This window comes from Spea bombifrons, chromosome 1 (genome assembly GCF_027358695.1).
Source record: "Spea bombifrons isolate aSpeBom1 chromosome 1, aSpeBom1.2.pri, whole genome shotgun sequence".
NCBI lineage: Eukaryota > Metazoa > Chordata > Amphibia > Anura > Pelobatidae > Spea > Spea bombifrons.
Window position 1 is genome coordinate 69,809,296 of NC_071087.1, and position 72,089 is coordinate 69,881,384.

A 72,089-nucleotide genomic window follows, 5' to 3' on the forward strand; every position below is an offset into this window, starting at 1 on the left:
TGCATAGGTTTGTCAGATTGGCTGATAAAAGGCTACTTTTGGGACATGCGTAATTCAGGTTTTCAACACAGACTTTTAGCATTTGGTCATTCTGCCTCCATCTCCTCTTTGGAACATCTTCAAAGCCGGCTAATTCAATTTACCCCATCAAACCATATATTTTTGAAAACTAGACACCCCAAGGTATTTCAAATGCTGGTATTTTAACCCTTTTCATGCATCGCAGCATTGAAGGGAGTGGAAATCCGCAGGTTCGCCATCACGGGTTACAGGGCAGTGCGAATTAGCCTATTGGTCGCCTACAGGGACCTCCTCTGGCATCAACCAATTGACCAATAGGCTCACTCGCACGGCCTTTGTAACCCCTGACAGCGAACCTATGGATTTCCACTCCCGTTAACCTCTTCGATGCTACGTTAGATAACGGGAGCAGAAATCCATAGGTTAAAGGGTCGCTTGCACGGCATCAATTGGTGGATGCCAGAGGAGGTCCCTGTAGGCGACCAATAGCCTCATTCGCACTGCCCTGTAACCCGTGACGGCAAACCTGTGGATTTCCACTCCCTTCAATGCTGCGATGCATGAAAAGGGTTAAAATAGGCTCGCTCGCACGGCCCCTTAACCCCTTAAGGTGCACCAAGTGCACCAGGAGCCTAAAATTCTGTTGGTCGCTCTAAAAGACTCAGTTGGTCGCTCGTACAGACTTTTAAAACCCCAATGCTGCAACTTAACCTGCAGATCCCACTGGTCTCCCTGTTCTATCAGTTAAATGTCCGTACAAGCGACTTTATTGGTCGTTCGTACGGACATTTAACTGATAGAACAGGGAGACCAGTGGGATCTGCCGGGTAAGTTGCAGCATTGTACGAGCGACCAACTGGTGCGGCACCGGTGCGGGGAACTCTGATCTCTGACAGTCGGGGAAGGTATGCGCGACGGACGCAGACAACCCCCGCTGCTAGCCACACCTCCTTCTGGCTGCAGCGGACGTTGTCTACGCGGATCGCTGCCCCGGCAATACAGCAGGAAGCACCGGTAAGTGTGTGTATGGGGGGGGGACAGGAGGATCCAGGTCCCCTGCAGCAGTGCGGGGGATCTGGATCTTAGTCTCATAATCAGACCTCTATTTGAGGTCTGATTAGAAGACGACCCCGATTAGAAGACGAGGGTTTTTTTCAGAGCATTTGCTCTGAAAAAAACCTCGTCTTATAATCGAGCAAATACGATATATATATCAACCCACCCCAGGCAAACAACATATATATATATATATATCGGACCGACCAGGGACCTCAGGTTGTCCCTCTTCGCCAAGAGCGACTTCTCCCTTCAGGACAATAATTCCCTGTAATCCGTAGGCAATATCCCCAAGCAAAGTAAAGGCATATCGCTATCCAGTACCCAAATAACCAGGCAAGACTAGTCTTTAGGTACAACAAGAGGAGAACTGATTTATTTTAGACACAGACGGCTGGATATATCCAGCAAAACACACATTAACATAAAAGAAGATATTGGGATACAAACCGCCCCCTTAATCTGCATCCCAGAGACAACAGGGGCAGTAAAGGGACTAACAATACAAAAGGATACAGACGCCACTAAAATAAGGAATACACATTGTCTTGATTAGATTATCTCCCAGACTTTGTGCTGTGTGTAAACAGTTAGGAAATAAGGAAATAATAAATACATTTTTATTAATAACACACAAAAGGATAACATGGCACTCTTTACCAGGGCCCATAGAATGTAGTAAGGAGGCTGGCACTCAGTCCCCTCCAGGAGCCCATGGCACGTGACAATATATATATATATATATATATATATATATATATATATATATATATATATATATATATATAAATATATCCCGTAGAACTTAATAACAATATGGCAACGTGTTATCCTCTCTTAGGGTTTGTGGATATCAATACTAGAGCCCAAAGACAGACTTGGATTACGAATATTTAAATAACAAAATGCAAAAAGACAAAGTTTACACAGTGCCACAATTACAAAAAACAAGACATACAAAAGAAAAATAAAGCAGCAAAAATATTTCTTAAAAAACAAAGGGACTTAAACACAGGACTCTCAATCACAAGTTTCTCCAATAAGTAGGCCTGTGGGAACTTCGTAAGTCCAGATGGTTTCTTATGATCCGATCAGAGTATATCATGGAGTTCTACTCTGAGGTCGCTGCATTGCCCCTAAATCAGATTCACTTTAAAGAAAACACCCCTTTGACCACATGGCCAATTATATGACACCTTCCCCAAGAATTGGTTCCCATCTTTGATATGCCAATAAGTTATGGTGGGGTAAAGGTGATGGAAACCCCTCCACTTAAGATAGGAATGGAATTCTTATAACTAAAGATCCTTATCTGTTAGGCCATGAATCACCACAGGGGTCCTTTGGGAAGATGACACATCTTGCCAGAACAGATACAGAGGGCCTGTACAAAGAAACACATTTAAATCAACCTCAGATTAACTCATTGAATGCTTAAACAAATAAACTAACCACCTCTGCTGGGTTACCCTTCCATGCATCCCCTATATTCCATGAGTCAATCATGACAGACATAAGTTTGTGTAATTATGGTTCTGGCGGTCTTCCTTTCCCTTCTGTTACCCACCACTTTCCATTCTTGTTACAGCTCGCTTGTATACATTTTTAATGATGTAGAGGCGGGTGTTGTAGGAGTTTATTTTCACAAATTCAATAAGGTCATTCATGCCTGCTGTGTGGAAAAATAAACACAATTTTATTCTTATTGTCAACTGCATGTTGTGAAGGGCAACGTTTCAGAGTGTTGTTGTAACAGTAGATAAAGATGTTAAATGGGGATGAAGATCATGGTCTTAGTCAAAGCCATAAAAATGTGGAATTAGGATTTTAGCTTTTCTTATCCGCCAATTTCCATTCCTGTCGCTGTTTACTTGGACACATTTTTAGCGATGCAAAGACTGGTGTAGAAGGTGTTAATTCCTACACTTGTTATACGGCTGCTCCTTCAACTGGTGTGTTGATGGGAAAAAAATTTCCATTTGGGTTATTATTATTGATTTTACAGGAAATCCCCAGCAATATGAAACATTGTCACATAGGGATTTGGTGACATTTTAAACACCTTCTGTTTCTGTAATGTATAAAGTGATAAATCTGTAAAGATTGCTATATCTTTATATTAGGGTGTGATGTCTGATCTAGAAAGAATTGCTTTCAGAATATTTTCTTTATATGTATAGAAATGGATCCATACGCGGAGGAGAGGGGTGCCTAGCAACCGCTCCACGCCCCTCAGTCTCCTTCGCATGGCCTCTAATTCCATTGCGGTGCCGGTATGTCATGCATGAGCGCTGGAATATGACGTCATATTCTGGCGCTCAGCAGTGAAGCAGCGCAGCGGCAGAGCAGGAAGCAGCCGCAGAGCCGGAAGCAGCGGCAGAGGGGGGTAAATAGTGAGAAATAAGGGAGAGGTGGGTAGATAGTGTGAAGGGAGGGGGGTGGATAGTTAGAGGGGAGGGAGAGGGGAGATAGTGAGAAGCAAGGGAGAGGGGGGTAGATAGTGAGAAGCAAGGGAGAGGGGGTAGATAGTGAGAAGCGAGGGATAGTGGGATAGATAGTGAGAAGCAAGGGAGAGGGGGGTAGAAAAGGGGGAAAGGTAGATAGTGAGAAAGAGGGTAGTAAGTATATTGGAATAAATAAACAGTGCGAATGAGTGAGAGAATAAATGAATGTGTGGATGCATTGTGTGAATGAGTGAGAGAATGAATTAATGTGTGGATGAACTGTCTGAATGAGGGAGATAATTAATGAGTTTGTGATAATGCATTAAAGAATGTGTACATTTGTGTGAATGAGTGAGAATAAATGACTGTGTGAATGAAAGTGTGAATTAGTGAGTGACTGCAAAAGTGTTTGTGTGTATGATAGATGTATAATTGATTTGTGGAAAGGCAAAGATGGCACAAGCAGGATGTTTGAGCCTTGGGGACCAAGATGACACAGGCAGGGTGTTTATGGGACAGAGATGGCACAGGCCAGGCTGTTTGGGGACAATGTTGACTCATGCTGGGCTGTTTGGGGACAAAGATGGTAAGTCCTATGTGTGTAATCTGGGTGCTGGTCGGGTTCTATGTGGGCAGTGTGGACGCCAGGGCTGGCTTTGGGTTGCGCAACCTACCATCTATATACAGATCAAAAAGAGGTAAAAAAAGGCTGCATTTAAAATAACAGATATAAGATAACCAATAATAGTTAATAAACTGCTATGGGGAGAAGCTCTTAAAAGTGCATATAAAAACTCCCCCAACTAAATATGCAATAGTACAAATGTAAAACAACAAAAAAAGAGTATTTCTCTAACCAAGCGCTAATAAAATATTAAATCTATAGATTATAAAGTAACCTTAAAATACTTAAATTCAAGCGTGCATAGGTCGGTCAGCGGTTTCCAATTGATGTCTCTCAAATGCAGATATAGTATGAAATAGAAAAAGCAAAGAGAGACATCATATAATAAACAAAATAATAAACACTTAAAATAAATAAGATAAATTGTGATAAAAAGTGCTTAATATGTTCACTATCATCTATGCCTATAGTTTTATCTTTTTCTATGTTTCCATACATTATTATTGTATACCTGCAAATACGGGATTTGTATGTCTGATTCTATGCCTCCAGTGCTGAGTTCACATGTGAACAATAATAATAACAATATTAAGATATATATATATGATTGCTAACAGCAATCACACTCCTATCATGCCCAGCAACCAGTACATGCTAGAACCTGGACATGATAGAAGTGTGATTGTTGTTAGCAATCACATTCCTATCATTCCAAGTCAGCTAGTACATGCTGGAATCTGGGTATGCCTGGGCATGATAGGAGTGTGATTGCTGTTAACAATCATATATATATATATATATATATATATATATATATATATATATATATATATATATATATATATATATATTAATATTGTTATTGATTTTTTGTGAGATTTTTTTTTATGGTGGGGGTCATATTCGGTTTTGGACAGTTAAATGCTGCATTTTCGGTGGATCCCTAAGCCAGACAATGAAGTCATAGGCCTACACCACATCAATGTTTCGCTTAGTATATAGTGATAGGAGTTATGCTGCACTATTGTCAATGTCTGGCTCAGTGTATAGTGATAGGGATTACACTGTACCACCGTCAATGTCTGCCTCAGTATATAGTGATAGATGTAATGCTGTACCCCCGTCAATGTTTGCCTTAGTATATAGTGAGAGGTGTTATGCTGTACAGCCATCAATGTCTGCCTCAGTATATAGTGATAGGTGTTATGCTGTACCACCGTCAATGTCTGCCTCAGTATATAGTGATAGGTGTTATGCTGTACCCCGTCAAATTCTGCCTTAGTATATAATGATAACAGTTTTGCTGTACCACCGTCAATGTCTGCCTCAGTATATAGTGGTAGGTGTTATGCTGTACCACCATCAATGTCTGCCTTAGTATATAATAACAGTAATGCTGTACCACCTTCAATGTCTGCGCCAGTATATAACGATAGAAGCTATGCGGTTTTAAAGTGTTTGTGTGTGGGGGGTGCCACATACAGGATCTCGCCCAGGTGCCAAATTCTCTAGGTATGCCCCTGGTTTGGATAGTATGCAATACTTTTGTCCATAGATTGTATAAGGAGAGGTGCCTGTACCAGACAGACCGCTGCGGGGGATCTGTATCCTAACCCGTCGGCGCTAGACCCCGAATATAGGCTGCACCCCCACTTTAAAGACTTAAAGTGGGGGGAAAAAGTGTGGCCTATATTCGAGCCAATACGGTACATACATTCTAGTGCCTACATGGAGGTTCTTTCAGGGTAACTCTGTAGGTCCCAGAATGCACATAGAACACAGTAAGATGATAATTCTTATCGCCTCAGCCCATGACATATCGATTTTTTTGTAATGTCTGAAGGGAGTTTGAAGGGAGTTGTTAGTGTAGTAATGGTACCAGCTACCAGCTGTTTTGCAGAGCAATAAAGTGTCACAACATAAAGATTAATTTGTAATATCTTGTTTGGAGGAAGTTGTTTTTGTCATAAAATTAAGGTATGCATTAACCCCTTTACTATGAGAGAAAGAGAGAGAGACTGACTATATACCACTGAATTTTGTTTTTAAAAAACAGCCTCTAATGTTTGAATGTTTAAATTATTTGAAAAGCGGAGGAGAGATCCAAATTGGCTCATGTGTTATGTGCCCTATCTTGCAGTCTCTTTCTTTATATTACACTTACAAGATAGTGCTCAATAAAATATGGACTATTACTTGTGTTTGTTCCCTAATTATTTCTGGCCAAATCATATGAAGTAGAATAGAATCTGGGGAATCTTTGATTGTTATGCCTGTTATCCAATATATTGTAAAAATTTTTTCCAGAGAGGTCTTATATATTCGCAATTTAACCAAATATGTATGTTATCTCCTATCTCTTGTTCACATCTCCAGCATTCCGACGGAGAGTGTGGGAACTAGACTTGTGCATTCGTCTTCGGGCGAACATGAAAACGAGCACGAAGAGTCCGTTTTTTTGTTCGTTCCAAAGGAACGTAGAACAGAATACAGTGCCGGCAAAACGTAGGCGAAGACGAAGACTCACAACCACGAAGAATCAAAGATTCTTCGTGATTGTCTTCGTTTTTGCAGCGCAACCGCCAAAATTTCAAACAGGAGTGAGCTGATCCTCGTCTGTGTTTTGATACCTCCTATGCATAGATTGATGCACTCTCAGTTAAGGGTAAAACAGGCTTCTTTATTATGCATAGCTTCATAACATACAACTGCCATGCTGAGCTGGTTAGCTCTAAACTACAGTTACTACAACTCACACTGAATTCTCTAGCACCCTCTGCAGGTTGCTTGTATAACATTGCTCATCTTTTCTCTTAAAGAAACAAAAACAACATTAGTAAATATAAACATGTAGAATACAGAAAAGATATATGATTTCAAATGGCGTCCTAAATTAGCTAAAATCAGACATAATCTTTAAGATGAACTGGCTTTTTGCATATTCTACCAGATCTGGTTGTATATTGGTCTTCTGCATTGCTCCCTGGAATATTTGCATTGTCTGTCCCTTGTACTCCAGTGTTCCATGCTTCTGGTGTTCTTGGTTCCTGCATATTTCGCATGGGGCTTTCGCCTGGTCGAGTGTTGATAGGTGACACTTCTGGTAGAGTAACTTCAAGATCCCCACCTGGTTCCCTATTGGGCAGTTCTCTTGTTCTCTTTAGGTGCCGACGATTTCTTCTAAACAATCGACCGTCTTCTGTTTGTACAACATATGAGCGGGGTCCCACTTGCCGACAGACTGTTGCCTTTTGCCAATATTTGTTGTAGTTATCCACCGGCTGTATTCGCACAGAATCATTTCTTTGGAGCACTGGCAGATCTCTTGCACCTTTGTTATAATAATGTTCCTGTCGTTTTTGGTTTTCGTGTAACCTGACTCGAGTCTGCTCCAGAAGTTTGGGTTTTAGTAGCTGTTCACTCATTGGCAGAAGAGTCTTCGTTCGCCTGCTCATTAGCCTTTGCACTGGACTACTGGACAAACCCTGGCTTGGTGTATTGCGTTGATCCAATAAAGACAGATATATATCTGTCCCTGCTTGCTTTGCCTTCCGCATCAGCCCCTTTACAGTTTTCACTGCAGACTCTGCTTTCCCATTACTTTGCGGGGATCCTGGGGATGAAGTCTGATGGTCAAACTCCCACTTTGTACTGAAATCTTTAAATTCCGCTGATGAAAATTGTGCAGCATTGTCTGAAAACACAATGTCTGGAATGCCATATCGTGCAAAATGGGCTTTTAATTTTCTAATAACTGTGTTAGATCTGGTGTCTTTTAAATGGTCCACTTCCCAAAAATTAGAAAAATAGTCCACAGTTATTAAAAAGTCCTTGTTATCCCAAGTAAACAAATCTGTACCGATTTTTTCCCAGGGTCTTTTTGGAATTTCATGTGAGTGCAGTGTTTCCTTACTTTGTTTGTCTTCCCAACATCGGCATATACTACACTTCTCGATAAAGGTTCTTAACTGTTCATTCATACCAGGCCAATAAACACACTCTCTTGCTCTCCGTAAACAACCCTCTATGCCAATATGTGAGGCATGTATTCTGTGTATTATGTCTTGTTTCAGACCTTCAGGTATAATTGCTCTTTCCCCCTTAAAGATTATTCCATGCTGTACTGACAACTCATCTCGTATATGGAAAAAAGGAGAAACATCCACTGGGACATATTGTTTACATTTAGGCCAGCCTTCCAGAATTACTTCTTTCAAAAGTTTCAGTGTCTTGTCATTTTCTGTGTATGTTTGTATTGATTGTAGACGTTCTTGTGTCAAGGGCAAATATTCGACCATATTGATAGTCTCGATGTCTTGAGCTATTCCTTCGTCCGTTGTAATTGGTAAATAAGCTCTACTGAGGGCATCTGCAATAAGTAAGTCTTTTCCTGGACAGTAGCAGATGGTGAAGTCATATTTCTGCAGTCTGAGCAGCATACGCTGCAACCTCTTTGGAGCCATTAGTAATGCTTTCTTTGTTATAATTTATAACGGCTTGTAATCAGAATGCACTACTACAGGTCGACCATAAGTATACTGATGAAACTTTTCCATCCCGAACAACACAGCTAACAATTCTTTTTCAATTTGCGCATATCCACATTCTGTTATAGTCAAAAAGTCAAAAGAATCAGAGTCCGCCATGACAAAGGACAAGTTGTCCCTTTCTTGACTTTCTGTGAGTAAAGATTTCACATGTCTGGGGGGGGCTATTTTTCTTGACCTCTTTAAAATGCGTGTGTCAGCAAATTAAAGTAAATATACCAACAGATGGCTAGACAATATGCTAATAACTGTTTGCGCTTCTTTGCCTATATATTGTTAGAAAATTAAGGAGGGTGGACAGAAGTCTGCGAACTAGACTCTCCACTGTGCGCACTTGAAAAAAGAAGCTCTTGCTTACTCAACTCATTTAACTGGTGTCGTCAGATTTCTTGCCGACATTCACACACATGTTGGTGATGTTTCCAACGTCAGAAAGATATTGTCCAACCAATCTTGTGCTCTTAAAACCGTGTACAGGACATATGTCTTTTCTTTAATCTTGATAAATTTTTCCAGGTATCCCCAGGTATATTTGATGGCTTTTGCCCTAAAGGCTTGTCTTTTTTGTCTTGTATTGTATGATAAGTCCTGGGGAAGGGCAATATCTTTAAATTTCTGCTCCTTTGGTCCAATCTTCCTAAACATCTCAACAATGTTTTGCTTCACATAAAAGGCAGTTAATCTGACGATCACATCCCACGGGTGTTTACCAGCAAGGTTAGAGTATGGGCTATTTCTATTGATTCCTCTTTACAGATCTCTTTTAGCCCCAGCGATGCAAATAGATCCAGTAAGTAAGTTTTGTCTGATCTATATGTTCCGGCACACCTCGGATACGTACATTTTTTCTTCTGGATCTTCTTGGTCCTTCTTAGTTCTTCCATTGTTTCTTTTTGCCCATCTATAGTGAAATTGATATCCTCAATTAGTTCCTCATTTTTTTAAAGTCTCGTTCAGATTGAGTTTAACTCTTTTTCTAGAGAGTGAGCGGGAAACTCTCTTTTTATATGTTCCAGCTGTCTGTCCAGACATTCCTGTAGTTGGGATTGATTCATCTAGCTTGTTCAGGTGAGCTTTCTGCTTGGGAGGCTGGTCTCTCAGGGTCCAAGTCCAGAACTGAAGAGTCCTGAGTTAGAGAGGGATCTTGTGTCCCTATTTTTTTTTTTACATTTTGAGGGGAGAACAGAGAATGTATTTTGCTTTCTGCCCTTTTTTCCCCATCTCCATTTGTTTTCTCCTATTGTGTTCAGTTTGGCCTCTGGGTTTTTTCATATTCACCATTTTTAGTGCTCCTTTATTTGTTTATTCAGGTGTTCCAAATTAAGTATATCTCTCTTTAATTAGTACTTCAGGCAGCAGCTCTCAATCAAGTGCCCATAGATCAATACAGAGTTTCCTGATCAATTCTCAGATCTTTCTTTGTTCAAAGATTATTTATTTCTTTGTTTTACTTTATGTGAAGTTCAATGCTCCCTTTCCTAGACCCCTACAGTTTTTCAATTAAGAGTATATATGTCTTTAAGAGTTAGCTCCATTTTATACAAAAGCAATGTTTTTTTTTCCTTTATGTCATTATAAATCAATTATGCAATGTTCCATAATTTCTTGAGATTTTACGTCAACAGCATAATCATAAAGTGAAGAGGTACTTATTACTTCTGGTAGTTTGAGGGATCGCTTTCTCTGTGCGGGAGCCTGATTCTTCCTCCATCAGGAGTCTCTCCTTCCTTGGAACAGCTTCACAGCGGCGTCCATCCGTACCACAGTCCAGCCAAACCACTGAAACTCCACCTCCTGAGGCGTGCGTGCGACGTCATCACGCCTCCTCCTGAATTTTGGACTTGATAGGCACATAAGGAGTCTCCCCAGGAATCTATCATTACCCCATCCCAAACTCAAACCTACCCCCATGCGTCCTCAGTCACAGGGGGTTACCGTGACAGGCTCCATAATTTGTATAGAAAAAAACAAAGTCCAGAAATTTTCTTCAGACAAAAATAAGTATAAGGGCATCCCTGCAATGAAATAAAGTCAATAAAAATTATGTTGTTTTACTACATAATTAGTGTGTCTTACCAAGATGAGATATAAATATATTATAATATCTGTTGTTCGCGCTAATGAATGAAGATTTTCAAAGCCGCTGTGAAGCAAGACAGCTGACTCTTTTTTGCAAAGTGCAGGCTGTGGGAATAAACACGATACCATCAGCATAATTACACAAAACAAACAATAAGTACATTCTACAAAACATAACAAAAGAATTAGTGATCCTTTGTACTGCTGTTGCCCCAAAGCACTGGTGCTTTTTATTTCCAAATGCATATTTCCTTAAGTAGGAAAAGAGAATTTGCTTAATTACATAGCTCACACAGAGTGGAATAGTGGCATTGAGAACATTCACATCTATAATAATGTAACAAAACTATGATTGAAAAAAAGACAACTTAATGTGTAAAGGACTCTGCACACATCCAAAAGGACAGTCATATTCTTCATTAGTTTTAATATACCATAAGCTTTTTGTGTAAAGTGTCTTATTTTACCATACCTGAGAACTTGAAATATTTTTTAAAACATTTTATTGTTTTTTTTGGTCACAGATTCCCATATATCAAGGCCTCTGTTACCATTGCTATATATAACACAGCATGAACTTCTAAGAGGGGGCAGAAAAAGAGCTCATCTCACTGTTTTTGAAAAGCAGATTCAATATGTCTCTGACTTGTCCATACCCACATGTCAAGCTGTGAAAGCTATAAACTGTACTCTATGACCGCTTAGGCCCAGAGTCCTAATTACCAACCCCTTCACCCACTCACAATAAATAAAGACAGGAGCCATCAATGTGGGAAAGGACGTTGGCCACAGCTTTATTAACCCAATGCCAGTAAAACCATTACATAATAACATGACACATGAACCAATAACAACCCGCCAGCTGTTAGACCTAACAGGTGATTCCAAAACCATTAACCATTAACAAAAGCTCTGGCCCAAAGAGCACTGCATCTGTTACCGCCATTTCTCCGCTGGCCAAGGTATCTTCTGCCGCTGTGACCATAAAAACATAAAAAACACAGAACAAAAAACACAGAGAAAAATTGGAAGCGGCTAGTTCCTACTCGGTAGAAGGACTCTGGTGATGTACACATAGCACGTGCCTGTTTAGTCACATGGTACCAAGTACTACAGGAAACAGCAAAGTAGGAAATGCGAATCATTGGAAATGGACTGAGCTGATATTGCGCTGTTGCTGCTGTAACTCGGGATGTGAGGAAGACGCTTTGACAGAATGCAGCAGTATTTGAAGTTCCTGAAAACGGAGAACATTATGGAAGATGAAGAAAAACTTAAGATAAATTCTGTTGTATTTGATATTTACACAATTTTTGCAAGATGTTATGTCTGTGCGCATCTCCATTTAATTGGAGATTTAAAATCACTGTTCAACTTTAGAGAATGCATTGATATCCACTCAATGCGAGTTCCTCTTTCTAGGTGTGAGTGCCTCTCTCGCTCTCTTGCTCACTCGGTGTGAGCATTTCTCTCTGTGTGAGTGTCTCTCTACGTGTGAGTGTGTCTCGCTCCGCTCACTCTAGGTGTGTCTATCTCTCTCTTAGATTGCTTCTCTCTGTGTAAGTGCGTTTCTCTCAGTGTGAGTACAGCTCTCTATCGGTGTGAGTGTCTCTCTCTGTGAGTGCACCACTCTCTATAGGTGTGAGTGTCTTTTTCTCTCTATGAGTTTCTCTGTGTGTGTGTCTCTCTCTCTCTCGGTATGAGTGTCTCTCTGTCTCTCTCCCTCGATGTGAGTGTCTCAGTCCATCTTACTTTCACAGTGTGAGTGCGTCTCTCCCCCTCTCTCTCTCCGTGCTTCTCTCGGTGTGAGTGTGTCTTATTTTCTCTCTCTCTTCCTTGGTGTGAATCTCTCTCTCTCTGTGAGTGCATCTTTCAATGTGAGTGTCTCTCTCCCTCTGTGTTAGTGTCTCGGTGTGATTTTCTCTGTCCCTCTTACTGTCACGGTGTGCGTGTCTCTCGCTCAGCCCCCCCCCTTGCCCGGTCTCGGTGTCTCTCGCTCCGCCGACCCCCCTTGCCTAGTCTCGGTGTCTCTCACTCCGCCGACCCCCCTTGCCCGGCCTCGGTGTCTCTCGCTCCGCCGACCCCCCTTGCCTGGTCTCGGTGTCTCTCGCTCCACCAACCCCCCCACCCGGTCTGGGTGTCTCTCGCTCCGAAATACACCCCCCCCGCCCGGTCTCTGTGTCTCTAGGACCTCTAACCAATTTTTACTTGTTTTTTTAAACACAAAAAATTATAAAAAAAGAAAAAACCCTTACATCCCATTGCCCTATCAGAACATCTAAAAAGGTAGAACCCCCTTGTGGTGTTACACAAAGGTTTGTCTACATTAACAGATATTTAATAAAAGACAAAAAAACACATTAACTTACAATAGAGTGACAGCCCAACATACAATGCAACACTTTCCAAGACTAACCTTCGACCAAAAGGCCCAACATAACCCAGCACAATGCAGATTGCCCCATCCATGCTGGATGGTGGACAGAGAGAGACTGAACTAAGATTTTGCGTACAACCGGCATATTAACTTGCTGAAGGTGTGCCCTTGTTAACATATCAAAAGACACATGTGATACAGAAACAGTTCAACTGACAAAAACATTGACAACAATACTTGTTATGTCACCACATCCCTGCCCCCATTTACAACCCCCAAACCCATAAGTATGAAAAATACTACCCTATAGGGTACTATATGTAAGGGATGGATATGGCCCTCTAGAAAGAAAAAACACTAAGGATGTGGGTTATTTCTGTAATCAGGAGATGCAGCTAAACAATTTTGCCATAACACATACCCTGTGAAAAAAATAAAATAATCTAAGCTACACAGAAGTGTTGGCGACAAATATCGCAGGAAATAATGTCTGCAGCCACTTTTGACAGTGATTGGTGGCCAAATAGCTGCATGAAGAGGATTGTGAGGATTCAGATGGAAAAATATATAAAATATTAGGGTTTTTTTCTAATTTTCGCTAGTTTTTTGCTAAATTTCTCATCCTAAATTATCTAACTATAGTATCAAAGGAAAGCCCTCTCTCTCCTTGAGAAAACAATATATAGTTTACAAGGGTACACTATTCGCAGGGGAATAATCGCTGAACCAACATAAATGGCAAAATTGCTTCGGGAGTTGAGGTACCAAAAACTCATGGGACTGAAGGGGTTAAAAGGTCTGGCAAGCAAAACAAAAGAAAAGACTTGCTCTCTGAGCACTTACAATTGAAAGTGACTATAGTTGGATGGCTTACCCGCTGCCAACAAAACAAAATGTAGTACAGACGTTTTTCTTCTTAAGGATTATTTCAGTAGACTCTTGTGGAGAAAACTGCAGTCTTACTCAATGCTTGTATTCTCCCCACAGAATCTCTTACAGGGAAACTTTGTAGCAGCCTCCTGCTGCTCATTGCCTACAGGGAACTAACAAACTGGGAGATCCAGAACACCTTGAGTGGACTCCCCAGGCCCGGACTGGCCATCGGGCACACCGGGCATTTGCCCGGTGGGCCGGCCGGCCCAGGGCCGGATTCACGTAGGGGCTGATGGAGATGAAGCTCTATATATATATAGAAGCTCTCTCTCTCTCTCTCTCTCTATATATATATATGTAACAGACTGCTATATTTTGCTGTTTGCTTCAAGTTGGTGATTTTGAACTTTGCCCCTTTTCCATGTCATGTAAGGAGGAGGGGCTAGAGTGGCAAGAAGAAGAGGACAGGGGTGAAGCCATGTTCTCTGGCTCTGCAGAAAGAAAGTGTATTCCTACTGTTTTTTTTCCCCTGATTATCCACTTCTGCTGGGACATCGAAATAAAAGCAAGGGAGGTCTAATGCACTGCAAGTACAAGAGTTAGAAGACTGTCATTTTATGTTCAGCTCCCTGCAGACATCTGGAACTTTCTGTAGTTTTCACAATCTGTCAGCAAAAGGAAGAGAAAGGATTGCTATCCTGCTCCTGCCCTCCATTTTGCTGGACTTCTGGATATTTCTGGTAAGGTGCACTCACAGCCTTGTCAAAGACCAGGGGAATCGGCACCTAGCCAGTTTTTCCTTGTTTGTTAGAAGTGGCGATATCTACAGTTACAGGTGTCATTCAAAGGTACTATCTTCAGAGATTACTTCAGACTTTTTCCTCATTGTATCTGGGTAGCGCTACCAACATCTAAGGGCCCCAACGTTGTGCACATAGAAACACAGAAACATAGAAACATAGAAAGTGACGGCAGATAAGAGGCAGAAGGCCCATCCAGTCTGCCCAACCTCTGAGTACTCTCCTTTAGTACTTGCCCTTATCCTATATCTAGCTTGGCATTATGCCTATCCCATGCTTGCTTAAATGACTTTACTGTATTAACATCTACCACTTCCACTGGGAGGCTATTCCATGCATCCACTACCCTTTCCGTAAAGTAATATTTTCTGATGTTACCATTAAACCTTTGCCCCTCTAGTTTATGCTTGTGTCCTCTTGTTGCGGTTTTATTTCTTCTTTTAAATAAACTTTCTTCCTTTACTTTGTTGATTCCCTTTAAGTATTTAAATGTTTCTATCATATCCCCCCTGTCCCGTCTTTTTTCCAGGCTATATAGGTTAAGATCCTTTAACCTGTCCTGGTAAGGTTTATTTTGTAATCCATAAACCATTTTAGTAGCCCTTCTCTGCACTTTCTCCAACATATCTATATCCTTCTGGAGATATGGTCTCCAGTACTGTACACAATACTCCAAGTGAGGTCTCACCAGTGATCTGTACAGCGGCATGAGCACTTCCCTCTTCCTACTGCTAATACCTCTCCCTATACAACCAAGCATTCTGCTAGCATTACCTGCTGCTCTACTGCATTGTCTACCTACCTTTAAATCCTCAGAAATAATTACCCCTAAATCCCTTTCCTCACACGTTGAGGTTAGGACAGTACCAAATAGTCTATACTCTGCCCTTGGGTTTTTATGCCCCAGGTGCATTACTTTGCATTTATCCACGTTAAATGCCAATTGCCACAGCTCTGACCATTTTTCCAGCTTACCTAGATCGTTTGCCATTTGGCTTCTTCCTCCAGGAACATCAACCCTGTTGCAAATTTTTGTGTCGTCGGCAAATAAACATACCTTTCCATCAACACCATCTGCAATATCACTAATGAAAATATTAAAGAGAATGGGTCCAAGTACAGATCCCTGAGGTATCCCACTGGTAACAAGACCTTGTTCTGAATATACGCCATTGACTACAACCCTCTGTTTTCTGTCACTCAGCCACTCCTTAATCCATTCACATAAATTACCTGCAGGTACCCATGAGTTTATAACTGTTTAAACATAGTTTTTTCCATGTTATTAAGGGAAGTTTATTGGCTGCATTCCTGCTGCTAAAGACTCTTGTGACTGTATTATTCCTATACCAGGGACTTATTATCATTGCACATTAGCCAGGAACTGCATGTTTATTTCTGCTATTATATGTGTATCTCTTTAACCACAATACAGCCTGTATTTCCATGTCTGTACTTATTTCATGTCTTTGAGGTTTTATTAAGTGGAGGGTACTCATCTACTCAGTGGAGTGGGTTTCCTATAAATAGAAGTTGCACTGAGTGGAGGCATTGTGTTAGAAGAAGATGTCCCGTTCTCCCAACTATGGCGGAGGCTCAGGATCCCTGTCAGCGTCAGAAGAAGATGTAACTTCTGCGAACTACCGTTTGTCGCCAGGAGTAGGGCAGAAAGGGGTTACATATATATATATATATAGTCTTATATTCAGTCTTTTTCTTTTTTTCCTAAATTAATATTCAAACTTTGGAGGGTTGTCTTATAATCAGGGTCGTCTTATAACCGAGCAAATACGGTATCATGAGCAAGTGCTGAAATCAGAGCTGTATCGTCCCAAAAATCTTGACAGAGTTAAAGAGTTAAAGTAAAAGCATTATTAAAAGAGCCAAGGGGTGTCTAATTGAAATTGGAGTGGCCTGGCAAAATGGGAGGAAAAAAGTGCACTTCCCAAATGTGGCCTTTTAACCCCCAAACGCCAGACAAACCCATGCATAGGTGGTATCCCTGTACTCGGGAGATGTTGATTAACACACATTGGGGTGTAGTTTGATAGTGACGTATACCTAAAGTTATACATTTATACCTGAAGTACAATTTGTGTGGAAAACAAAAATTACTACCACAAACTTTGGCAAAGGCTGGTGGTAGAATCTCATGCATGAAAAGTGTTAAAATACCAGCATTTGAAATACCTTTTCAAAAAGATATGGTTTGATGGTGTAAATTGCATTGGCCAGCTTCAAGATGGCCCTATTAGTTCCAAGTTAAAAAATACACACTTCCTAAATGTGGCGTTTTACCTCCCAAACAACCTGACAAACCCATGCATGGGGGGTATCACTATACTCGGGAGATGTGGCTGAACACATATTGGGGTCTTGTTTGAAAGTGACGTATACCAGGAGCTGTAAATCCATACCTGATGTACAATTTTAGTGATAAAAAACACAAAATAAATTACTACCACAATGTTTCAAAAAGGGTGGTAGTAGAATTATTACATGGAAAGGGTTAAAATACCAGCATTTGAAATACCTTGATGTGTCTAGCTTTCAAAAATATATGGTTTGATGGTGTAAATTGCATTGACCAGCTTCAAAGATACCCGAAATAGCACATGGGGCAGAATGAACAGCTTTGGGAAAAAATGGTTTTGAAATAGTAAAAACGCTACTTATTGCCCAATAACTTGCAGAAAAAAACAAAAAAACATTGGCTATTTCTAAACTCAGGACAAATAGTAGAATCTATTTTTTACAAATATTTTTTTTAATTTTTCATTATATTTCATTTTTATTTATAGGAAATTAGATAATATGATCAAAATGGTATCTGAAGAAAGCCCTTCTTGTTTGTATGGCTGTTTTGGGGCAAAAGGGCCACATTTGGGGCATGCACATTTTTCAATGTTGAACTTTATTTGGTAATCCCATGCCATATTTGGTACAGCTTTGAGCCCGGCCAATTCAGTGTGCCCAATAAAACCACATGTTTTTGAAAACTAGACACTTCAGGGTATTTCAAATGCTGGTATTTTAACTCTTTCCATGCACTGATTCTACCATCAGCCTTTGTCAAAGTTTACAGTAGTATTTTTTGTGTGTATTTTTCCTATAGTGTGCCGCTTTCACACAACACCCAATATGTGTTCAGCAACATCTCCCCAGTACAGTGATACCACCCGTGCATGGGTTTGTCAGGTTGTAGGGGGGGTAAAAAGCAGGGCCGGACTGGCCCACCGGGATGCCGATCCGCCCGGTCGGCCGTAAGTGTTGTAAGTGTAACGGCCTTGCCGCTGCTCTTCATCCAACCCCACAAAAGGGGTGGGACCAGTGGCGACTCTAGAAACAATATAAAGGGGGGCACACAAGATATCACAGTCAAACTGGGGGGGCATTCATAATTTCCAAAAGTAATGTGCTATGGAATTATACTTTTGTTATTGGGCTAAAATAATACTTGATCATTCAACATGGGAAGCCTGAAGCCACAATTGAGTGCGACTAATCCTTGAAATAAATATTATAACACAATAAATAACTTTTCCACTAAATTATTTCAGGGCCTTGAACGTTTTGCCCCCTGAAGTCACTACAACTTCAGGCGGGCATTTTATCTCTGGATAAATATAAATTAAATAATTCCTGTAAGTTAAGTGCCAGGAACAGATGACCAAACACACACACCAACACGGGCTCTGTCACACCAACACCCAGACACACACACCAACACAGGCTATGTCACACCAACACTCAGACACACACCAGGACAGGCTCTGCAACACCGACAACCAAACATACACACACACCAGGACAGGCTCTGCCACACAGACACCCAGACACACACACCAACACAGGCTCTGTCACACCAACACTCAGACACACACACCAGGACAGGCTCTGCGACACCGACAACCAAACATACACACACACACCAGGACAGGCTCTGCCACACATCAGGACAGGTTCTGCCACACCCACATCCAAACACACACACACACCAGGACAGGCTCTGCCACACAGACACCCACACACATCAGGACAGGATTTGCCACATCCAAACACACACACCAGGACAGGCTCTGCCACAATGACAACTGAACACACACATCAGGACAGGCTCTTCCACACCCACATCCAAACACACACACACACACACGGACAGGCTCTGACACACTGACACCCACACACATCAGGACAGGATTTGCCACATCCAAACACACACACCAGGACAGGCTCTGCCACACAGACACCCACACACCAGGACAGGCTCTGCCACACTGACAACTGAACACACACATCAGGACAAGCTCTTCCGCACCCACATCCAAACACACACACACACCAGGACAGGCTCTGCCACACAGACACCCACACACATCAGGACAGGATTTGCCACATCCAAACACACACACCAGGACAGGCTCTGCCACACAGACACCCACACACCAAGACAGGCTCTGCCACACTGACAACTGAACACACACATCAGGACAGGCTCTTCCACACCCACATCCAAACACACACACACACACGGACAGGCTCTGACACACTGACACCCAAATACACACCCTAGGACAGGCTCTGCCACACTGACAACTGAACACACACACCAGGACAGGCTCTGCCACACCAACACCCAAACACACACCAGGACAGGCTCTGCCACACCAACACCTATACACACACACCCGAGGACAGGCTCTGCTACACTGATAACCAAAAACACACAAACAGCAGGACACAATCCACGTCACAGACGTCTGCATCAGGATGGATTTTTCACACTGCATTGTCGTTTATACCCCCCCTTAGTGTTTTTGCCCCTGCTGCCCACATATATTAATATTAGCCCCAGTTGCCGATAGCAGGTATAGATCAACACATTAACACACAAACCAAGCTTTGCATTGATAGATCAACTGAAATTCACTTGTGATCTCAGCACTGAAGGTATATATCAAGTAAACAGAATCAGACATACAAATCCTGTATTTGCAGGTATACAATAGTATATGAAACGTAGCATTGCAGGTATAGATCAAATAAATACATGGAAACAGCATTGCAGGTATTAACTGAATAAGACATACAAACACTGTATTTGCAGGTATACATAAATAATGTGTGGAAATATATAGATATGGATCTACAGAATAACGCAAAAACCCAGCTTTGCAGGTAAAGATCAATTGGAATTCACATAAAAACACGTCATTAAAAGGTATATTTAAAACCCCCTAAATTACAGGCATAGATCACAGGTTGCACACCCCAAAGCCAGCCATGCCCTCCACACTGCCCACACAGCAATCACACTCCTATCATACCCAGGCAACCAGTAAATGCTGGTACCTAGGCATGATGGGACTGTGATTGTTGTTAGCAATCACACTCCTATCATGCCAAGTCAGCCAGTACATGCTGATACAGGATTGCTGTAAGTGATGTGCAGACCCCATACTGCTGGCAGCATCCATAGACAAGGGGGGCAGCTAGCTAGGTTTCAGCATGTACTGGCTGACTTGGCATGATAGGAGTTTGATTGTTAACAGCAATCAAAGTCCCATCATGCCTAGGTTCCAGCACTTACACATCCAACCAGTAAATGCTGGAACCTAGGCATGATGGGACTGTGATTGCTGTTAGCAATCACACTCCTATCATGCCAAGTCAGCCAGTACATGCTGGTACAGGATGGCTATAAGTGATGTGCAGACCCCATACTACTGGCAGCATCCATAGACAAGGGGGGCAGCTACCTAGGTTTCAGCATGTATTGGCTGACTTGGCATGATAGGAGTGTGATTGCTAACAGCAATCACAGTCCCATCATGCCTAGGTTCCAGCACTTACACATCCATGCTATCACACACACACTCAGTCATATACTCATTCATTCACAGATTCATTCCCTCAATCACACATTCTCATTCAAACTCCCTCCCCACCCCTTACCTGCACTGCAGCTCCTGGACGCCGCTCACAGACTTCATCAGAGGGCGCGGCCTCCCTCTGCGTTCTCTGGTAAAGCACAGAGGAAGCAGGACTGGAGCAGAGTCATGTGATGTCACGTGAACTCTGCTAGGTTCCGCTTCCTCTATGCAGTACAGAGGACCCTCCCACAGGTAAGTAGCAGGGCTCGAGGTGCGGCCCGCGTAAGATCGGTTGCCTTGGCTGCCGATCTTACTCGGGCCGCACCCTCTCTCTCCTCCGCGTTAAAATAAGAAATAAAAAAAAAAAAGAAAGACGGGGTCCAAATTTGGCAGGGGGGCAACAGGGGGGGCAAGGATTAACCTGGGGGGGCAATTGCCCCACTTGCCCCCCTGTAGCGACGCCACTGGGTGGGACGAAGGCCATCGGGCGGCGCGTTGCGTGGACACCAGCCGCTTTAATTTCATTAGTGGCCGGTGGAGGCGGACTGAAGGCCACGCAATGGCATCTTTGAATCTTACACTGCAGCCGCACGCCGGCTGTGTTGAAAGTGTGACCTCCTATGTGCCACTATGCCTCCAGAAATGCCTTATACCCCTATATGCTGCTCTGGCATTTAGGGGGTTAAAAGGCATATTATGGGGTGTTAGGGATATTAATGAGACAAAATAGGCAAAACCAATATTTTATCACACACGCAAAATAATGACGCTATCAGTTATTGTAGGACCACATCCACAATAATAATTTAAAGAGATAGCCTATATTTTATCTCCGATCCTAAATTCTTTCAGATCGCCGAAAATTATAATTCAAATAGATATATATCACCACGATAATCAATCAAAAATATTATTTATTGTAAACACAATTTATAAAATATCTATATGAGTCACACAGTGCATAATATAAAACACAAAATTCTTAAAACATGTAAAATTGAATCAGTTCCAAATACAGTATATTATGGAAATTATCAATATGAATTAGTACTTTATGAGTCTAACACACACAATTAATTTCCAGTCCACTCAGCAACCTAAATGATAATAATCAGGGCAGTAATAAAAAGATCACTAACTCTATCTATATATTAGTTCAACTAATATGACAATTAAAAGTAATAATGTCTAAGAGTATTAGTGAAGTTCCTAATAGATGCAAATGATGTCAAACTTCATCTACAGGTAAAAATACCTTAAGGTTACATTATTGTCATTATCACGGGTTATAAGCTGCAGTCTCACAAGCAGTCATATACAATAATGTCAAATACTTGCTATTTCCCAGAAAAAGGGAATTCTATATGAAGAAGACAAAATTCACCTCTATTCAGAATAATAAAAATTATAATTACCACCACTTGTTGCAGTGATCCAACTGGTCCTTGTAGAAATTAATCCAGGTTCAGTGGGAAGCAATATAACTTTCTAAAAGTTATATATGTTAGAACTCAAAGTAAAGAGTGAAAATTATGGTGCCAGGATCTTAAGATGTTTCAAATTCTCTGGAGTAAATTTGGTGAATGAGTCCGTCAGGGTCCAATTTGTTTCAGGGTGCCTCTTTCAGGTTTTAGGTGGGTTCTCTTTTCATTATTAAAGACATAAGCTTTTAAAGACAGGGCTTATTATCATAGCCTCCACCTCTTGATTGGAATTCTCCAATTATAACGGTGGGTTTTACCCATTATAATTAGGACTTCTACTCATATTTACACCGTTGTAATTTCTAAATTTACCTCCGAGAGATGCTCTGGTCTAAGAAATAACTGAAGACCATTACATATGCGTTTGGAATTTATCCTTGGTCACCCTCATCTTTAGACGTTACCTCCTAGATAGTAAATCAGGTCTTTGTAGTCACCCATATCTCCAGATGTTGCCTCCTAGGTAGTAAATTAGGTTTTGGTGGTCTTACGACGAATCCCCCATTCCAATTTACATTCCTAAGGATATGTAGTGTCTACTCCTTAACTTTCTCATGGAAGATAACGTTAATTGGATAATTGGATCTCTTTGTTCTCAATTATAGAGGGAACAAAGACAGAAAGTAAAATAAAATGGCTCTGACTCCATTTTGTGTTCATGTAAAATACATATATATAGAATACATGTTTTCCATCATAAAATATCTGACAGGGGCAGAGTGGCATATAGGGAGGCATAAGGCATTTCTGTAGGCACGAAGTGCTCTATGAAATGCCTTGTCGCGGCCCACGGTAGGCCGCATCCCCGGGCTCCAGTGCGGCAAATGCCGCACAGGAGAAACGCCACATGTGGAATGATGGCGGGGAGGCGTGGCCTGCGTCTCCACTGATGAGAAAGTCCTGGTTAGGGGCGGGACGAGTAGTGATTGACAGTCACTACTCCATTTGGACATACTGAGGAGGGATGGGTCTCTGTTATTGGTGGGGAGGAGCAGATTTCTAGAGGGCTATTTAAACCCACAGCTTCTATGCCTCATTACTTGATTGTTCAAGTCTCTACATACCTGTTTGCTGATACCCTTTTATTGGATTTACTGGACTTTTGACCTCGGCTTGTTTATGGACTTTGATATACTTCTCCTACCCTTGATCTCGGCTTGTTTATGGACTTTGATATACTTCTCCTACCCTTGACCTCAGGATTGCTACACGGTACAGTTTATGCCTTTTTCTATTCTGTGGAATAAACTTGCTGATATTCCTGATATTGCCTGTTTGCCTCTATTGCATATCTGGCGTCTCACTGCGCTACGCTCCAAACCCTGCATACTAGACTTGTGCATTCGTCTTCGGGCGAACATGGAAACGAACACGAAGAGTGCGTTTTCGTGTTCGTTCCGAAGACACGCCGAAGAGAAGACGGCGGCAGTAAAACGTAGGCGAAGACGAAGACACACACCACGAAGATCTTCGGGATTGTCTTCGTCTACCATTCCCCCCCTTCATCTTACCTTGTCTTGGCGGCATCGCGGCAGTTCCCGGAAGTGGAAATCCGCAGGTTCGCCGTCACGGGTTACAGGGCAGTGCAAATGAGCCTATTGGTCGCCTACAGGGACCTCCTCTGGCATCAACCAATTGGTTGATGCCAGAGAAAGACCCTGCAGGTGACCAATAGGCTCACTCGCACGGTCTTTCTAGCCCCTGACAGCGAACCTATGGATTTCCGCTCCCGTTAACCCCTTCGATGCTGCGTTATCTAACACAGCATCGAAGGGGTTAACGGGAGCGGAAATCCATAGGTTAAAGGGCCGTGCAAGCGACCAATAGGCTCACTTGCACGGCCCTTTAACCCTTTAAAATAAAGTTAACCCCTAACTAATTGAACAGGGAGGGAGACCAGTGGCATCGGCAGTGCCGATGTCACTGGTCTCCCTCCCTGTTCAATTAGTTAAATGTCCGTACGAGCGACTTTATTGGTCGCTCGTACGGACATTTAACCCGGCACGGACTAACTAATTGAACAGGGAGGGAGACCAGTGGCATCGGTCTCCCTCCCTGTTCAATTAGTTAAAGACCAGTGGCATCGGCAGGGTAAGTTGCAGCTGCAACTTACCCTGCCGATGCCACTGGTCTCCCTCCCTGTACAGAGTTAAATGTCCGTACGAGCGACTTTATTGGTCGCTCGTACGGACATTTAACCCCGCACGGACTAACTAATTGAACAGGGAGGGAGACCAGTGGCATCGGTCTCCCTCCCTGTTCAATTAGTTAAAGACCAGTGGCATCGGCAGGGTAAGTTGCAGCTGCAACTTACCCTGCCGATGCCACTGGTCTCCCTCTCTGTACAGAGTTAAATGTCCGTACGAGCGACTTTATTGGTCGCTCGTACGGACATTTAACCCCGCACGGACTAACTAATTGAACAGGGAGGGAGACCAGTGGCATCGGTCTCCCTCCCTGTTCAATTAGTTAAAGACCAGTGGCATCGGCAGGGTAAGTTGCAGCTGCAACTTACCCTGCCGATGCCACTGGTCTCCCTCTCTGTACAGAGTTAAATGTCCGTACGAGCGACTTTATTGGTCGCTCGTACGGACATTTAACCCCGCACGGACTAACTAATTGAACAGGGAGGGAGACCAGTGACATCGGTCTCCCTCCCTGTTCAATTAGTTAAAGACCAGTGGCATCGGCAGGGTAAGTTGCAGCTGCAACTTACCCTGCCGATGCCACTGGTCTCCCTCCCTGTACAGATTTAAATGTCCGTACGAGCGACTTTATTGGTCGCTCGTACGGACATTTAACCCCGCACGGACTAACTAATTGAACAGGGAGGGAGACCAGTGACATCGGTCTCCCTCCCTGTTCAATTAGTTAAAGACCAGTGGCATCGGCAGGGCAAGTTGCAGCTGCAACTTACCCTGCCGATGCCACTGGTCTCCCTCCCTGTACAGATTTAAATGTCCGTACGAGCGACTTTATTGGTCGCTCGTACGGACATTTAACCCCGCACGGACTAACTAATTGAACAGGGAGGGAGACCAGTGACATCGGTCTCCCTCCCTGTTCAATTAGTTAAAGACCAGTGGCATCGGCAGGGCAAGTTGCAGCTGCAACTTACCCTGCCGATGCCACTGGTCTCCCTCCCTGTACAGAGTTAAATGTCCGTACGAGCGACTTTATTGGTCGCTCGTACGGACATTTAACCCCGCACGGACTAACTAATTGAACAGGGAGGGAGACCAGTGGCATCGGTCTCCCTCCCTGTTCAATTAGTTAAAGACCAGTGGCATCGGCAGGGCAAGTTGCAGCATTGGGGTTTTAAAACCTCAATGCTGCAACTTACCACGCCGATGCCACTGGTCTCCCTCCCTGTTCAGATAGTTAAATGTCCGTACGGGGGACTTTATTGGTCGCTCGTACGGACATTTAATTAATTGAACAGGGAGGGAGACCAGTGGGATGTGCCGGGTAAGTTGTAGCATTGGGGTTTTAAAAGTCTGCACGAGCGACCAGCAGAGTCGCTCGTACAGACTTTTAAAATCCCAATGCTGCAACTTACCCAGCAGATCCCGCTGGTCTCCCTGTTCTATCAGTTAATAAATGATAGAACAGGGAGACCAGCGGGATCTGCCGAACAATTACGGCACCAGGAGTATAACAGTCTGTACGAGCGACCCTATTGGTCGCCAGCAGGGGGCTCGTCTGCCATCAACCAATGGCAGACGAGCCCCCTGCTGACGACCAATAGAGTTGCTCATACGGACATTTAAACTCCTGGCGCCAGAGCGGCTTTAACTCCGTTTTAACCCCTTAACCGGGGAAAACGAAGAAAACCCGAGCACGAAGAATGTCCGCGAATATTCGCCCGAAGAGAAGACAGGACCAGGCGAATATTCGCGGAATACGAAGTTTTTTTTTTTGCCGAAGACGAACACGAAGAGCCCCCTGGTGCCCAAGTCTACTGCATACCCTACACTCTGCCTCCTGAAATGCCTTATACCTCCCTATATGCCACTCTGCCCTATAATATGCCTTTTAACCCCCTAAATGCCAGAGTGGCATATAGGGGTATAAGGCATTTCTGGAGGCAGAGTGGCACATAGGGGGTCAAAAGGCATATCATGGGGCACAGTGGCATTTAGAGGGTTAAAAGGCATATCATGGGGCACAGTGGTAAGCCTGGGGGCAGATGTGCATAACTGGGGGGGGCAGGTTGGAAAACAAAAGGAAATAAAATCAAAATATTTTTCTCAATTATAGCTTTTATTCAAAAAAATAGTTTACAAAGTTTACATGAATTAACATTTACTGGTAAAACTTTTTTCCTATAGGGTCACCTTATATTCAGGCTTTTTCATTTTTTTGTAAATTAATATTCTGATTCTGGGGGTCGTCTTATAATCAGGGTTGTCTTATAATTGGGCAAATACAGTAATACAAAAGGAGGGGCTGGCTGGGGGTAATACACATGGCAGTGGAGGGCATCAACAATAGACAAGTGTGTTTCACATTAACCAATACAAATGTGTTAGGGGCATCAAGGGGGGGTTAGCTGGGGCATCACATAAATTAATGCTGGGGGGGCAATACACAATGGTGTGGGGGAATAAATGCACAAATGCACAAGGTTGTGTTGTGAGGGGAAGAGAGTAGTCAATACTAAAGGGGGACCTGGCTGGGGCATCAATACACAAGGGGATTAATGACAGGGGGAATTAATGACAAAGCAGTGTAGAACATACATGTGTTGTGCTTCAGTGTGGCAGAGGCTGTCCTGGTGTGTGTGTGTGTGTGTGTGTGTCTATCTGTCTGGGTGTCAGAGGAAAAGTAAACTCTTATTTTAATCTGCATATTTTATCACAAAGGATCAGTGGCGTCGGCAGAGGGGGCCATAGCCCCCCTACATCATGCTGTGCCCCCCCCGTGTGCCCCCCCAATTGAAACGCCGTCTTTTTTTTTTTTTTTGTAATGGACGCGGAGGAGAGAGAGAGGTGCTGAACGGTCGCTGAGGAATAAGTTTTCAGAAACCGTTCCGCGCCTCTCACTCTTCTCCCCGAGGCCTCTGCCTTGGTCGCAGTGCCGGCATTTCAAGTTGAGCGCCGGTATATGATGTCATACGCGGCGCTCAACAGTGAAGCCGCGCACACTGCGGCAGAACCAGGGAGACAGGGACTTCGCGATCGCACCGCTGGACTTCTACAAGCCCAAGGTAAGTTTAGCATACCTCGAAATAAAAGCAGCCAACAGTTACTTTAGATATTTTAACCTCTTAAGGACCGGGGCTATTTTATTTTACAGGACCAGAGCATTTTTTGTGTTTTTTCCCTATGTCTTTTTTAAACCATATGGATATATTTTTTTGTAAATAAAATGTAGAAAAAAAAAACATTTATTCACACTTTTACAGGTACAGAAATTATATACAGCTAGTATAAATGGGACCAATGCTATATTCGTATCTGCAGATAAAGTGCAGGCTACCTTCTCTTTCCTCCCCAAACATGGATCTTCATCAGATGTTATTTACACACCACTACAATATGGATATGTCTGCCTATAAATACTCCAATACTTTCCATATGTTTGCAGAATATAAATTGTTAGTGGCTTGGTTTTGTAATGAGCAGCAAGAAGTAATACACAAATGTTCTTTTACCGACTTATAAATAATAGCATTATTCCTAGCACCGTCAAGTGTCTAAACCTTTCACCAAAATACTGATTTAATAATGTAAAATTTGTGTCATGTGACACAAAAACAGTCATTCATAGGTTCTTGCCATAGAAATTGAAAAAGCTTTTAAGTTTTGTTGCTTTTTATCTAATTTAACCTTTAAAGGAAAGAATACAATGACATAATGACATGAATATATTTGCATAACATACTAGATTGATGGTGCAATTATTAAATAATCTAAACAGAAAAATGTCAATGTTGTTACTTGACTGCTTACTTATATATTGGCAGCAGGGTCTAATATTTATTTATATATTGACAGCAGTGTTTAATATATTGGCAGCAGCGTCTAATATTAATATATATTGGCTGCAGGGGCTAATATTAATATATATCGGAAGCAGGGTATAATATTTCTATATATCGGCAGCAGGGTCTAATATTTATATATATTGTCAGCAGGGGCTAATATTAAAGAATGAAAAATAACTGCCATATTTCAATCACGGTCTTTACTATTATGTAGTTAAAAATGCACGTCTAACGTGTGTATGTGTATATATATATATGTATATATATATATATAGTGTATATGTGCCGTTTTATAATTGGCCCCCCTACTTTCGTCCCTGGCCCCCCATGTGCCCCCCCCTAAATATGAAAGCTGGAGACGCCACTGCAAAGGATTAATCGCAAAAACTTGAATGGTGGTTGGGATCTTCAGAGTGAAACCCAATTTAGTTGTAAGGACTAATTTCGTTATTCCCTTTGGTTTCACAGTCCTTCCCCTTAAGAGAGGACCTTTTACATAAACATACCGCAGACCACTGTGCGCCATGAACTGTGTGCATTTAAAAAAAAAAAAATAATAATGTATCTGGGATTAGGTATTCATTGGACGATGCAGAGCTAGAACAGTTGTGGTGGTATTAATAGCCAAAAGTTTCTTACAAGAATATCGTGAAGAATAATGTGATCACTGTTTTTTTCCACTGAATAAAATGGAGCTTTTTCATCTAAAAATGTTTGCAGTAGCAAATGTTTTGATTCCATTATGTGTAATGTATTTCATTTATTAGGGCCTTTTAACACTTTTGCTTTCTGGCATTTTAATACAAATAATGTGATAAAAAGAATGTTTTATACTTATTTATATGGCAAATAGTGTGACTCGGGTATGTATTAGGGGTGCGTGTGGGTATAAGACAGGGCTCGACAAATCCCAGGCGCCAGGTCGCCATGGCGACAGAGAATTTTGTCCTGGCGCCTAGGTTTTGTCAGCCTCTTACATCCAGAAAAAATTGTGGATGTAAGAGGCTGAGTCACCACATGGGGGCGCTGTTGCTGTCTGCCCAGAAGTCTGGGCAGACAGCACAGCCACTCCGAGCCCGCCCCCGAGCCTGAGATCACTCCCACGGAGTGAGCCTGTAGGCTGAAAACGCGGTTGCTGGAAAAGCAGCACTCGTGTTTTCAGCTGCCACAGGCAGCCTCAGGGAAGGGGTTTGTGTGTTGATTGGGTCCCCACACAAGTCTGGGGACCTCACCCAACACCCCCCAGCTGCCTGATCGCTCCATGGGAGCGACAGCGCAGCGTTAACCCCTTCAATGCTTTTAAATTAACCCCTTCAATGCATTTAGGGGTTAATTCCCGTTTTGGGGGCTTTGCTGCTGGTGGTCTGCCTGGAAGCCCAGGCAGACCAGCAACAGCAAAAACGAGCCCTCACAAGCCCTTTGATAACTCCTGTAGGTATGGAAGCTTACAGCAGTCATCAAAGAGACTCCCTCTGCAATGGCTGGTCCATAGACCAGCAATTGAGTCCCAGCTGCCAGAGGCAGCTTCAGGGACAGGGGAGAGGGTTTTTCGGTCTCCACATGAGTGTGGAGACCAGCCCCAACACCCCCCTCCGCTGCCTGATCGCTCCCTGAGAGCGACAGTGCAGTGTTAACCCCTTCAATGCCGCGATAGCGGCGTTTTAGGGGTTAACTCCCGTTTTGTAAGGGGCTCTGCTGCCGGCACAGCAAAAAAACGAGCCCCCACAAGCCCTTTGATGATTCCTGTAGGCATAGAAGCCTACAGCAGTCATCATAGACTCCCCCCTGGCAGTGGCTGGTCTATAGACCAGCAATTGCTTCCCAGCTGCCAGAGGCAGCTTCAGGGACAGGGTGAGAGGGTTCTTTGGTCTCGCCATGAGTGTGGAGACCAGCCCCAACACCCCCCTGCTGCCTGATCACTCCATGAGAGCGACGGTGCAGCGTTAACCCCTTCAATGCCACAATTGTGTATGACACATTTGTGGCATTGCAGGGGTTAACATTTGTCCCCACAAGCTTGTGGGGACTAAATATCTGTCAATGCTGTGCTCCAATGGAACATCAGCATCGAAAGAGTTAAAAAAATGAAAAAAATGTATTTTAAAAAAAAAACAAACAGCACTGACCTGAAAGTCCAGGGTGCTTCCAGGTCAAACGCTGTGAGTTTAGTAAGTGGGCTGATGATGATCAGATCACTCCTGACCAACTGTTAGTTTAAAAAAATCCTGGCTCCTAACTTTTTTACCTGGCGCCTAGATTCACAACAAATTTGTCAAGCCCTGGTATAAGAGCTCGACCGCGAGATAAACTATATGGGGCCAGTCGCCAAATGTTTCCAGAGCTGCTTTTCATTCCCAGTCCGGCCCTGGTAAAAAGTCACATTTGGGACGTGTGCATTTTTCAAATTGGAAATTATACATGTGGTCATCCTTTCCCGTGTGTTAATTGGGACATTGTTGAACCCAGCCAATTCTATTTACCCCATCAAATCATTCGTTTTTTAAAAGTAGACACCCCATGGGCATTTAACATGCCAGTATTTTAACTTGTTCCATAAGAGAAATCTAAAGCGCTTATTTTAGGAGTTGCTCATAAAAATATTTATATATTTTATTTTTATTTGTTAAAAATTTTTTGGAACTGGAAGGTTCCCCTGATAACATCAGTGGGATATTATTCTTACATTGTTACCATTTTTTGTAACATTTATTTTAGTAATCACATCGTGATTAGAAAGCTGGGGTCCATTGACTTGCATGGTTGAATGCAGTACCTGTTTTCAACCAGAGTTCTCTCTTCAACGGTGTTTGGTGTCGCTGAATGCCTCCCTATCGAAGCATTTCGGTGACACCATTGAAGTTTAGGAGGCGATCGTTGATATATGGCAGATGTTGACGCCCTGGGGAGGGGCCAGACATAGCCTCTGATGGCGATCTCCGTATTGCTGAATGCCTCAACATCGAGGCATTACAGCAACACCGTTTGGGTGCAGAAAGCAAACGTAGATCGCTTTCTTCACCCGTTTGAAGACATGGCGGTCCTGGCATGTCAATTGTCGTAAACCTTCTGTTTTTACGTGACGTGCCCGGACCTTCAATTGTCATCAAGGGGTTAATTTCATCTAAAAGTGCACTAACAATCCCCACCAAATTGGATGGCAGAGTGTCAATTTCACGAGCCAAAAGTGTTGTGCTGTAAAAAACAAACAAACAGGTGCAATGGATGTTATAAATATTTACGTTTTTTTACTCTCCAGAAACTTGCGACTCCTGGTCCCTGTAAAAATTACCTTCCCCTCTCATGCCTTAGCAGTATAACAACTAGAGACTAGACTTGGGCACCAGGGGGCTCTTCGTGTTCGTCTTCGTACTTGTCTTCGGAGAAAAAAAAAACTTCGTATTCCGCGAATATTCGCCCGTTCCTGTCTTTTTTCGGGCGAATATTCGTGGCCATTCTTCGTGCTCGTTTCATCTTCGTTTCCTCCCGGCTGCGTAGCAGGGGTTAATACGGGGTTAAGAACATATCGGAGCAGCAGCAGCAGCAGATGCGTTCGCGCCGTGAAGGTACGTGTGTGCGACTCTATTGGCGACCCGCTCACCTGTTCCACCCCAGAGCAAAGCATCCAAACACTGTCAGTCCTTGGCATTTGGGAACGGACTTCCAGAACTCAGACACAAGGCCCTAGCGTAAGCTGGCTACACCGGCGGAGGTAGCAGGCGTTGCCACACCGCAAACAGACGCAGCCAGGGGGGAGAAACTGCCCTTACCATTAGGGACATTTAAGGCATGACACTAGCCAGGAAGCGAACTGGCAGAGAAGAGACGCTGGCACCACCACCAGCAGCATTGGGAAAGTTGAATGAATGGGCAATTGATGACCCGCTCACCTGTTTTACCCCAGGGCAAAGCATGAAAGTCTGTCAGTCCATGGCGTTTGGGAGCGGACTTCCAGAACTCAGACACTGGACCCTAACGTAAATTGGCTACACCGGCGGAGGTAGCAGACGTTGCCACACCACAAACAGACGCAGCCAGGGGGAGAAACTACCTTGAACATTTTGGACATTTGAGGCATGACACTAGCCAGGAAGGGAACTGGCAGAGAAAAGACGCTGGCACCACAACCAGCAGCAGCAGCATTGGGAAAGGCGAATGAGTGTGTAATTGACGACCCTCTCACCTGTTTCACCCCAGGGCAAAGCATTAAAGTCTGTCAGTCCATTGCGTTTGGGAGCGGACTTCCAGAACTCAGACACTGGGCCCTAACGTAAATTGGCTACACCGGCGGAAGTAGCAGATGTTGCCACACCACAAACACGTGCAACCAGGGGGAGAAACTACCTTAAACATTAGAGAAAAAAATGAACTTTCCATGCTAAGAGCTGGGTAGCCCAACTTGGGCAGATTGAATTTAAGAAAGGCAATCTGCTCTATCAGATGAGGTGCCATGCGTGAGCACTGTGGACTCAGTATGTTTCCAGTCATAGAAAACACGCGCTAACTTTGAACGGTGGTTGGCAGACTGCTGCGCAACCCATGAGAGTGCAGGCCACACACTCTTCTTCTCATCCTAGTAGCTAAGAGGATCAACATTAGGTGCAGAAGGAACTTCACAGAGGTAAAGTTTGACCATTTCAGCAGCACTACTCTCCTTTCTGCTGCTAGCTCTGTCAGATGGTCCAACTATACTCCCAAGTGCCTCTTCCCAAAACGCAGCTGCTCCACTCAGCTGTGTTGTGATGCTTGTGGCACTGCTGCCGATGCTGCTGCTAGGAGTAGCAGACCACATAATCTCTTCCTCCTCCTGCACCTCTCCCTCCTCGGACAGCATTCCCATTTTACGCTGCCAGTCACGCACCTTGTTGACCAATTGCTCCCGGTAGCTACTGAGAACATTGAATTTCAAAGCTAGCTTTCCCTTAATTCTTGGATCACAAAGGCATGCTATCATCATTTCGGGACTCTCTTCCATGCGTTTGCGAAGGTGTACTTTTAGCAGATCCTTCAGCTTCCTGACTATGGCTGCTACGTCAGGATGTAGAGTGCCACCTTGAATGGACTTTTTCAATTTCAAACAGGAGTGAGCTGATCTCGTCTGTCCAATCAGCTCACTCTTGTGACGTCACGCTAAGGGTCTCGTCCAATGCCTGTGCTGCTGTTTTTTGAATTCTGAAGGCGCCTTTATAAGACCAGAGCTTGCCTGAGAGATCCATTCATTTTTTGCTGTGACTGCTTTGGCAACACTGCTGTGCTGCATCTGAGCGTTACAGAGAGATTGTTCTGTTCTGTGTGAGACTGGTAAGCCTTAGCCTGCCATTTCTCACAGTGTACTTCATCCTCACTTCAGTGCTACTTAATATAATTAATAATAATAATTTGATTAATTTAATTTTTTTTTTTTTAATTTGTCATCAACTGTAGTGTAAGTGCTGTTGAGTTGACAGTGCACCCAGTGCCTCAGTGGCACTGGGGTGCCCTTGCCCTGGGCTGGCACTAGTGCCTATTGCCTGTCCTGCTAAAAAAAATTAAATAGAATTTATAAATAATAATTTAATAGAATCTATAATTTAATAGTTCATTATAATATTATATATATATATTTGTCAGTCATATATATATACTATAGTATACTAGTGTAGAGTGTACTGTAGACATTCATCTACTAGTGTCTAATTTAAAATCAGTAATATTAATTAATATAATAATTGAATTCATTTTAAAATTATATATATATTTGTCAGTTATAGTTAGTAATAGTATACTAGTGTAGAGTGTACTGTAGACATTCAAGACATCTACTAGTGTCTAATCTAAAATCAGTAATATCAATAATTCTATAATTCTTTCTTTTTTTTTTTATCAATTCACCGTTTATTGCAAGTAAGATATGACACAGCACAAAATCAAAGCATTAGCACAATACAGTCTGAGTGTACAATGTACTCGGTAAGTGTTAAGAGGTAAATCAACTCCCACACAACACAGGATGAGAGTCTGAAACCTCCGACATATAAAAATATGTTCCACAGTAGAACTACAGATATATGTGCTACATGACAGTCGCATCAGATAAACAGTGGGTAAAAGCGGATCACCACTAATAATAACAACCACCGCGAACGTGCCTGGAGGGTACCTACTTGTGGAGCATAACAAAGAGGCCAGGCCGGAACACCAAGGTGCCTCAGGCCCAAGGGAAAGAAGGTACAAAGGCATATCATGTGGATATAAACATAACGTGAATATGAAGAACAATGTAAACAAAACAAAATGAAATAAAATGGACTGAAAGAAGAGACCCTAGGTGAGGGAGAAAAGTTTGTAGTAGCTCAAGGCCCCAAAGAGTCAGGGCAATCGGTAAGGGAGGAGACATACGTGTGTCAGTTATACCACTGGAGTTCGATCGAGTGTTCCTGGCCCCTGGCTGCCCCCGTGAGGACCTCCATCTGATAGACGAATTCAACCCGTCGAAACCAGGTAGACATAGAAGGTGGGCTGGTAGACTTCCAGGATCTAGGAAGGGCGGTGAGGGCCGCATTAATTAGGTGAAATTTGAGGGAACCCTTATAGGACCTGTACGGGACGGTGGTATGGTGCAATAGGACGGAAGCTGGTGTCGCTACAAAGGTCGGATCCGCTACCCTACGAATGACTGAGGCCACTTTATCCCAAAAGGCTGAATTGCCGAACACGACCACCAGATATTGTAAAGGGAACCTGGGGCTTCGTTACAGCACCAGCACGTGGAGGGAATTTGGGGGAGGAATCTGTGAAGGTCAATCAGAATTTTATACCATCGGGTAACAATTTTAAAAAGGGTTTCCTGAACTCTGCTGGACACCGTTCCCTCGTGAACAATCCGAAGCATCCTTTCCCACTCCTCGAGGGAGAAAGAGATCCCAAGGTCCCCCTCCCAGAGACTAAAATAATACGGCTTGGTGAGCTTCACCGGTGCGAGCTGCATGGCATAGAGGGCAGAGAGAAGGTGCGAAGGCACCCTATCCGCCAGACACAATCGTTCAAACGCGGTGGGGGCACGAGCCCCACCAGCATGAGCACCGGAGGAAGTGAGGAAATGTTTAATCTGGTGATAGAGAAAGACAACCGGAAAAGGGTTGGTCGTGAGGCCCGTCAACTCTGCCAGCGGCCGAGAGGTGGTTCCTTGAGACACATGGCATACCCTAAGGACAGAGAGCGGATGAAGGGACGACATACGACTGGCCACTCCTCCCGGCGTGAAATCGGGATGCCCCGAAATCGGAAACAAGGGGGAGGGATCCGACGAGATACCTCCAGCACACACAGCCCCCTTAAATGATTTAAGGGTGGGCGTAATTAATGGGTGGGGCGCCTGAGTGAGACAACGCATTGGATGAGCGATCCAAGTTAGAACCGCGAGGGGACAAGAGAGAGCCGCAGTTTCAACTTGCAGCCAGGGTCGGTCAGAGCCGACCGTCCACTCGACTACGCGTCGAAGATGAGCAGCCCTCCAGTACAACTCCAGGTTGGGAAGACCCAACCCCCCGGACGCCTTTGGCCGTGTCAGGTAAGAGAAGGAGAGTCGGGAGGGCTTACCCTTCCAGATGTAGCGGAGAAAGGCACTGTGGCATCTACGGAAATAGGAGCAGGGGAGAAAGATGGGCAGCGTCTGAAAAAGATAGAGGAAGCGAGGGAGGATGTTCATTTTAAGAACACTAACCCTACCAAACCAGGATACATGAGGGAATGCCCACCTGGCCAGGTCAGTATGGAGGGTAGCTAAAATGGGGTCGAAATTCAGGGCCTTAATTTTTGACAAGTCCGAGGGAATCAGGACACCAAGATACTTGATATAATCCTCCTTCCAACGGAAGGGCATTGTTGTGCGGATATGATGGGAGACGTCTGGTGGAAGGTGAAACCCTGTCACCTCGGACTTTGACAAGTTGATCTTATAATTAGAAAGGTAATGAAAGTGCTCAAGAAGGGACAACAGAGCAGGGAGAGACCTGGTCGGGTCAGAGAGCGTCACAAGGATGTCATCGGCAAACAACGAAATCACATGGGAGCGACCCGCAATGTCAATGCCCTTAATCTCCGAGTGTGAACGGACCGCCTCAGCAAGAGGTTCAACCGCCAGGAGGAACAGGAGAGGGGATAGCGGACAGCCCTGGCGCGTCTATAATTCTTTCTTATCTTAATAGTTAATTAAATTAGCTATAAATAAAAGTAATATTAATTAATTACTACTAGCGTATAGTTCAGCTAATCTTATTAGTACTGGTGCTGCAGCTCTATAGTTTGTGCTTTGTTTTGGCAACAGTAAGAGACCAAGTCAATTTTTCTTAATTAATCTTTCATTTTATTTCATTTGTTTTGCTCACCTCAGTCCATCAGTGAAGTGAACTTGTTGGGCTAGTGAGTGCAGCCGCATAAGTGCTGTGTTTTTTTTGATCAGCAAGCAGTGACGTTAACTGTTTTGCAAAGATTTTCTCATTTATTTTACATTTTATTTCAATTTTATTAAAAGTACCCTTAGTGTTTTGCTCACCTCAGTCCATCAGTGAAGTGAACTTGTTGGGGTAGTGAGTGCAGCCGCATAAGTGCTGTGTGTTTTTGTTCCGCAAGCAGTGAAGCTAACTGTTTTGCTGTGACATTTTATTTTATTTCTAATTCTTTTCAAGAAAAATTGACTGTGACGAGCTGTACTAAACAAAGCTTCAAACTACTAGCTGTAGTACTAAAATAATTCTAATCTTCTTTAATCTTAATCTATAATATATTATAAATAATGTATAACAATATAAATTCTAATTCATAATCTATAATCTAAGTAATTCTAAATTCTAATTCATAATCTATATTCTTCTATCTATAATACATAATATATAAGTAAAATATTTCTAATCTATTAATATTATATAACTTAATATTAATTAATAAATCATATACTGAATCTGATTTAACCTCACTTTAGCTTAGTGGGTTTGAGAGAGTCTGCCTAGAGGTAGACTTATAGTAAGGAAATATAGCTTTAGGCTAGCATAGTAGTAGGCTAAGCTCTTAGGCCCGTGTAAATTCAAATTAAAAATAAAATACTGCTAGTTATTAAATAGTTAATCTTGAGTTAATAATTTAAATAACTTTAGCACTTTGGCAGATTGCACACAACAGCACAGTGCAGTAGTGCATAGTTTTACTTTTTAAGCAGTAGCACTGAAGAGAACTTCCTCTAATTTTTTTTGTCTTTAATTCGTTTTTCCTTTTTTTTTTTTTCTTTATAGTTTTTTAAACACTACACTACACTACACACACAACACAAAATTTGAAATGGATCCTCCTTTTGGGACTAAGGAGGGACAAGCTCCATCTACCACCACCACCACCAGCAGCACCACCACCAGCACCATCACCAGTTTTAAGATGCAGCCTTTGCGTCAGTCTAGTCGGCCAAGTAGGCCAAGCTCTCGCTTATCATTTGGGGAAGCATTGCTTGAAGGATCATCAAGTAAAGGAAAGGCACCAAAAGCAGGCAGTAGTAGTGCGGCTAGGCCCACAAGCTCTATGGTTTTTTACGGAAAGCCTAAAGCACCAGAAGCACGTTCAAAGTTAAAGGGTAGCACAAGTAGTACCAGCCCAGTGACTAAAAAGAAGTGCCTTTTGCCCCAAGCAGCATCTTCCCCATCCACAAGCAGCAAGCAAGGTACCAAGCAGAGCCAAATTAGCAGCAAGACTCAGAGGGGTCCCAAACCAAAGCGATCTCATTCCTTTGTAGGGAAAACCACCACCACCCCACCTCTAACGCCTCTACCACCACTAGTGCTGCGCCTACTGTTCCCACTGGTACCGCCACGCCATGTCCTCCTAGTACCTCTAGCAAGCCACCAAGTCCTTACAAAATTTTTGTAAAGACAGTTAGAGAGAGGGCTACACATAGTGGAACTCCACCTAGCGAGGTAGCAGAGGAGCCTGAGACTGAGAGGCCAAGTGCAGAGTCTATTCTTCCTGCTCGCACTACTACTAGTCACGAGTCTCACGACGATATCAGTCTTAGCTCCAGCCTAGCAGGAATTCCATTCGATCTAGCTAATGAAGAGCTAGACTATGAACCAGAGGAAGTAGAGGAGATAAGTTGTCAGGAATCAGATTCCTCAGGGAGCAGTGTCCAAATGACTAGTGCACAATTTTCCCCTGAGCCTCCACCTTCTCCGCTACGATCATCACCATCACCACCACCACCAGCAGCAGCAGCAAAACCTAGCAAATCTAAAGCAATTAGCAGTCCCACTATGGCCAGTACTGTTACCACCAGTCCCACCACCACTAGTTCTGCCTCTGTTCATCCACCCCGAGCAGTAGGAGCAGCACCCAAGGCATACTCCAAGGCTATGCGCGCCCCAATTTGGGAGCACTTTGAAAATGTTGAAGAAGGGCGCTATGGAAAGTGCAAACAATGTGGGAAGCTAATAAGCAGAGGGAAAGTGTCTGGCCATTTTACCAGTGCTAGCATGAGGCATCACCTCAGCACTCAACACAACGCTGTGCTATTGGGGAAAGATGCAGAAGTAAAACTTAGTGCAGGCAGCATAGCTGGTGGCCGTGGAAAACCCCCAACAGCTTCTTCTTCTGAGCCAATAGCAGCAGCAGCTAGTGCTGGCAGCCAGAGACCAAGGCAGGTTGGAGCACTGCATGTCCAGCCCACCCTGGAACAATTTGTGGCATTCCAATCCAAAAGGTCAATGCCCAAACAGCAGGCCAATAAAGTAACGCGACTGATCGGTCAGTTCATTGCTGTTGGAGGGGCATCCTTCTCTATGATCGAAGGGGAGCCTTTCAAACAATTGATGGCGGCACAATATACAGTTCCGTCACGTTCCACTTTCAGCAGGAACATTGTCCCCTCATTGTATCGGTCCTGTGTTGCAGCAGTGAAAGAGGAGCTTTCCAAGGCTGCTGGTCAGTCTGTTCATTTCACTACAGTTTTGTGGAGTGCACCTAGCGGCCAGCATGCCTTTCTTTCTTTGACAGCACACTGGTGGCAGCCCGGTGTGTCTAAGGAAGCTGCTGCAGCAGGCTACCAATCTTTCCTTCTCCATGCAGAAGTGATGGATGAAAAGCACACTTCCCAAAATATTCTGCATGCAATGAGGAAAATGTTTAGCCTTTGGGTGGGAGCAGAGGCGGGCACCAATGTTGAAATTGGTTTTGTGGTAACTGGCGGAGGTGCCAATATGGTGAAAGCGCTGCGGGATGGTCATATTGTTGGTGTGCGCTGTGCAGCCCACATCATCCATCTTGTAGTGAAGGCAGCAATGTCAGAAGGAACTAATGTGGCAGCAGTAGTTCTGTCCCGCTGCAGAAAGATCGCTGGGCACTTTCACCATAGTGTTAAGGCTAGTCAACTTTTGAGGGAAGAACAAGAGAGGTCAGGTCTTCCCGTACACTGCCTACGTCAGGATGTCAGTACACAGTGGAACTCCACGTTAGACATGCTGGAGAGGATTTTGGAGCAGCAGAGGGCAATCCATAATCTTGCCTCCGAGCACAATATTGGGATTACCTCTCTATTGAATAGGGAGGATTGGACAGTGATCGCCCAGCTAGTGGCAGTCCTTAAACCATTCAGGGATGCCACAGAAAATTTAAGCTCAAACACTGCCAGTCTGGCCCAGGTAATCCCAGTGTTCTCCCATCTAGGCAGCAAGATGGATGTGTTCCTTGGAAACCGTGAGGCTGTTCAAGGTGGCACTCTACATCCTGACGTAGCAGCCATAGTCAGGAAGCTGAAGGATCTGCTAAAAGTACACCTTTGCAAACGAATGGAAGAGAGTCCCGAAATGATGCTAGCGTGCCTTTGCGATCCAAGAATTAAGGGAAAGCTAGCTTTGAAATTTAATGTTCTCAGTAGCTACCGGGAGCAATTGGTCAACAAGGTGCGTGACTGGCAGCGTAAAATGGGAATGCTGTCCGAGGAGGGAGAGGTGCAGGAGGAGGAAGAGAAGATGTGGTCTGCTACTCCTAGCAGCAGCATCAGCAGCAGTGCCACAAGCATCACAACACAGCTGAGTGGAGCAGCTGCGTTTTGGGAAGAGGCACTTGGGAGTATAGTTGGACCATCTGACAGAGCTAGCAGCAGAAAGGAGAGTAGTGCTGCTGAAATGGTCAAACTTTACCTCTGTGAAGTTCCTTCTGCGCCTAATGTTGATCCTCTTAGCTACTGGGATGAAAAGAAGAGTGTGTGGCCTGCACTCTCATGGGTTGCGCAGCAGCTACTATCATGTCCGCCAACCACTGTTCAAAGTGAGCGCGTGTTTTCTATGACTGGAAACATACTGAGTCCACAGCGCTCACGCATGGCACCTCATCTGATGGAGCAGATTGCCTTCCTTAAATTCAATCTGCCCAAGTTGGGTTACCCAGCTCTTAGCTTGGAAAGTTAATTTTTTTTCTCTGTAATGTTTAAGGTAGTTTCTCCCCCTGGTTGCACGTGTTTGTGGTGTGGCAACGTCTGCTACCTCCGCCGGTGTAGCCAATTTACGCTAGGGCCTAGTGTCTGAGTTCTGGAAGTCCGCTCCCAAACGCCATGGACTGACAGACTTTCATGCTTTGCCCTGGGGTGAAACAGATGAGCGGGTCGTCAATTGGCCACTCATTCACCTTTTTCCGTTTCCAACGCTGCTGGTGGTGGTGCCAGTATCTTTTGCCAGTTCGCTTCCTGGCTGAAATCATGCCTCAGATGTCCCTAATGGAGAGGGTAGTTTCTCCCCCTGGTTGCACTTGCTGCGGTGTGACAATGCCTGCTACCTCCGCCGGTGTAGCCAATTTACGCTAGGGCCTAGTGTCTGAGTTCTGGAAGTCCGCTCCCAAATGCTAAGGACTAACAGTCTTCGGATGCTTTGCCCTGGGGTGAAACAGGTGAGCGGGTCGTCAATTGCCCACTCATTCACCTTTTTCCGTTTCCAACGCTGCTGCTGGTGGTGGTGCCAGTATCTTTTGCCAGTTCGCTTCCTGGCTGAAATCATGCCTCAAATGTCCCTAATGGAGAGGGTAGTTTCTCCCCCCTGGTTGCACTTGCTGCGGTGTGGCAACGCCTGCTACCTCCGCCAATGTAGCCAGCTTACGCTAGGGCCTTGTGTCTGAGTTCTGGAAGTCCGCTTCCAAACGCCAAGGACTGACAGTTTTTGGATGCTTTGCCCTGGGGTGAAACAGGTGAGCGGGTCGTCAATTGCCCACTCATTCACCTTTTCCAATGCTGCTGCTGCTGGTGGTGGTGCCAGCGTCTCTTCTCTGCCAGTTTGCTTCCTGGCTAGTGTCATGCCTGAAATGTCCCTAATGGAGAGGGTAGTTTCTCCCCCCCTGGTTGCACTTGCTGCGGTGTGGCAACGCCTGCTACCTCCGCCAATGTAGCCAGCTTACGCTAGGGCCTTGTGTCTGAGTTCTGGAAGTCCGCTCCCAAACGCCAAGGACTGACAGTCTTTGGATGCTTTGCCCTGGGGTGAAACAGGTGAGCGGGTCTTCAATTGCCCACTCATTCACCTTTTCCAATGCTGCTGCTGCTGCTGCTGGTGGTGGTGCCAGCGTCTCTTCTCTGCCAGTTCGCTTCCTGGCTAGTGTCATGCCTTAAATGTCCCTAATGGTAAGGGCAGTTTCTCCCCCCTGGCTGCGTCTGTTTGCGGTGTGGCAACGCCTGCTACCTCCGCCGGTGTAGCCAGCTTACGCTAGGGCCTTGTGTCTGAGCTCTGGAAGTTTGCTCCCAAACGCCAAGGACTGACAGTGTTTGGATGCTTTGCTCTGGGGTGGAACAGGTGAGCGGGTCGCCAATTGCCCACTCATTCGCCTTTCCCAATTCTGCTGCTGCTGCTGGTGGTGGTGCCAGCGTCTCTTCTCTGCCAGTTCGCTTCCTGGCTAGTGTCATGCCTGAAATGTCCCTAATGGTAAGGGCAGTTTCTCCCCCCTGGTTGCACTTGCTGCGGTGTGGCAACGCCTGCTACCTCCGCCAATGTAGCCAGCTTACGCTAGGGCCTTGTGTCTGAGCTCTGGAAGTCCGCTCCCAAACGCCAAGGACTGTGGGTCGCCAATTGCCCACTCATTCGCCTTTTCCATTTCCTTTTCCATTTCCATTTCATTATTTTCCTTCTGATACACAACCAACCAACCAAACATAACACACACAATAACACAAATAACACAGTGACATAGCACATAACACATATAACACAGTGACAAGTGACAACACACATAACACACATAACACATACAACGTACAATGCACAAATCACAAGGACCTTTCCTCTTGTTATTTGTCCTGGCCTTCATTTCTACACTCACTAGCATTAACGCTATAACTCACACTTCATACTATAACATTTTTCCATCCACATACCTGCCAACAGACCCCACTTTTTCAGGGACAGTCCTGCTTTTTTTTCCAGTCCTGTCCCATCTAATTTAGCTAAACTAGGTATGCAAATACACATTGGTAGTTATAGCTCAGTAGGTAGCACTAGTATAAACATTAAATAAATATAATAAAGTACTAAATAATAAATCTAACTTTAAAATACATTTAAATAAACCCCTAATTTTTTTTTAAAACCCATTAAAATTAAAATTAAATTATTATTTAGACATAATACATGTTTAACCAAAGCAGTGCACTGCTACTAATCTTAACCCTAAGCTATTTTTTAGTTCTTGTCCAACATTTTTCCATCCGCATCCCTGCCAACACACCCAAGATTTTGGTGGACAGTCCTGCTTTTTTCCAGTCCTGTCCAGTAAAAGTTGGGTTGTTGCAAAGTATGCCATTGTAAATAGGTAGCAAATGTTAGGCATGTATTACAAGTGGTCCAAAATCAATTTAAAAACTTAAATTATTCCCTATTCTTTTATTAAACATCTATGGATGTGTGATTGTGTATGATAAACGGAGGCCAAGTTCCTTGGAGCATTTGTCTCTAGGTCATTTTGTGTACAGTACACCTCAGTACGTGTGTGCAACTCTATTGGTCGTTTCGGCAGGGGGCTGGCCTGCCATCAACGAATGAAGTGCGTTCTGCAATTCACTCGTTGATGCCAGACCAGCCGCCTGCCGAAACGACCAATAGAGTTGCGTACACGTTCCTTCATGTTGTTAACCCCGTATTAACCCCTGCTAGGCAACCGGGAAGGAAACGAAGATTAAACGAGCAGGAAGAATGTCCGCGAATATTCGCCCGAAGAGAAGACAGGAACGGGCGAATATTCGCGGAATACGAAGGTTTTTTTTCCCCCGAAGACGAGCACGAAGACGAACACGAAGAGCCCCCTGGTGCCCAAGTCTAATTTTAAGTAGGAGTTAAAAAAGAAAACAGGAGTTTAAAAGAGAAAAGGAGATTAGACAAGGTACTGTTTTGTACTTTTAACCGTATTTTTGCCAAACTGTTTTTTAGATTTCTTGTTATTTCCGTATTTTCCAGCGTATAAGACGACTGGGCGTATAAGACGACCCCTAACTTTTGCAGTTAAAATATAGAGTTTGGGCTATACTCGCCGTATAAGACTACCCCTCTACAACAACCAGCCAATCACGGCAAGCACTGTACCTTACCAGTGATTGGCTGTTTGTTGTATACAAAGCCTGCTTGGATTGGGTGGGTCAGCTCTCCCTAACATACGTACACACCAGCTTACAAACACACATATACACATACACTGCCCTTAACATACGCCTGTCCATACATACATACACATTTATACACTGCCCTCACCACACACCCCTGCCTTTACACACACTGCCACTCTGTGTGTACCCCCCCCCGAGATATGCTGCCACTCTGTGTCCCCCCCAGATATGCTGCCATTCTGTGTGTGTCCCCCCCGAGATATGCTGCCACTCTGTCCCCCCCAAGATATGCTGCCACTCTGTCCCCCCTGAGATATGCTGCCACTCTGTGTCCCCCCCCGAGATATGCTGCCACTCTGTGTCCCCCCCGAGATATGCTGCCACTCTGTGTCCCCCCCCCCGAGATATGCTGCCACTCTGTGTCCTCCCCCGGAGATATGCTGCCACTCTGTGTCCCCCCCGAGATATGCTGCCACTCTGTGTCCCCCCCGAGATGTGCCCCCCTCCCCTAGACTTACCAGTGCAGACTCCCGGAGAACCGAGTCTCTGCGATGCGCTTAGACAACCTCCCCCCATGGAAAGTGCAGGCAGGGGAGGCTGTCTGAGCGTATCGCAGAGTAGGATGACGGTCCCCTGCACCGCTGCGGGGGATCTGTATCCTAACCCTGCCAGACCTCGAGCTCCCTGTTGGGCTAGTTAGAGGGAGGTCATGATCTCCCCAACCAGTTGGGGAGATCACGATCTTGCACCTACCTCGGCACGGCCCTGAAGACTGGCCCAGGGGAGGCGGCTTCTCCGCTTGCCCCTCCCCTAGAGATTCGTGATTCTCCAGTCCAGCTCGGTAAGTAAGTACCGTATATGCTCGATTATAAGACGAGGTTTTTTTCAGAGCAAATGCTCTGAAAAATACCCCTCGTCTTATAATCGAGGTCGTCTTCTAATTAGACCTCAAAAAAATGTCTGCTGGGGCCAGGCTGCTTACCGGTGCTTTGGTCCCGAGCAGCGTCTCTTCTATTAGCAGCAGGAAGCTAGCAGAGTGTCACATAATTCTGCCTCCCCCTCCTTCCTCTGGGGGCGGGGCCAGAGAAGTTGCTCGCAGTTCAAGTAAGGGGGTGGGGGGTTTGAGCGTGTGTGTATGTGTGATTAATGGAATGAATGAGTATTTAAATGTTTGTGAATGAGTGTGTGTGATAGCATGAATGTGTAAGGGGGGGTAGCATGGCATAGGGAGGCTGTACTCAAACTCCTATCATCCCCAGGTTCCAGCATGTACTGGCTGCCTTGGCTTGATAGGAGTTTGATTGCTGTTGGCATATAGAGGGTTAAAAGGCACATCATGGGGCAGAGTGGCAAATAAAGGGGGATTAAGGCATTTCTGGGGGCAGAGTGGCAACCTTGGGGCAGATGTGCATAACTGGGGGGGGCAGGTTGGCAAATAAAAGGAAATAAAAAAAAATATATTTTTCTCAATCATAGCTTTTATTAAATATGAAAAAATTGTTTACATGAATTAATATTTACTAGTAAAACTTTTTTTCCTATAGGGTAGTCTTATATTCAGGCTTTTTGTTTTTTCCTAAATTAATATTTAGATTTTGGGGGGTCGTCTTATAATCGAGCAAATACGGTATACCCGGCCTATAAGACGACCCCCGACCTTTGAGTCCAAAACAATGTTGATCTACTGTCAAACATGGGGGAGCACTTGGGTAATAGTGACCACAATATGGTGTCTTTTGAAATAAACTCAAAAAAGAAATTGCACATGGGGAATACTAAAACATTTCATTTTAAAAAGGCCAATTTCAATAAGATAAGGGCAGCTTTATAACATATTGACTGGCATAAACTCTTTAGTGATAAAAACACAGAGGAAAAATGGAGTATCTTCAAACAAATATTAGAAAGGTACACTTCTCACTTCCTGTTGGGTAATAAATATAAAATACAAACTGTCTGCGCTTCTCACCCTAATAAAGTTGGCAACAAATATATAAACATAATATAAATGAGAGGTTTTGGTTATATGAATTGGCCAAAGCATAATTAAGCTCACCCGCCACGTCAAGGCACACTCTCAATAGGGTGAGAACCTACTCTCACCTCCTACATAGTGGGCCCACAAAGCTGTTTATACTGCTACCAAAACCTTATTAATGTGTTGGGGGAGGTGAAATTAAAAGTCCTCCCAATTAACTCCTGGACAGCAAGCTGCAACCAGACAAATGAGGAGCCAACAACCTCACATATGTGCAAGCATATGTAGGAGGTGAGAGTAGGTTCTCACCCTATTGAGAGTGTGTCTTGAAGAATGCGTGCAATACAAAATTCTCCGTCCATTCGTTCAGTCGGCACGGCCGCCATTTTGACTACAATAAGAAGAGGAGAATCTCACCATTATGCCTGCACTAAGAAAAGGAACATTGAGTGACTGGTGTCACATAACTGAGAACTGAGCATTTAGAGTCTTCTGTGTGAGACTTGGTGAGCCTGCCATTTCTCACAGTGTCTAATTTAAGAGGACTTTTTTGGCTGTGTATTCTTGTGCTAGTGCTGTTAAGCTGACAGTTTGCCACACAGTGCCTAGCTTCCCTGTTTGTTTGTTTGTTTGTTTGTTTTGTTTTTTAGAATTATTCAGGACAGTCAGTCAAACCAAGAAGTAAGTTAGTGAATTATTTAGTAATTAATCAAGAAATGAAAAAAAGTATTATTAAAATTATTATGCTTAGCTGTTACTTTATTGTAATACAAAACACACAGAAGAAAGCCCTGCGCTCAAACGCCCATCACTCTTGGGCGGCAGCAACGGCTATAGTATTCATCAGCCCAAAATACATAGCATAAACACCAAAAATATAGTTACCTGCGCACTATCCCTGTGATTGACCGACCAGGGACCTCAGGTTGTCCCTCTCCACCAAGAGCGACTTCTCCCTTCAAGGCAATAATTCCCCTCAATCCACAGTGGCGTCTCCAGCTTTCATATTTAGGGGGGGCACATGGGGGGCCAGGGACCTAAGTAGGGGGGCCAATTATAAAATGGTACATATACACTATATATATATATATATATATACACGTTAGACAAGCGTTTTTAACTACATAATATGCACTTATTACCCCCTGCTTCCGATATATATTAATATTAGCTCCTGCTGCTGATATATATTAATATTAGACCCTGCTGCCGGTATATATTATTAGTCCCGGCTTCCGATATATATTAATATTAGCCCCTGCTGCCAATATATAAATAAATATTAGCCCCTGCTGCCAATATATAAATAAATATTAGCCCCTGCTGCCAATACATATATATACATATATATAAACATTAGACCCTGTTGCCAATATATTTTATAGTGAAAAAATTGGACCCTACCCAAGCATTTCCTTGGGTCCTGCTCAGCGCTCCCTTGCATGCAATCACTCCCTCCGCTACCACACCGAAAAAAATATATTTGCCACACTGACTGCAGATCGGGAGAAGACAGTGAGAGTCAGTCCTGCACCGTGACAGTGAGAGGTCCTCTCTCCTGTAATCATCCCCAGAGTCCCTTTGTCCCCTCATTCACTAAAACATACCGCTCTTTTACTTACTCCCTGTAGTTCAGGTATAGATCAAATAAACAACACATGGAAACAACACATGCAACTGAATTAGACAAAAAAAACCCTGTATTTGCATGTATACATAAATAATGTATGGAAACATAGCAGATACAGATCAACAGAATTATACACACTATTTGACATCCAAACAACTATAAATCATTTTTATCACATTATTAAAATCCCAGAAATCAAAAAAGTTAAAAGGCCCAAATAAATTAAGATTAGACATAATGGAATCAAACATTTGCTACTGCAAAAAATTTTAGATGAAAAAGTCCAGTTTTATTCAGCGCAACAAAACAGTGATAGCATTATTCTTAACAATATTAATGCATTAATGCATCACAACCATCTTAGCACTGCGTCACCAAATGAACAAATGAACACCTCATCACAGATAACACAATGCATGCAGCTGCATATAACTAAGCTGAGTAGCACTTGGTCTGTGAAGGCCGTGAAACCAAAGGGGAATAGTGTCCTGTATAATGAAATCAAGAACTGAGTTTCACAAACTCTGAACCAACATCTACGTTTCCTTTTAATAATATATTCAGACTGAAATAAGAGTAAATTACACAAAACCTTTACTTTTCCTCTCACTGATTTCTAGGCCTAGAAAGTTTTGTCCTCTGAAGTGACCACAAAATCTGGATAAATACAAATTACAAAGTTCTATTTAACCCTCTACAGCAAGTAAAGTGCCAGGAAACAGATGACCAAACACATATCAGGACAGGGTCTCCCACACTGACACCCAAATACATACCCCAGGGCAGGCTCTGCTGCCACATGGACCCCCACATCAGGATGGGATAACCTACTAATATTATTAAGTATATACTACTACTAGTATAAAAATGCTTTCCACATTGCTCTGTTTGTGTGTATTGCCCCTTGTGTATTTGTGCCCCCCCAGCCACCCTCCTTTGTGCATTTTTGCTATACACCCTTGTATATTGATTTATTTGATGCCCCCAGCCAGCCCCCCTCCCTTGTGTATTGATTTATTTGATGCCCCCAGCCAGCCCCCCTCCCTTGTGTATTGATTTATTTGATGCCCCAAGCCTGCCCCCCTCCCTTGTGTATTGATGCACCAACCCCTTGTAATGGTTATTATAATGGCCCCCATACAAATGTGTATTAACCCCCCCTGATGTGTAATTATGTCCCCAGCCTGCCAGCCACCATCTTTATGTATTTTATTTTCCCAAGGCAGCCCCCCCCCTTGTTAATGTGCCACCTCCAGTGAGATCTGGTGTACTTGCTCTAGTGCACTGCTCCTTGCTCTTAGACTTAGAGCAAATAACACAAATATTAAATAATGGCATTTTTAACCCAAACATATTTAATGGGGGTTCTCCTTTTAATTTCAAATGACATTTGAAGACCCTCAACTATTTTTTTAAAATGAAATAATTACTTTTTTGAAGTCTTCGTTTTTCCGCCTTAACACCGCTGCTCTTGCTTTCCTACCGCGTGCTCCCTGTCATAGAGCATCTGTTCCGAAAGTGCCCGCCCCCTTGAGCATCACGGTGCATCTTCAAAGGGGCGGGACGAAGAGCCTCAGCGATTGGCAAGCCATTAAACGGCCGGCTGCTGACAGTTTCAAAGCGGTTTTAAAACCGAAGCGGTTTTAAAACCGAAGCGGTTTTAAAACCGCTTTGAAACTGTCAGCCGCATCGGCTGCAATTTCAGCTCAGACAGTTTCAAAGCGGCTGTAAAACCGCTTCGGTTTTAAAACCGCTTCGGTTTTACAACCGCTTCGGTTTTACAACCGCTTTGAAACTGTCTGAGCTGAAATTGCAGCCGATGCGGCTGACAGTTTCAAAGCGGCTGTAAAACCGAAGCGGTTTTAAAACCGCTTCGGTTTTAAAACCGCTTTGAAACTGTCAGCCGCATCGGCTGCAATTTCAGCTCAATCTGCCGGCACACCGGGAAATGTCCCGGTCTCCCGGCGGTGGGCCGGGTCAAAGCGGCATCGCATTTCAATTGGGGGGGCACACTGGGGGGCACAGCATAATGTAGGGGGGGCCATGGCCCCCTCTGGCCCCCCCCTGCCGACGCCACTGTCAATCCATAGGCAATATCCCCAAGCAAAGTAAAGGGATATCGCTATCCAGTACCCAGATAACCAGGTGGGAGTAGTCTTTAGGTACAACAAGAGGAGAACTGATTTACTTTGGACATAGACGGCTGGATATTTCCAGCAAAAAACACTAACATAAAACAAGATACTGGGATACAAACCGACCCCTTGATCTGCATCCCAGAGACAACAGGGCCAGTAAAGGGATTAACAATACAAAAGGACACAGACACCAGTAAAATAAGGAATACACATTGTCTTGATTAGATTATCTCCCAGACCTTAGTGTGCTGTGTGTAAACGGTTAGGAAATTAGTCAATGATAAAATACATTTTTATTAATAACACACAAAAGGGCTTCATGTCACTGGATAACATAAACTGAGGAGTAGGGTGACTCTTGGAACTGTCAGTCCCAAAATTCAGGAACCAAATCTGTTTCCGAGAGCTTTACAGTCTCTTATGATTTGGATAACGTGGCACTCGTTACCAGGGCCCATAGTCTGTAGGAAGGAGGCTGGCACTCAGTCCCCTCCAGGAGCCCATGGCACAGCTTTGCCCATGGCAATGGTTTGGTTTTTATTATTATTATTATTATTATTATCTTTTATTTATATAGCGCCAACAGTTTACGCAGCGCTTAATACAATACATAAATTCAAGGGATATGACAAGACAAGAATTGACAGACTAAGACAAACCGATACATTTGGTGGAGAGAGCCCTGCTCGCAAGCTTACAATCTAGAGGGAAAATGGGGTGATAAACATAAGGCATAGAGAAAGGGTGAGAGGTATTGTGGGGGTATCAATGGCAAGGATGTTCTAGCAGCTAAGATGGTATGCTTCTCTGAAGAAATGGGTTTTTAGATGTTTTTTGAATGTCGGGAGGGAGGGTGAATTCTGAAGGTTCCTTGGGAGCAGATTCCAGAGATATGGGGCAGCTCGAGTGAAATCTTGTAGATGGGAAAAGGAAGAGGTGATGAGTGAGGAGGAGAGCCTTAGCCCATGGGAGGAACGTAGGGATCGAGTAGGAGAGTATTTGCTAATGAGGTCAGAAATGTACGGAGGAGCAGTATTGTGGATGGCCTTATATGTCAGTACCAGGATCTTAAATTTAATTCTAAAGGTAATTGGGAGCCAGTGGAGGGATTCACAGAGGGGGGAAGCAGAAGAGGAGCGACGTGCAAGGAAGATGAGCCTAGCAGCGGCATTAAGGATAGACTGTAGTGGAGAGAGTCGAGACAGTGGAATGCCAACCAGAAGAGTGTTGCAGTAGTCAAGACGGGAAATGATAAGTGAATGAACCAGAGTTTTTGTGGATTCTTGGGTGAGGAATGGGCGGATACGAGAGATGTTTTTTAGGTGCAGGCGGCAGGATCTGGCGAGGGACTGAATGTGAGGGATGAAGGAGAGGTTTGAGTCAAGGATGACCCCAAGGCATCGGGCCTGGTTAGTAGGAGAGATAGTTGTGTTGTTAATGGTGATAGAGAATTCAGGTAGTGGAGTGGAGATGGAGGGAGGGAAGATAATGAGTTCCGTTTTAGAAAGATTAAGTTTCAGGTAGTGTTGTGACATCCATGAAGAAATAGCAGACAAGCAGCTGGTGATCCGGGACATGAGAGATGGAGAGAGATCAGGAGAAGACAGGTAGATTTGGGTATCATCTGCATATAGATGATACTGGAGGCCAAATGAGTTGATTAGTTTGCCAAGAGAGGAAGTATAAAGAGAGAACAGCAGAGGACCAAGGACTGAACCTTGGGGGACACCAACCGAAAGAGGAAGGGGCGATGATGTCTCGCCAGAGAGGCTGACAGAGAAGGGACGGTTAGACAGATATGAGGAGATCCAGGAGAGAGCTGTATCTCGAATGCCCATAGAAGCAAGTAGGTCAAGAAGAAGGTGGTGATGAACAGTATCGAAAGCAGCAGAGAGATCCAGTAGAATTAGAATAGAGTAGTGACCTTTAGCTTTGGCAGAGAGCAAGTCATTGGAGACTTTTGTTAGAGCTGTTTCAGTGGAGTGAAGGGGTTTGAAACCAGACTGTAGAGGGTCAAGGAGGGAATTAGAGGAGAGGAAGTTAGTGAGGCGATTGTACACAATCCGTTCAAGCAGCTTAGAGGTAAAAGGAAGCAGAGAGATAGGGCGGTAGTTAGTCAAACAGATGGGGTCTGAGGAAGGATTCTTTAGAATTGGTGTGATTAGCGCATGCTTGAAGGCAGATGGTACCGATCCAGATGATAGAGAAAGATTAAATAGGTGGGTAAGTGATGGACCAAGGGATGGACATAGAGACTTTGTGAGGTGTGAAGGGATGGGGTCAAGGGGACAGGTTGTTGGGTGAGAGGAAGAAAGAAGAGTGGCTATCTCTTCTTCGGTTGTAGGGGAAAAGGCAGTTAGTATAGTAGGAGTAGAGAGGGTGGTGGTGAGTGGTGTAGGAGGGAGTTGTAAGGAAGAGAGGTCTTTTCTAATAGTCTCGATCTTCTCTTTGAAGTAGGTAGCAAGATCTTGGGCAGTGAGAGAGGTTTGTGGTGTGGGTGTGGAGGGACAGAGAAGGGAGTTGAAAGTAGAAAAAAGGCGTCGTGGGTTGGAAGAAAGAGAGGATATGAGAGTGGAGAAGTAGAGCTGTTTGGCGAGAGAGAGGGCAGAGTTGTAGGTGTGAAGCATGAATTTATAATGAGTAAAGTCTTCGCTGGATTTTGATTTTCTGAAGTAGCGCTCAGCTGTGCGGCAGCACTTCTGAAGATACCGTGTGGTTTTGGTATGCCATGGTTGGCGTTTAAATTGTCGGGGGTAGCTTGTAGTAATTGGAGCTATGGTGTCGAGGGATGAAGCAAGTGTGTTGTTGTAAAAAGAGGTTGCAGTGTCTGGGCAGGAAAGGGTTAACATGGAAGGTAAGAGAGGTTCGAGTGAGGCTGACAGTTGGGTAATGGTATTTTCTGGTAATGGCCTACAAGTATGAGGTGAGCGCTGTAAGTTTGTCTTGTTAGGGGTTAGCACTGGAGAAAAAGATAGGAGGTGGTGGTCAGACAGAGGGAAGGGGTAGATGGAGAAGTCTGAAAGGGAGCATGATCTGGAGAAAACCAGATCAAGTGAGTGTCCCTCGGTGTGCGTAGGGGAATTAGTCCATTGAGAGAGACCAGAGGAAGATGTCAGGGAGAGGAGTTTGGAACTTGCAGAGTTGTTAGATATATCTAAAGGGATGTTAAAGTCACCCAGAATAAGACAGGGAATATTAGTAGAGAGGAAGAAAGGGAGCCAGGCAGAAAGGTGGTCAAAGAACTGCGAGGTAGGGCCTGGAGGGCGATATATGACAGCAATTTGAAGAGAGAGTGGAGAGAAAAGACGGATTGTGTGAGCTTCAAAGGAACCGAATGAGAGGGAGGGAGGGCTTGGTATATTCTGGAAGGTGCAGTGAGGTGAGAGAAGGATGCCTACACCACCACCCTTTCTGCCATCAGGCCTAGGAGTGTGGCTGAAGTGTAGTCCTCCGAAGGAGAGTGCAGCAGAAGCAGTAGTGTCTTGGGAGGGGATCCAGGTTTCAGTAAGAGCTAGGAGGTTAAAAGCATGAGATAGAAAAAGGTCATGTATACCAGCGAGTTTGTTGCATACCGAGCGGGCATTCCATAGGGCACAGTTAAAGACGGGAGGGAGTTTATGGTTGGAGATGATAGGAATAAGATTGGTTAGGTTGCGCATGTTGATTGAGTTTGCTGGTTGAGAATGATAGGAATAGGACAGGAGTGGTAGAGCAAATGCAGGTAGGTTTCACATATACAGGTTGAGTGTAGAGGTACTGGGATAGCTTTGACAGCAGAGAGATTGGGAGGGATAGGATCTGGAATGCTTTAATGGGGAGTAGTGGGTAATAAAGGGATCCACAGTGTGGTGCCCCCTACTGGCGTGATCCAGTAGATCCGGTACTTAACTGTCTATATATTAGAACAGCACTGGGGCGGGTGGGAGAGGGGCAGGGAGGGCTACTAATTTGACTTGGTTCAAGTTAGTTTGTTAGGTTTCGAGCTGGCCTGTGGCTCAGAACCTGGGGTGGTGTATGTGTTATTATACACAGGTTATTCTGTGTGGTGTAGGGGTGTCTTGGTATGCCCCTACAGTGGTCAATTTGGAGGCACCTGGTATGTTTACAGTTAATATGTTTATAATTGGGGGTCATTTTTTATGAAGGGGAAATATGTTATCACTGTTCAATTGTGGTGGTCTGTTTTGACAATGACTTTAAATATTGTAAATTGTTAATAAAGCTGTGGAAATTATATTTGCACTGAATAAAGGTGTACGTGTCTTTCTTGGGTAGATGTTGGTTTGTGGGTACATTTGACTATGCGCCTATCAAGAAGCCCATGGAGCAGCGCAGCTTAGTGGCGTGGGTCTTGACAGAGCTAGTGGGTGTGCATGAAGCTTGAGCCTGTGGAGCAGCAGATGTCTGGTAAGAACTTATTTGCTCGCTCTTTCTTATTTAAATTATATATATATTTATTAATACTATAATGATAGTTAGCAATACATTATGCATTGCTAACTACCATTATCTTATTTATAAATATATTATTATTAGTAATTAATGGTAATTTAAAGTCTGGTAATAATTTATTATTGTTACATTTATAAATTGTATTATAAATATATAAAATGTATTTTTAATATAATGGTAATAAGTATATTTTTAGCTTATTGATTTGCCAACCTGCCCCCCCCCCAGAAATGCTTATCCCCAGATATACCCCCTATATGCCACTCTACCTCCCTGATATTCCTTTTAACCCCCTATATGCCACTCTGCCCCCAGATATGCCTTATACACCTATAAACGCCACTCTGCCTCCCTGATATTCCTTTTTTACACCTATATGCCACTCTACCTCCCTGATATTCCTTTTAACCCCCTATGTCATGATTGACTCATGCATGGATGCATGGAAGGATAACCCAGCAGAGATGGTTAGTTTCTTTGTTTAAGCATTCAATGAGTTAATCTAAGGTTGATTTAAATGTGTTTCTTTGTGCATGCCCTCTGTATCTGTTCTGGAAAGAGGTGTCATCTTCTCAGGACCCCTGTGGTGATTCATGGCCTAACAGATAAGGATCCTTAGCAGTGTTCCCTCTAAACTGTGCGCTTGTGCGCACGCACATAGCTTTTTAAGAGAGCGCACACGTCCAAAAATTGTGTGCACAACAGTTTTTCCCCCAAAAAAGAAAACAAATATAACTTTTTTGAAACTTTATGCGGCGCGGATATTGTGCGCACAAAATTTTTGCTCTGTGAAAATTTTTGCACAAGACAAATTTTCTGCGCACACCAACTAAGAAAAATTAGATGGAGCATTGATTCTTAGTTATAGGAATTCCATTCCTATATTAAGTGGAGGGGTTTTCCATCACCTTTACCCCACCATAACTTATTGGCACATCAAAGATGGGAACCAATTCTTGGAAAAGGTGTCATATAATTGGCTATGTGGTCAGAGGGGTGTTTTCTATTCCATTAATCACACATTTGAGCAGGGCCCTCTTCACCTGTTGTCTCTGTTAGTCAACTTATGTTACATACTACTTGTTATGTCCTGTCTACCCATTGTACAGCGCTATGGAATTTGATGGCGCTATATAAAAAAATAAATAATAATAATAAATACTTGCTCCAAAACCATCCCCCACCCCTTACCTGAACTGCAGATCTCTCACTCACAGACTCCTGCATGGGCCGGCTGTGCGAGCAACTTCTCTGGCCCCGCCCCCAGAGGAAGGGGGGGGGAGAGTCACGTGACGACTGTGCAGGGTTCCTGTTCTCCTGCTGCTAGTACGAGAGACAGTGCTCGCGGACCAAAGCACCGGTAAGCAGGTTTTTGCAGCTATTTGAGGTCTGATTGGAAGACGATCTTGAGTATAAGAGGAGGGGTATTTTTCAGAGCATTTACGGTATATATAGAGATAAATGTTCTAATTCGGATTTCACACGAATCCGGTATCAAAATCGTGAGTGGTGGCAAACTACCAGTGGCAGACTACCTGGGATTTGTCACGGCTTGGCAAGTAGTCACTCTATATGCCACTCTGCCTCACTGATATTCCTTTTAACCCCCTATATACCACTCTGCCCCAAGATATGCCTTATACACCTTATATGCCACTGTGAATTAATTATGCGAGTGAAAGTGTGTGACTGTAAAAGTGTTTGCATGTATCAGATGTATAATTGTGGAAACCATCAGGGTGTTTGAGCCTTGGGACCAAGATGGCATAGGCAGGGTATTTATGGGACAAAGATGGCACAGGCTGGGCTGTTTGGGGACAAAGTTGACTTGTGCTGTGCTGTTTGGGGACAAATATGGCAAATCCTATGTTTAGAATTTGGGTGCTGATCTTTGTGGGCAGTGTGGACGCCAGGGCTGGCTTTGGGGTGTGCAACTTGTGATTAATGCCTGTAGTTTAAGGTTTTTTATCTTTACCTTTAATGCTGTGTTTTTATGTGAATTACAATTGATATATACCTGCAAAGCTGGGTTTGTGTATTATTATGTAGAGCCATTTATTCTATGCATTATTTATGTATACCTGCAAATACAGGGTTTGTATACCTGCAATGCTGCTTCCATGTATTTATTGATCTATTCATTCAGTGCTGAGTTTACATGTGATTTTTAGTTGATCTATACCTGCAGTGCTATGTTTCCATATATTATTATTGTATACCTGCAAATATAGGATTTGTATGTCTGATTCTATTTGTCTGATTCTATTTGATCTGTACCCCCAGTGCTGAGCTCACATGTGAATTTCAATTGATCTATGTCATGGTCAGGACTACTTGCCAAGCCGTGACTGTGTGGAGGGTGTGGGCATGAAGGGGTTAATAGCACCAGGCCTCTGGATTTACTAACGTCACCCCTTAACAAGGCATAAGTTACACCAAATTAACCCCCAAATCCATGCCTGTATGCACCAGGGGGACACAGGAAACGTACGTCACATGACCCTGCTGTGCGTCTGCTTCCCGTGTGCAGTAGAACAGGTTGTCTGCGGAAGTCTGCGAGCGGCGCGTACATCATCTGTTCAGGTAAGGGGGTGAGGGAGGCTGTATGAAGGAGTATGTGAGATTGAGTGAATGAGTGAATTAATAAGTATCTGTGAAGGAGTGAGTGAATGAATGCATTCTAATTCTGTCTAATTCTGGGACTATACATTATGTATTTATGTATGAGTATATGTCTAGTGGCATGTGTATATGTGTTTATGTATTCCTTAGGGCAGTTTTTAAACCCAGTTCTTAAAGGACACCAATGGTCCAGGTATTATGAATCTCACAATTTCAATAGATTTTAATAATTAGTAAATTCTGCACTGTTAGTGTGTCTAAAGGTTGGAAACTACTGCGTTAAGTATATTGTGCAAAGATGCCACAGGGAGGCTGTTTTGGTGGCAAAGATGCCACAGGCAAGCTGTTTTGGGGGTAAAGATGCCACAGGCAGGCTGTTTTGGTGGCAAAGATGCCACAGGCAGGCTGTTTTGGTGGCAAAGATGCCACAGGCAGGCTGTTTTGGTGGCAAAGATGCCACAGGCAAGCTGTTTTGGGGGTAAAGATGCCACAGGAAGGCTGTTTTGGGGGCAGTGACCATCACATAAATCAATACCAAAGTGAAACTGTCCGTGGAAACCCTCCGGATGCGGGTGTCAGTGTGGCAGAGCCTGTCCTGTTGTGTGTGTATTTGGGTGTCGGTGTGGCAGGGCCTGTCCTGGTGTGTGTGTGTGTTTGGGTGTCGGTGTAGCAGGGCCTGTCCTGGTGTGTGTGTGTGTTTGGGTGTCAGTGTGGCAGAGCCTGTCCTGGTGTGTGTGGTTGTCAGTGTAGCAGAGCCTGTCCTGGTGTGTGTGTATGGGTGTTGGTGTGACAGAGCGTGTCCTGGTGTGTGTGGGGGGGTATTGGTGTGACAGAGCCTGTCTTGGTGTGTGTGTTTGGGTGTTGGTGTGACAGAGCCTGTCCTGGTGTGTGTGTTTGGGTGTGGGTGTGACAGAGCCTGTCCTGGTGTGTGTGTTTGGGTGTGGGTGTGACAGAGCCTGTCCTGGTGTGTGTGTTTGGGTGTTGGTGTGGCAGAGCCTGTCCTGGTGTGTGTGTCTGGGTGTCAGTGTGGCAGAGCATGTCCTGATGTGTGTGTGTTTGAGTGTCGGTGTGGCAGAGCCTGTCCTGGTGTGTGTACGAACACAGAAAAGAACCCCAGCACTCCAATCAGCTTCCAATCCTTAGGTTACCTTATTCAGAAAAAGCAAAAAAATAGCAACATTTCAGCCAAACAGGGCCTTTGTCAAGCTCAAAAGGCCCTGTTTGGCCAAAATGTTGCTTTTTTTCTTTTGTTTTCTCTGAATAAAGTAACCTAAGGATTGGAAGATGATTGTAGTGCTGGGATTCTTTTCTGTGTTCGTATACTTAAAGAGGGTTTATGCTGTCCCTTTTTTCCTGCTTGCTCCCTTTGGAGTTGAGTGCTGAACCATTTTTTCCTTTTTAACTGTCCTGGTGTGTGTCTGGTGTTGGTGTGGCAAAGCCTGTCCTGGTGTGTGTGTGTGTGTGTCTGCATGTCGGTGTGGCAGAGCCTGTCCTGGTGTGTGTTTGGGTGTCGGTGTTGCAGAGCCTGTCCTGGGGTGTGTGTCTGGGTGTCGCTGTGGAAAAGCCTGTCCTGGTGTGTGTGTTTGGTTATCGGTTTCCTTAATTTACAGTAGGAACTATTTCATTTTTACTTCTCCAGAGATAAAACACCCTCCTGTAAGGCCCTGAAATCATTTAGTGGAAAAGAAAAGGTACTGTGGTATTTACGCTATAATATTTATTTCAAGGATTAGGCGCACAAAATTGTGGCTTCAGGCTTCCCGTGTTAAATGACCAGGTATTATGTATGTGTATGTACATATATGTTTTTTCATAAAAATGGGCTGCTCAGTCTCAAATGCCCGGGCCTGCCACACGATACCCAAAAAAAACACACCAGGACATGCTCTGCCACACCGACACCCAAACACCAGGATGGGTTCTACAACACCCAAACACACACACCAGGATGGGTTCTACAACACCAACACCCAAACACACACACCAGGAAGCGTTCTGCAACACCAACACCCAAACACACACACACAAGGATGGGTTCTGCAACACCAACACCCAAACACACACCCCAGGACGGGCTCTGCCACACCGACACCCAAACACACGCGCCAGGACGGGCTCTGCCACACTGACACCCAAACACCCGCACCAGGATGGGCTCTGGAACACCAATACCCAAACACAAACACAAGGACAGCTCTGCAACACCAACATCCAAACACACACACCAGGACAGGCTCTTCCACACCAACACCCAAACACACACACCAGGATGGGTTCTGTAACTCCAACACCCAAACACACACACACACCAGGACAGGCTCTGCCACACCGACACCCAAACACACACACCAGGATGGGCTATGCCACACGGACACCCAAACACACACCTCAGAACGGGCTCTGCCACACTGACACCCAGACACCCGCACCAGGATGGGCTCTGCAAGATCAATACCCAAAAACACACACACCAGGACAGCTCTTCCACACCAACACCCAAACACACACAAGGACAGGCTCTGCCACACTGACACCCAAACACACAACACCCAAACACACACACACCAGGACGGGCTCTGCCACACAGACACCCACAAACACACACACCAGGACGGGCTCTGCCACACCGACACCCAAACACACACACCAGGATGGGTTCTGCAACACCAACACCCAAACACACACACACCAGGACGGGCTCTGCCACACTGACACTCAAACACCCACACCAGGATGGGCTCTGCAACACCAATACCCAAACACAAGGACAGCTCTGCAACACCAACATCCAAACACCAGGACAGGCTCTTCCACACCAACACCCAAACACACACACCAGGATGGGTTCTGTAACTACAACACCCAAACACACACACACACACCAGGACGGGTTTTGCAACACCAACACCCAAATACACACACACACACCAGGACAGGCTCTGCCACACCGACTCCCAAACACACACACCAGGATGGGCTATGCCACACGGACACCCAAACACACACCCCAGGACGGGCTCTGCCACACTGACACCCACACAGCCGCACCAGGATGGGCTCTGCAAGATCAATACCCAAAAACACACACCAGGACAGCTCTTCCACACCAACACACACACACACACAAGGACAGGCTCTGCCACACCGACACCCAAACACACATACCAGGACAGGCCTGCAACACGATACCCAAAAAAAACACACCAGGACATGCTCTACCACACCGACACCCAAACACCAGGATGGGTTCTACAACACCCAACCACACACACCAGGATGGGTTCTACAACACCAACACCCAAACACACACCAGGAAGGGTTCTGCAACACCAACACCCAAACACACACACACCAGGATGGGTTCTGCAACACCAACACCCAAACACACACCCCAGGACGGGCTCTGCCACACCGACACCCAAACACACGCGCCAGGACGGGCTCTGCCACACTGACACCCAAACACCCGCACCAGGATGGGCTCTGCAACACCAATACCCAAACACAAGAACAGCTCTGCAACACCAACATCCAAACACACACACCAGGACAGACTCTTCCACACCAACACCCAAACACATACACCAGGATGGGTTCTGTAACTCCAACACCCAAACACACACACACACCAGGACGGGTTTTGCAACACCAACACCCAAATACACACACACACCAGGACAGGCTCTGCCACACCGACACCCTGTGACGGGACCGACCTGTACCCCGACTGGGTACTCCCGCCAAGGTTGCTTCCTCCTGCCGGGACACCAACAATTAACCCCTTCAGCGCCGGGCAGAACCAGCGTTGTAGATAGAAGGGGGGACGTCGCTGCACCGTAGCTGCATTGGCACTGTGGCTATCCGAAGCTTAGCTACACAGCGAGGCTACAGCCCACCCCAAACATCAGGCAACACTCATGTTGAGGTAAAAACAGGACTCATTTATTAAAACCAAAGACAGAGCTATATATACACAAGTAAGAAAAGGGGCAAGACAAATATCACATGATCTAATTACCATGGCAGGAAGGAAGTAATTAGATCAAATCCTGCAACACAATATCCGGGGGAAGGACAGAATGACAGGAGACATAAATAATTACATTAATTGGGGACGTAGACGTGGAATGACGATAGACATATAATTGACTTAAGACAGACAATGGCCAGGACACATGGATAACAGGAGCTCACAGGATTAACAGCTACCTGATATGTAATGGATAATTAGGTATGCAGCAGTGACACCTAGTCATACCTACAGGGGTTCTTAAGACAAGGGCTAACTCACACAATAACAGGGGAAACACTTCACACCTATACAATTAACAATGCACAGACAATCAGCCTTCTTCCTACCACAGGGTGTCCAGCTGATGTTACAGTTCTGATACTCTGAGTGCTAAAACATGGGGTACATCAGCAGACTGAACCCCTGTATCCACACACAGAAGTCTCTACAAGGCCTGGGCCCATAGTCGATAGGGAGGAGGCTGGCTCTCAGGCCTCTCCAGGGGCCCCAGTGATGGAGGGTTCTGTCACACACCCAAACACACACACCAGGATGGGCTACGCCACACGGACACCCAAACACACACCCCAGGACGGGCTCTGCCACACTGACACCCAGACACCCGCACCAGGATGGGCTCTGCAAGATCAATACCCAAAAACACACACACCAGGACAGCTCTTCCACACCAACACCCAAACACACACACAAGGACAGGCTCTGCCACACCGACACCCAAACACACAACACCCAAACACACACACACCAGGACGGGCTGTGCCACACAGGCACCCAAAAACACACACACCAGGACGGGCTCTGCCACACCGACACCCAAACACCAGGATGGGTTCTACAACACCCAAACACACACACCAGGATGGGTTCTACAACACCAACACCCAAACACACACACCAGGATGGGTTCTACAACACCAATACCCAAACACACACACACCAGGATGGGTTCTGCAAAACCAACACCCAAATACACACACCAGGACGGGCTCTGCCACACTGACACCCAAACACCCGCACCAGGATGGGCTCTGCAACACCAATACCCAAACACAAACACAAGGACAGCTCTGCAACACCAACATCCAAACACAAACACCAGGACAGGCTCTTCCACACCAACACCCAAACACACACACCAGGATGGGTTCTGTAACTACAACACCCAAACACACACACACACCAGAACGGGTTTTGCAACACCAACACACAAATACACACACACACCAGGACAGGCTCTGCCACACCGACGCCCAAACACACACACCAGGATGGGCTATGCCACACGGACACCCAAACACACACCCCAGGACGGGCTCTGCCACACTGACACCCAAACACCCGCACCAGGATGGGCTCTGCAAGATCAATACCCAAAAGCACACACACCAGGACAGCTCTTCCACACCAACACCCAAACACACACACACACACAAGGACAGGCTCTGCCACACCGACACCCAAACACACAACACCCAAACACACACACACCAGGACGGGCTCTGCCACACAGACACCCAAAAACACACACACCAGGACGGGCTCTGCCATACCGACACCCAAACACCAGGATGAGTTCTGCAACACCAACACCCAAAAATACACACACCAGGACAGGATCTGTCTCACCGACACCCAAAATCCAAGATGAGTTCTGCAACACCAACACACAAACACACACACACACCAGGATGGATTCTGCAACACGAACACCCAAACACACACACACACCAGGATGGGTTCTGCAACACCCAAACACACACACCAGGATGGGTTCTGCAACACCAACACCCAAACACACACCAGGACGGGTTCTGCAACACCCAAACACACACACACCAGGACAGGCTCTGCCACCCAGACACACAAAAGGCCAGGCTCTGCCACACTGACACCCAGACACACACACCAGGATAGGCTCTGCTACACCGACACCCAAACACACACACCAGGACAGGCTCTGCCACACCGACACCCAAACACAGAAAACACAAACACACACACCGAGACGGCCTCTGCCACACCGACACCCAAACACACACAAGGACGGGCTCTGCAACACCCAAACGCACACACACTGGGGCTCTGCCACACCGACACCCAAACACACACATACCAGGATGGGCTCTGCCACACCGACACCCAAACACACACACCAGGATGGGCTCTGCCACACCAACCCCCAAACACACACACCAGGATGGGTTCTGCCACACCGACACCCAAACACACACACCAGTATGGGGTCTGCCACACCAACACCCAAACATACACCCCAGGACGGGCTCTGCCACACCGACACCCAAACACACGCGCCAGGACGGGCTCTGCCACACTGACACCCAAACACCCGCACCAGAATGGGCTCTGCAACACCAATATCCAAACACAAACACAAGGACAGCTCTGCAACACCAACATCCAAACACAAACACCAGGACAGGCTCTTCCACACCAACACCCAAACACACACACCAGGATGGGTTCTGTAACTACAACACCAACACACACACCAGGACAGGTTTTGCAACACCAACACCCAAATACACACACACCAGGACAGGCTCTGCCACACCGACACCCAAACACATACACCAGGATGGGCTATGCCACACGGACACCCAAACACACACCCCAGGACGGGCTCTGCCACACTGACACCCAAACATCTGCACCAGGATGGGCTCTGCAAGATCAATACCCAAAAATACACACACCAGGACAGCTCTTCCACACCAACACCCAAACACACACACACAAGGACAGGCTCTGCCACACCGACACCCAAACACACACACACCAGGACGGGCTCTGTCTCACCGACACCCAAAATCCAGGATCAGTTCTGCAACACCAACACCCAAACACACACACACCAGGATGGGTTCTGCAACACGAACACCCAAACACACACACACCAGGATGGGTTCTGCAACACCAACACCCAAACACACACACCAGGATGGGTTCTGCAACACCAACACCCAAACACACACACCAGGACGGGTTCTGCAACACCCAAACACACACACCAGGACAGGCTCTGCCACACCGACACCCAGACACACAAAAGACCAGGCTCTGCCACACCGACACCCAGACACACAAAAGGCCAGACTCTGCCACACCGACACCCAGACACACAAAAGGCCAGGCTCTGCCACACCGACACCCAGACACACACACCAGGATAGGCTCTGCTACACCGACACCCAAACACACACACCAGGATGGGCTCTGCCACACCGACATCCAAACACACACACCAGGACAGGGTCTGCCACACCGACACCCAAACACAGAAAACCCAAACACACACACACCGAGACGGTCTCTGCCACACCGACACCTAAATACACACAAGGATGGGCTCTGCAACACCCAAATGCACACACACTGGGGCTCTGCCACACAGATACCCAAACACACACACAAGGATGGGCTCTGCCACACCGACACCCAAAAACACACATACCAGGATGGGTTCTGCAACACCAACACCCAAACACACACCAGGACGGGTTCTGCAACACCCAAACACACACACACCAGGACAGGCTCTGCCACCCAGACACACAAAAGGCCAGGCTCTGCCACACTGACACCCAGACACACACACCAGGATAGGCTCTGCTACACCGACACCCAAACACACACACCAGGACAGGCTCTGCCACACCGACACCCAAACACAGAAAACACAAACACACACACCGAGACGGCCTCTGCCACACCGACACCCAAACACACACAAGGACGGGCTCTGCAACACCCAAACGCACACACACTGGGGCTCTGCCACACCGACACCCAAACACACACATACCAGGATGGGCTCTGCCACACCGACACCCAAACACACACACCAGGATGGGCTCTGCCACACCAACACCCAAACACATACATCAGGAAGGATTCTGCCAAACCGATACCAAAACACACATACCAGGATGGGTTTTGCAACACCGACACCCAAACACACACACCAGGACAGGCTCTGCCACACAGACACCCAAAAACACCAGGATAGGCTGTGCCACACTGACACCCAAAAACACACCAGGATGGGCTCTGCCACACAAACAGGCTCTGCCACACCAACCCCCAAACACACACATCAGGATGGATTCTGCCACACCGATACCAAAACACACACACCAGGATGGGTTCTGCCACACCGACACCCAAACACACACACCAGTATGGGGTCTGCCACACCAACACCCAAACATACACCCCAGGACGGGCTCTGCCACACCGACACCCAAACACACGCGCCAGGACGGGCTCTGCCACACTGACACCCAAACACCCGCACCAGAATGGGCTCTGCAACACCAATACCCAAACACAAACACAAGGACAGCTCTGCAACACCAACATCCAAACACAAACACCAGGACAGGCTCTTCCACACCAACACCCAAACACACACACCAGGATGGGTTCTGTAACTACAACACCCAAACACACACACCAGGACAGGTTTTGCAACACCAACACCCAAATACACACACACCAGGACAGGCTCTGCCACACCGACACCCAAACACATACACCAGGATGGGCTATGCCACACGGACACCCAAACACACACCCCAGGACGGGCTCTGCCACACTGACACCCAAACATCTGCACCAGGATGGGCTCTGCAAGATCAATACCCAAAAATACACACACCAGGACAGCTCTTCCACACCAACACCCAAACACACACACACAAGGACAGGCTCTGCCACACCGACACCCAAACACACACACACCAGGACGGGCTCTGTCTCACCGACACCCAAAATCCAGGATCAGTTCTGCAACACCAACACCCAAACACACACACACCAGGATGGGTTCTGCAACACGAACACCCAAACACACACACACCAGGATGGGTTCTGCAACACCAACACCCAAACACACACACCAGGATGGGTTCTGCAACACCAACACCCAAACACACACACCAGGACGGGTTCTGCAACACCCAAACACACACACCAGGACAGGCTCTGCCACACCGACACCCAGACACACAAAAGACCAGGCTCTGCCACACCGACACCCAGACACACAAAAGGCCAGGCTCTGCCACACCGACACCCAGACACACAAAAGGCCAGGCTCTGCCACACCGACACCCAGACACACACACCAGGATAGGCTCTGCTACACCGACACCCAAACACACACACCAGGATGGGCTCTGCCACACCGACATCCAAACACACACACCAGGACAGGGTCTGCCACACCGACACCCAAACACAGAAAACCCAAACACACACACACCGAGACGTGTTGGGTGTCGCAGAGCCTGGCCTTTTGTGTGTCTGGGTGTCGGTGTGGCAGAGCCTATCCTTGTGTGTGTGTGTTTTGGTGTTGGTGTTTGGGTGTCGGTGTGACAGAGCCTATCCTGGTGTGTGTGACACCAAAACACACACACCAGGACAGGCTCTGCCAAAATGAAACCCAAACACACATACCAGGACAGGCTCTGCCACACTGACACCCACATCCGGACAGGAAAAGTTAAAAATATTTTTTTTAAACATTTTCCACACTGCTTATGTCTTTTGTGTTTTAGCCCCCTTGTGTATCACCCCCGTCAGCCCTATGTGTATGTATGCCCCCAGCCTGTGCCTCCCTTTTGTTTTCATTTATGTGAATGACCCAGCCCCACATGTATTCGTGCATTCCAGCGAGCCATCCATTGTGTATTTATGCCCCCCAGCCAGCCCCACATTGTATATTTATCCCACCAGACAGCCCCCCCTTTAGTATTGATTTATGTGATGCCCCAGCCAGCCACCCATTGTGTATTTATGCCACCGATCCAGCTTTAGTATCAAATCAGCCCTGACACCCAGATTGTGTCCACATGACCTGCCTAGTACCCAGATTGAAAGCACTGGGTTTTTTATTATTATTATACTTTATTTATAAAGCGCCGACAGATTCCGCAGCGCTGTACAAGGTAAACATTTTACAGATAACGACAAGTACAAAATGACAAGCAATTGACATACAGATACAAGAGGAATGGAGGGCCCTGTTCCAGCAGGAACTTACATTCTAGGTGGTGTCAGATATTTTATCACAGAAAACATGTATTTCTATATTCTGTATTTTACACAAAATGGAGCTGGAGTCAGAGCCATTTTATTTTATTTAATCATATAGTGATTATTTCTTTTTGTCCTTGTTTCCTCTATAATTGAGAACAAAGGAGTATTCATGTATAATGATGTTTCAGTGTATATATGATAGAATTAATGTTATCTTCCATGAGAAAGTTAAGGAGTAGACACTACATATCCTTAGGAATGTAAATTGGAATGGGGGATACATGGGAAGACTACCAAGACCTGAGTTACTATCTAGGAAGTAACACCTGGCGATAAGGGTGACCAAGGATAAATTCCAAACTAATGGTTTTAAGTTAATTCTTAGACCAGAGCGTCTCTCACAGGTAAATTAAGAAATTATAACGGTGTAAATATGAGTAGAAATCCTAATTATAATGGGTAAAACCCACCGTTATGATTGGAGAATTCCAATCAAAAGGTGGAGGCTATGATAATAAGCCCTGTCTTTAAAAGCTTATGTTTTGAATAAAGAAAAGGGACCTTAAAAAAAAAACGCACCCTGAAATAGACAGACCCTGACGGACTTATTCACCAAATTTACCCCAGAGAATTGGAATCTTAAGATCCTGGCACCATATTTTACTCTTAGAGTTACTTTGAGTTCTAACCTATATAACTTGTAGAAAGTTATATTCTTTCCCACTTAATTTCTTGCCACTGAACCTGGATTAATTTCTACAAGGACCAGTTGGACAACAGCAACAAGTGGTGGTAATTATAATTGTTTTATTATTCTGAATAGAGGTGAATTTTGTATAGTATATTGTATATTGTATTATTGTATATGACGGCTTGTGAGACTGCAGCTTATAACCCGTGATAATAACAATAATGAAAAGGCATTTTTACCTATAGATGAAGTTTGACATTATTTGCATCTATTCGGAACTTCACTAATATTTTTAGATATTATTAAATTATTTTAATTTGTCATATTAGTTGAACTAATATAAGAGAGATAGTGATATCTTTATTACTGCCCTGATTATTATCAATTTTTGGTTGCTGAGTGGATTGGAAATTAATTGTGTGTTAGACTCATAAAATACCAATTTATATTGATAACTATCGATAATATACTGTATTTGAATTGATTCATTTTTTACATGTTTTAAGAATTTTGTGTTTTATATTATGCACTGTGTGACTCATATATATATATTATAAATTGTATTTACAGTAAATAATAGTTTTGATTGACTATCGTGGCGATATCTATCTAATTTGAATTATAATTTTCGGCGATCTGAAAGAGTTTAGGATCGGAGATAAAATATAGGGTATCTCCTTCAATTAATATTGTGGATGTGGTACTACAATATTTGGTAGCGTCGTTATTTTGCGTATATGATAAAATATTGGTTTTGCCTATTTTGTCTCATTAATATCCCTAACAGTGGAGAACGGGTGAGAAACAGGAGGTGAGGACTGCGTGGTAGTGAATGATAATGTAGGGGGAGTTTATGCCAGTGGTAGGCTTCCCTGAAGAGAAAAGTTTTAAGGAAGCATTTGAAGGAGGGTAGAGTTGGTGAGAGTCGGATAGCATGGGGAAGGGAGTTCCAGAGGGTTGGTGCTGTGCGAGAGAAGTCCTGTAGGCAGGCATGGGAGGAGGTGATAAGTGAAGATGCAAGGAGCAGGTCATTGTTGGATCTTAGAGGGTGGGCTGGAGTATATTTGCTGATGAGGGAGGATAGGTAGAGGGGAGTGGTGTTAGTGAGAGCTTTGTAGGATAGAGTGAGTATTTTGAATTTAATTCTGCTATGGATGGGGAGCCAGTGGAGGGACTCGCAGAGAGGTGCAGCAGATCCAGAGCGTCGGATGAGATAGATTAGCCTGGCAGATGCATTGAGCGCAGATTGAAGAGGGCATAGTCGGGAGAGAGGGAGGCCGGTAAGTAGGTTGTTGCAGTAGTCTAGACGGGAGATTACGAGGGAGTGGATTAGTTGTTTTGTGGTGCTAGCAGTCAGGAAAGTACGGATTTTGGAAATGTTACGCAGTTGGAAGTGGCAAGATTTAGAGAGTGATTTGATGTGAGGGATAAAATATAGGTTAGAGTCTAGGGTCACTCCGAGGCTGCAGACATGTGGTGATGGAGCGATAGTGGCACCATCAACAGTGATAGAAAGGTCAGAGAGGGGAATAGAGTTAGAGGGAGGGATTAGAAGTAGCTCAGTTTTAGACATATTTATCTTGAGGTGGTGAGAGGTCATACAGGAAGATATGCCGGATAGGCAGCTGCTGATCTGAGAGAGGACAGATGCAGAGAGATTGGGGTGGAGAGATAGATTTGTGTGTCGTCTGCATAGAGGTGGTATTTGAATCCAAAGCTGTCGATGAGTTTTCCAAGTGAGGAAGTATATATGGAGAATAGTTGAGGACCCAGGACAGATCCCTGAGGTACTCCAACAGACAGAGGCATTGAGGAGGAGTCGCCGCCGGCAAAAGACACAGAGAAGGATCTGTTGGAAAGATATGAGTTAATCCAGGAGAGAGCAGAGTCACGGACACCAAGACAAGTCTGTAAGAGGAGGGAGTGGTCGACTGTGTCGAAGGCAGCAGAGAGGTCAAGTAAGATTAAGATAGAGTAGTGGCCATTGTTTCTAGCAGATAGAAGGCCATTTGTGACTTTGGTGAGAGCAGTTTCGGTCAAGTGCTGTGGGCAGAAACCGAATTGCAGGGGGTCGAGCAGGGAGTTTGAGGACAGAAAGTGGGCTAGATGGTCGTAGATTAGTTTTTCTAAGAGTTTAGATGTTATGGGAAGTAGTGACCTGTGAATGTTTGAATGGAGATGGGAATATGCAAGCAGAGAGTGAGGAGTTGAAGATGTGAGTGAGGGCAGGAGTAAGGCTAGAGGAGAGTGATGGAATTAGGTATGAAGGGATGGGGCCAAAAGGGCAGATACGCTTTTGGAGTTGTACATGATTTTGGAGTTATCTGGAAAGCACGAGACTATATCACCGCAGCAGGAACTCCTATCAAAAATGGAAAAGCAGTTGAAGCCCTGATGGATGCGGCCCTACTCCCAAAACAGGTCGCAGTGATAAAAATCAAAGCACATTCAAGAACCGATACCATGGAAGCCAAAGGGAATGCGCTGGCAGACAGCGCAGCAAAACAAGCGGCCCTTAACAAAGATCCACCAGTCCCTCTAATGACAGTGACCAAGGAAGTACAGATGGAGATAAATTGGGATATACTAGTTTGATTACAACAACAAGCTTCGCCAAAAGAACACAACCAATGGATACAAGAAGGAGCGTCTAAGGATGAGCGGGGAGTTTGGGCCAGAGGCCAACATTTCTGTTTACCCCGGACACTATATCCTTTAGTCGCATCATTAGCTCATGGACCTACCCACCAGTCCAAAAATATTATGAAAGAGATTATCAACAAAATCTGGATCGCACCAGGAATCACCTCAATGCTAGCACGAACCACCGAATCCTGTTTGATATGTGCTCAGTGCAACACTGGGAAGGCGGAACCAACTCCGTCCAAATGTTTACCAAAAGCTCAATACCCTTTTCAACGAATCCAGATCGATCACATCCAAATGCCAATGTGTCAGACATTCCAATATGTACTGGTGGTAGTAGATGTGTTTTCTGGATGGCCGGAAGCCTACCCAGTACGGAATCAAACCGCACCCACCACTGCAAAGAAACTTATTCAAGAACTTTTTTGTCGCTTCGGAGTCCCTGAGGTCATAGAGAGCGACCAAGGATGCGCATTTATGGCGAATATCACACAAGAAGTGTGGAAAGCTATAGGTTCACATGTGGCCTTCCATACCCCCTACAGACCTCAATGTAGTGGGAAAGTAGAAAGACTGAACGGTGTACTCAAATCAAAAATGCTGAAAATAACCCGAGAGACTGGTCTAAATTGGGTACAATGTCTACCCATCATACTTTTTGCTATCAGACACACGCCAAAGGAGTCGCATAAGCTCACTCCTCACGAGATACTTGTAACGGGTTCACCAAGAGAGCTGTAGTAACTCCCAGAGATCACCCACATGTATCCTCCTCTTGTCCCTGGAATCACTTCCAGCACCAGCCAGCATGCGTACCTTGGAACCCTGCTATGTGTACCCAATAAGTAGACACATAACTACCTTGAATTGAGTACAGCAGGAATGAACAGTTTATTGTTGTAAAACATAGACTGATATAGCCACAGAACTTCATAAACATAAATCAACATTGATAAACAGGTACATGTAGACAACCCAACCTTTAATCCCCTTTAGCTACTGAATATCCCCCTGGTAGCCATCCTGTTAATGGGATTAGTTTAACAATGGAGTTCCTGCCTGTTTGGCAGCCAGGCTGGAGCCATCTCTGAGTACCTTGGGCTCCTGTATGACAGGTCATTCTGTCACATATCTCCCCTTTTAAAAAGAAGACTGAACTGGGGCCAGACCCCAACTGGGTCTGCATCCAGTTCAGTCGGGGAGCACAGCTCCGTCGCTCTTAGAGTTGTGGATGCAGGGGGCTGGCAAAGGGCACCTGTCCCACTAACCAGTACTGAGGTGCACTCAATGATTGGGGAGTTTGGGTCCCAGATGAGGACAACAGTCCCACTCGCCAGGGCAGGGAGACAGGGTCCATAATCTGCGGGTAGCAGGCTTGCTTTCAGTCCTCTCCAGGGGCCCCAGTGATGGACAGTTCCGTCACACACTCCGTCACATATCTCCCTTTTCTGGGGGAGGCCGATGTCTGACAAGACCCCACACGGTTTGACTCCAAAGTCAGTTTGTAGATCTGGACCACCACTGCCAGCCACAAATTGGCAATCCCCAAAACAATCCAACAAAAGAGCAGTACTCACCCAGCCACACTCTGCTTCTCCCAAATAATGTAACTGCCGCTGGGAAGAAGGGCCAAATGTGCCTTCTCCCTGGAGTCCTCTCAGCCGCTGGGGAGAAAACAGAGAGGCTGAGGTCCCTTCCATATGGGGTTCTGGGCTGACTGCTCGGCACCTCTGGGGACTGCAGGTGGCGACCGTAGTCCAATCCACCTGCATGGTACAAATGTTTGTATGATACTCGGCGAGGGGAGGAAAGCCACATGCATCCCCTCCTGTATACTCCATCTGCTGGGGAGAGATGTCGATCTGCCTCTCTCCCATTGCCAACACTTCTGCTGGGGATACAGGATCCATAGAAATCACTGCCTCTGGGCAACATTGGGGGGGTAAAGTCAATGAAGCTGGGGTCACAGAGGGGAGCGGGCAGAGGCCAGCGGCACTCTGCCCCGAGGGCAGCGCTTCAGCTCCATTTGTAAAATCCAGGGGCACCACCAACTCTGTGGCTGCCTGACCGGACCCTCCTTGGTTACTG

At 45.0% G+C, this 72,089-nt stretch overlaps 1 long non-coding RNA gene across 1 annotated transcript; it reads right to left on the bottom strand.

The window, feature by feature from the left end:
• Positions 1-1,425: 1,425 nt before the first annotated feature.
• On the bottom strand, positions 1,426-49,741 carry LOC128491130 (uncharacterized). The gene is made up of 2 exons (XR_008354010.1): positions 49,668-49,741; positions 1,426-1,573 (listed from the first exon to the last, which is right to left on the bottom strand). It is a non-coding gene; the product is annotated as an uncharacterized LOC128491130 (long non-coding RNA).
• Positions 49,742-72,089: the final 22,348 nt, after the last annotated feature.